Source organism: Opisthocomus hoazin, chromosome 2 (assembly GCF_030867145.1).
Source record: "Opisthocomus hoazin isolate bOpiHoa1 chromosome 2, bOpiHoa1.hap1, whole genome shotgun sequence".
Lineage (NCBI taxonomy): Eukaryota > Metazoa > Chordata > Aves > Opisthocomiformes > Opisthocomidae > Opisthocomus > Opisthocomus hoazin.
Genome location: NC_134415.1, coordinates 104,243,632 through 104,315,720, shown reverse-complemented (window position 1 = coordinate 104,315,720; position 72,089 = coordinate 104,243,632). Strand labels below are relative to the sequence as shown.

The 72,089-nt window shown below is 39.8% G+C and overlaps 1 protein-coding gene across 1 annotated transcript; it reads left to right on the top strand.

The window, feature by feature from the left end:
* The first annotated feature begins 22,684 nt into the window (after window positions 1-22,684).
* On the top strand, window positions 22,685-66,219 carry FAM83B (family with sequence similarity 83 member B). The gene is made up of 4 exons (XM_009942334.2): window positions 22,685-23,160; window positions 54,884-55,048; window positions 61,723-61,847; window positions 63,781-66,219. The coding sequence occupies exons 1-4, from the start codon at window positions 22,717-22,719 to the stop codon at window positions 66,137-66,139; spliced, it is 3,093 nt and encodes a 1,030-aa protein (XP_009940636.1). The 5' UTR covers window positions 22,685-22,716; the 3' UTR covers window positions 66,140-66,219.
* The last annotated feature ends 5,870 nt before the right edge of the window (window positions 66,220-72,089 follow it).

Sequence of the window (72,089 nt, the reverse complement as noted above, 5' to 3'; positions counted from 1 at the left end):
CTCGCATAAGGCAAACCAAGCTGTAGTTCAGAAAAGATTTAGCAATTGTTCAGAGGGAAGCAACCCTTGAAAGCAGGCAACAAAGTCCTTCCCACTGCTTTTCCTGAGGTGGTATGCTTCGGTATAGCCCCTGTCCTCAAGAGCTGTCAACAGCACCATGTAGTCAATGGTATTTTGGAGGTGGAACAAATAAAAGTAGGCTTATTTTACATAGCAACATAATGCTGCATTTCAAGGATAGAAACAATGAGAAATTGTAGGAAAAATTTATGTCAAAGATAGACAAGCTAAGTATCTATAAAATTTGATGGAAAATGCATGTAAGTGAAATAAAAATGAGAAAGAAAGATACAAAATGCATGTTCATCCATCTAAAAGAGCTTTAAAGACGTACATAAAATATACACAATAGTAAGACATAAGAATGGCAGCCACGCATTTAATATGGCTACAAGTGCAGGAAAGTACAGAACTCTAAGAAAAAGAAATATAATCCAAAAAAAGGAACGCAAAACCAGTAACACCTGAAGATGGTAAAACAATTTTTTTTAAAGCACCATAGTAAGAAGACACAGGGCTTTATACAGAAACTCTTACTCTTCAGAGGGAGTAAAGAAGCTTATAATTGAGTGAAAATACTCTAACTTCAGCCTGCACTCATTCCTTCATTCAAAGAGAAAAAGTTTCTCCTTGGTGGTGTTTTTAGTTACAAGAATATGTTTCTATCACTTTTCCTTGTTGTAATATCTTTTCTGTAAATAAATCTGCCAAACAGAAGATTGCTTCCAGGCAAATCATAAAAGCTGCAAAGTTATGAGTGTCTTTCATAGCAGCAAGGTGTTCACATCTCAAAATAACTGAGACTGTTCAGGTGCTAACCTAATTAAGGATGTCTCTCTCAATTTAAGTTTAGACTAGATGCAAGTTGGGACAGTAGTTATCAACAGATCATCTTCTTTCAGATCAGTTACTTTGGTTTCCACTAAAGGCCACAAAAGCATTAAAATGAAGGCATTGTTATTAAGATCCACACTAATTTATTCAGAAAAGATTCTCCATTTACCTGCATATTTCCCTAGCAGGAATTTCCTGATACACTACTTCAAGTTAAATAAAAATGATTGAGACATCTTCTTGGCTTTTTTCCCCTTTCATTAGCAAATTTCCCATTCCTTAGTGTGACTACACTTTACTACTGTAAACACAGGTGCCAGCAAGTACCTTCTACAAATCCTACACTTTGGGCATTATTTCCTCAAAGGCTGATAACTTAGTCATAAATAATTTCACTAAAACCTTTATCTTATTTTCTTAAGTGATCCAGTTTTAATCCCAAGTATCTATTGAGCCTATTTTACTTAAGGACTGGTCTGTCTATGATTTTTCTGTCTGTCAGTCCATCTACTGTCCTCATCCCCTCTCCACCTCTACAGTACTATTAGTCCACTGGCCAACCGCACACAAACCTGCAGGTAACACCTTATTAAATTGCTGTGAATTTCTCAAAAGCTGGTTTCTGGGGAGAGGAGAGGAACCCAGAATAATGCTCTTCCTGAGCAAAAGCCTCCCATGTGCTCTGTTTCCCTGCCTGAGCAGCCTGGTCAGTCAGTCAGAAGCATGTGCTAATCTTGCCCTGACAGTCTGCACAGTATGGTAAAAAACCTTGAAGCATGAGACCTTGAAAAAGGAGCTGAGGTTATTGCATCAGATGGAGCTTACATAGGAAGTACGTAAGGAGCCTTGCATGGGACACGTATCCACTAAAAGGTAAGAGTTGCAAGAAAAGTACTCTAAAGAGTCATTCACAAGAAAATAAGAGACCTTGGTTTTGACTCAGGGAAAATAAAGCATTTTCAAACATCATCTCAGGGTTAGTTTGAAAACTGCCTGGGGACCTCTGTTATCTATCCTACGCACAGATTCTGTTCTCACTGGTGATATTTTCAACACCAAAAATAAAAGAATGAAGTATGAGACATCGTGGTCGAGTCAGTTGTTCAAATGCTTGTGTGATTCAGAAGTCTTCCTTAGAGGTCTCATAAACAATTCTGGGTACAGACATTGCTGACCAGCATCTCCTCTGGAAAGATCCTAATTTCAGTTGTTTCCTTCTTTGTCAAATGTTCATTGCTTGGCTGGGATCTCTTATGTTAGATATCTTTCTTGTTGATAATTTTTTACCTTTCCATCTCTGTTCTTGCACTGCACAGTGGAGAAAGATGCCTCCTGGTGCTTCACCACGATGCAGTAGCTCTGAGGAGGCTGCAGCTAAAGGATGAAACCAAACCCACGTGCCAGCTGGCCAGCTGGAAGGTCAAGTGGAAAGAGTTGTGAGTAGGCTTTTCAGAACAGCAATGTGAAAGAATTGGTGTTAGAGCAAGAAGGAATGGGCAGGAAGGGATGAAAGAAGGAGAAATTGGAGGGGGTACAGGGGCTGCGCTAGGTTGCTCCACATGACTGGAGCAAGAAGCCAGTGAGCATTAGTGGAAAATTGAGACCAGAAACAGAATAAGGCACATCATTGAAAGAAAAATTTGACAGGACTCTGATCACCTGTAACAGTAGAGAGGGGCACGAATTTTGGGACTGATGGAAACCTGGGAGACAGGACTACAGACACACGCACTGCTGGGACAAAACAGGAGCAAGATGTACAAGTTGGAAGCCGGTAACTAGTGGTGTCCCCCAGGGGTCAGTACTGGGCCCAGTCTTGTTTGGCTTATTCTTCAATGACCTGGACGAAGAGTTAGAGTGTACCCTCAGAGTGGCATCAGTCATGATCAGTGAAAGTAGGCACAGGCATTTCTATGGGCAGCCTACCCTGTTAGCCGGTGAGACAAGTGAGCTGGCTCCAAAACAAGGTAACTATTGCCATTAAGTTACTGTGTGTGAGCTAATTCATCCATCTGAAAATTTGGGCTTGCTATAGGGGTGTGTCACCACGCTGATATGAAGATACCACTTATCTGATAGCACAGGATCTGTGCTTGCATTTCCTGATATGTGTAGCATCATGTGAACATTTCAGCTCTAGCTTTGCATCTCTATAATCCACTCCATACAAACAAACACGTGCCCAAAATTATCAAGAGCACACTCCCTTCCAAAGCATAGAGTAGAAGTGAAGAACCATATTCCTCTTCTAGCAAGGTGTATTTGTGACACTCAGTGTATATCATCTCTCAGATACAGAGCTATAAATACATTTGCTAAACATCTAATCTCGGTCTCTTCAGGCTGAGACACAGCTACAACACTGTTCTTGAAGTTGATCACCTTCAAGTTGATTAAAGCTGTGCTTTGAAGACAAAAAGTGTGATAAAATATTATATGCTTTGAAAATGAAGCATGAGACATGTCATGTTGGGCATCCAAAATTAGCAGATGATTTTCACAATTCTGACCTCAATCTTTGTGTATCTCAATTTCTCAGTCACAAAATGAAGATAGTAGTGGCACTCAATTTTGTAGGGAACCATAGATTAGCTAATTTAATTAGCTAATTAGACATGGTGGAACAGCTCACATGACTGGAATGTTGTCACAGGTGGCTACGTACTTTTTAGGAAAGACAGGCCAGCAAGGTGAGGTGGTGGAGTTGCTCTTTATGTGAGGGAGCAACTGGAACATATCGAGCTCTGCCTAGGGGTTGATGAAGAACCAGTCGAGAGCTTATGGGTAAGAATTAAGGGACAGGCTCATATGGGTGACACTGTTGTGGGTGTTTACTACAGGCCACCTGACCACAAAGAGGAAGTCGATGAGGCCTTCTACAGATAGCCGAAAGCAGCCTTACAGGCCCTGGTTCTCATGGGGGACTTCAACTACCCTGACATGTGCTGGAAAGACCACACGGCTAGGCACACACAGTCCAGGAGGTTTGTGCAGAGCACTGATGATAACTTTCTGACACAGGTGATGGAGGAGCCAACGAGGACATGTGTGCTGCTGGACCTGGTGCTGACAAATAGAGAAGGACTGGTTGAGGATGTGAAGGCTGGGGGCAGCCTTGGCTGCAGTGACCATGAGATGGTGGAGTTCAGGATCCTGCGTTCAGGAAGCAGGGCAGTAAGTAGGATCAAAACCTTGGACTTTAGGAGAGCTAAATTTGGCCTCTTCAAGAACTTACTTGGAGGAATCCCATGGGTCAGGGGTCTAGAAGGTAGGGGGGTCCAAGAGAGCTGGTTGCTATTTAAGCATCACTTCCTCCATGCCCAGGATTGGTGCACGCCCATGAACAAGAAATCAAGGAAACGAGGCAGGAGACCTGCATGGAAGAGCAAGGAACTCCGAGCAAAACTGATGGAAATGTCTATGGAATGTGAGAAGAGGGACAGGCCACTTGGGAGGAATACAGGAACGTTGTCAGAGCATGCAGGGAAGAAACAAGGAAGGCTAAGGCCCACCTGGAATGAAAGCTGGCAAGGGATGTCAAAGACAACAAGAAGGGCTTCTTCAAGTACATCAGCAACAAATAGAAGACTAGGGATAATGTGGGGCCGCTGCTGAACGAGGTGGGTGCCCTGGTGATGGACGATGCAGAGAAGGTAGGGTTACTGAATGCCTTCTTTGCTTCAGTCTTCAGTGCTAAGGCCGGCCCTCAGGAATCCCAGGCCCTGGAGGTAAGAGAGAAAGCCTACAGGAGGAAAGACCATGATCAAGGAGGATCAGGTGCAAGAAAATTTAAACAAACCAGACACCCACAAATCCATGGGCCCCGATGGAATACACCCACGAGTGCTGAGGGAGCTGGCAGATGTCATTGCTGAGCCACTCTCCATCATCTTTGAAAGCTTCTGGAGAGCAGGCAAAGTGCCTACGGGCTGGAGGAAAGCAAATGTCACTGCAGTCTTCAAAGGGGCAAGAAGGAGGACCCAGGGAACTACAGTCCAGTCAGCCTCACCTCCATCCCTGGAAAGACGATGGAGCAGCTCATTTTGGAGATCATCATTAAGCAACTGGAGGAAAAGAAGGTTATCAGGAGTAGTCAACATGGATTCACCAAGGGGAAATCATGCTTGACCAATCTGATAGCTTGCTACGATGGCATGACTGGCTGGGTAGACGAAGGGAGAGCCGTGGATGTTGTCTACCTCGATTTCAGCAAGGCTTTCGACACTGTCTCCCATAACATCCTCCTAGGGAAGCTCAGGAAGTGTGGGCTGGATGAGTGGTCAGTGAGGTGGATTGAGAACCGGCCGCGTGGCAGAGCTCAGAGGGCTGTCATTAGCGGTGCTGAGTCTAGTTGGAGGCTGGTAACTAGTGGTGTCCCCCAGGGGTCAGTACTGGGCCCAGTCTTGTTTGGCTTATTCTTCAATGACCTGGATGAAGAGTTAGAGTGTATCCTCAGCAAGTTTGCTGATGACACCAAACTGGGAGATGTAGTGGATACACCAGAAGGCTGTGCTGCCATTCAGCAAGACCTGGACAGTCTGGAGAGTTGGGCGCAGAGGAACCTGATGAAGTTCAACAAGGGCAAGTGCAGGGTCCTGCAGCTGGGGAGGAACAACCCTATGCAACAGTACAGGCTTAGGGTGGACCTGCCGGAGAGCAGCTCTGTGAAAAGGGACCTGGGTGTCCTGGTGGACGACAAGTTGACCATGAGCCAGCAGTGTGCCCTTGTTGCCGAGAAGGCCAATGGGATCCTGGGGTGCATCAAGAGGAGTGTGGCCAGCACTTCTTCCCTCCGAGGGTGACGGAGCACTGGAACAGGGTGCCCAGGGAGGTTGTGGAGTCTCCTTCTCTGGAGATATTCAAAGCCCGCCTGGATATGGTGCTGTGCAGCCTGCTCTAGGTGACCTTGCTTTGGCAGGGGGGTTGGACTGGATGACCCCAGAGGTCCCTTCCAACACTTACCATTGGGTGATTCTGTGATTCTGTAATCTTATGAAACACTTACATGCTATGGTGAAAGCAGAGCTCAGTCATCCATGAAGACAATTTTACATTTGATGCAGGATCTGCCTGTTAGATGTTGAGTAAGATCTGGTATCAAATACTGAAGGAACAAGAAACATCGAGTAAGTACATCTTTACTGAATTAGGCAGAATTTCCCAAAGCGGGAAAAGACAATGCCTATACAATCTTGCAATTAATTAAAAGCTGTCTAATAATGTGTATGCATAAAAAGAGCAGAATGAAATTTGCACAAGAAGCCTTTATCTTTACATTGCTCACTTTTTAAGTACCTGACTTTGCAATTCTCATCACTGTTTTGGTATGGTTTCTCCCTGTAGGCATCTCTAAATTAATTACATAAAGCATTTATTGCATAAACTGGTTAAGCAGCGTAAAAGTTTGAAAGTTCTGCTTTTCATACACAATGCCATTAAAATTATTTTATTTGTCTTTTTTATGTTTACCATGTATTTCTCATTCCTTTCTAAGTATTTTTATATTATGATAAAATAATCTACTGTTTTCATTATTGTTACTGAAATCTTATCAGGAAGTTTAGCAGTTCATTAATTACACAATGTATGAAGCAGGTGCAATCAATTAAATTAATAGAAAAATAGACTTCTGACATTTTATTAAAATAACACCTTTCATTATAAAAAGATCCAGCTGGTATTAAAAAGTTGTAAATGAGATTAGTTGTTCAATACAACGCTGCTATGAATTTATGTGCACAACAGCCCAACTTTCTGCCTACAGTTAAAGTGAGTCTCCAAGAGAACGAATGTTTTGTAGGTCATTCCAAGAACTATAACATTATTTTGGACAGAAAATAATAACCATTGCATGTTTAGCAATTTGCATTTTGGATGCAAAGCACGTCTCATCAGTCCTAGATTTTTGTAAAAACATACCAGTTTTTTGTTTGTTTGCTTTATTTGCTTGCTTGCTTGCTTTTTAAATCCCTCAACTCTTCCTTGGGAAAATCCTACAAAACCAAGCCATATAAAATGTAAACAACTTTCTTTCTGAGGGAACAGGAACAGAGTGAACTGTATCTGATGTTTCATACACCATCGGCAAGGCTTAGCCAAAACTTGGGGGGGCGATGGATAAAATGGTGAAGGGTAAGAAATGACCTATATTGACCGGAATATGGTTTTCACTCTATTTAAGAGTATCTAATGCATACCATAGTACATATGCATTCAGACTTAATTCTTACAATCATTAAAAGTCATGTAATATCACAGAAATTCTATTACAATTGGGGTACAGTATCTGAAGTATAAAGCTGCCCAGTGTAAACAAATATACCAAACCACCGAATTTAATTCACTACTATCTTTCCTGCATTACAGTCTTTGTCTCTCCTCTTAATAACTAATGTTAACTTGAAGAATAACTATATTCCAAGTATGAGCACCAGCATATTCTGGACAAATGTGTTCATTTAGTTCTATGAATAAATTAATCAGTTCTTCTTACGAAATAAACAATCACTGTCATAGGATTTCCTTCTTTTTCCTTCCTTTTCAATACATATGCAATGTGCCTCATTTTTGTGTTAAATGTGCTGTTCTGAATATTTTAAGCTCCACTCTGAATATTTTAAGCTCCGTATGGATTATTTGTATTTTCAGCTGCCCTTCCATTTACCATGATGCCCGTAATTCATTGGAGTATTCTGCTCAGTTCCACTGTGACAGCTCTCCTCAATGTTGCCAGTTGCTCCTACACATTTCTCAGCATTTTGGTTAATGCATGTCCAGAATGTACTTGGTAACAAAATAGATTTCAGTAGCTGTTATAACACTGAATTAGAACTTTAATTTTTCACTGCATAGAATTAAAACTTGTATGGATCTCCCTCCTCTCTATCTTCATATTTCCAGTCTCAAAGACCAAGATCACCCTTACAGTCAGGCATTTTCAGACGTCTTTCAAGGCTACTTCTAGGGGTAGTGTGACTCCTACATGCCAGTTGACAACATAATGATCTCCACTGCGCTATTTTCTATCTGGCAACGGAGTAAAAAGAATTCAGTCAAACACATAGTCACTCAAGCACTTCTTACCTTAAATATTATTGACAGTTGTTGTACCTGGCTTTCTGCAATGCTGAATCACAGAATCACAGAATCGTTACGGCTGGAAGAGATCTCTCAAATCAAAACTATCACACAAGGTACAGAGGCTCAGTGCTATGTACATTCTTGCACTTTATTAGGCTACGGAGGAATGTCTTGCAACAACAATGACAAACCCACAACGGAAAGGAGAATGAAAATTTATTTTTTTCAGGAATAGCAGGCTTTACTGGGAAACTGACTGACAACAGGGAAAAAATCAAAATTCTGACAGTGAAAACTACATTGCTAAGAAGGTACGTAATAACAGTACATACGTGCACACTCAGGTAAGGGGATAAGGGAGATTACACAGGAAGCTATTAAGTCATTTGCCTATAAAATAGCCCTCAAGGAACACTTTTGTTCTTATCACATCTTCAATTACTTGTATTGATATTTCTCACTCATCCTTTTGTCTCTCACACTGTGTTACTTTTGACATAGGCAGTACTTTTTCCGAAATTCCAACTATGATTCAGTATGACTCTCCTTCACAAAAAAACTATTTCTGCTACGAATAATATAGCAACTAATATTACTGCCAATTTGGAGGTTACTGATCAAAATCTAAGTGTTGTTGTTCACATGCCTTCCAACTCCACTATTCCTTTATCGTTTCCTACTATTAGGATATGCATAATAACCACTGGACTTAACCTTGTATATGTTGTACTTCCTGTGGGTGTGGACGTGTTGCATGCTGGTTCATGATGTAGAAGGTCACCAGCACTGCATGTTTCTGAGGTCATCGGAAGCCTTCCTTACTCACCGCAGTCTACGCATCGGTCTTCTCTGATGTTCTCTGTTCATGTCTCGGCTCAGATTTGCACTGTTGATTAAGGGTCTGAACTAAAGCTGAATGAAGGAAATCAAAATTTTCTTTCATTTCACTGCAAATCACAGTAAATTAAAAACGAAATATAGCTGAGAGGACTACAGCCAACAGAGGACCTAAGTACCTAAAAACCTTTTGTTCTGAGCATCACATGGGGTGCAAGAGGAGGAATTAAAAGCTTCTGGATGTTGATCAGGCTTGTGAGTTAGGTGTGAAGGTGCCCAGAGGGGCCAACATCTGTGTATACACAGGAACAGAGTGACAGGTACCCTGAAGCTTTAAAATGGAAAAGTAAGACCCTGTGGAGTCAGTTTAAATAACAGTTGAGAAGGGCTTATTTGATGAGCAATTTTCAACACAGGTGCCTGAGGTCCTGTGTTAGTCATCAAAGTCCCTTGTTAGAGTTGAAATCATTTTGGCTACTTGATTCAGAAGTTGCTTAGGCTTTGACAAAAAATGAAAGGATAGCATTTACTTCATTTGGAGAAGGTTTTTGTGCTGCCTTACATTTTTATGATAGTCTGCTTCATTCTAGCTTGCCATACATTTATAGTTCAGCATGACTGAACTTTAGATATTTTCTAGCCTCAAAACACTTTTGTTTTTTTTCTGTGTAAATGATTCCTTTTTAAAACAAGTTTAATTCTTGGCAAGGGCAATTGCCAATTTCCATGTTCATAACACAGCCATTTTTACTGAATTACTCCTTAGTCTATGTATTTGTTATCCTGAGTTGAACCACCCTTACTCATTTACTAATTACGCACCAGTCAGATTAAGATTGCCACTTAAATGTTAATGTATTTGTTTGATCAAAATTAATTGTAAGCACACGATGTCTCATAACTAGTAAAGGTAAGATGATAGTTCAAATCCACCTCTGGGTCTTTATCACATAGGTTAACAATTTTCCATTTCAGATAGCTGAAGGGAATGGAAAGAAACCACCAGCGTTTGAATTTATGAGTATGCTTCGTCCAAGATACAGTTCTGGAACTTGACTATTTCAAATTAACCATGAAACATCAGGGAGGGCTCAAAGTGTTGAATTGTTTCAAGGTTTGATGCACAATACAATCTCTTGCAGCCTGATCAATGTTATTGATAAAGTACAGAAAGTTTTCAACTTGTATGTTTGTAAACATTTGACATAAAAGTTCTGACATGAGATAGCCCAATAATAACCGGCAAAATCTCACAGTATTTCTTTTGCTTGACTTGCAGTTTCATGTGATAATCATGTATACTTTGTATATAAGTAATCCACATAGCATCATGGAATTATGCTTTCAGATCTAAGCTTGTGTTTAAAAATAATACATATTTCTGGGCTTCAGGATTTCAGGAAAGATCTTAAGGACATTAACAGCTACCTGAAGACTCCAGTGTTGGGAATGAACGCTCTCCAGTACTCTTGCTGTTTTAACTCCAAAGCCAACTTAAGTATCAGAGAAATTAGCCCTTCCATTGCTGATAATATAACTAGACACAATCAGGTAATAATGTTATTTCATAATCTCAAGCTATTACTTCTCACTATTCCTTAGTTGCTTCTCTTATGAACTGGCAAGCCCCTCAGTTTCCTAGAGGTAACTTCTATAGTGCTCTTATGAGCTGATAATATAAAACTCCTAAGCTTGTAAAACCAAAATTATTATTATCACCAGGTAATTCCAGTCAAAGACTGGGGACCATAACCTAACACACAACAGAGCAGCATAAAGGAAAACTGCTTTAGCGAAATTCTGGTGCGGACTTTACCATTCTAGGGATGGAGTAAACTCTGTTAGAATTACACGAAGGAGAGTAAGTATAGAATCACAGTATCATGAAAATATTAGGTTGGAAAGGGTTTCTGGAAGTCATCTAGTCCAAATGCCTGCTTCAAGCCAGTCTAACTGAAAAATAAAAAAAGGATAGCCAAGGTCTTGTCTAGTCATGTTTTGAAAATCTCCACGGAGGCGGATCCCACAGGCTGTCCGGGAAATGCTTAACCACCCTCACAGAGAGGAATTTTTCCGGTGCCCAATTAGAATTTCCCTTGCTGCAACCTGTGACTGTTGCATCTTGTTGTCTCATTGTCACGGAGAGCACTGCCTAAGTGCCATCAAAATGTACCTCCTGCCTCCCACAACCTCACAGCAAGCGTTTCTAAAATCATTTTGAAACAAATGTCTCTGTATTTCCTCTGCTTGGGATTTCTGTTGTGTTTGGGTCTTCAGCACAATTTATCCATCATCCCCAACTCACATATGCCTCTGAAAGAGCTGGCAGCTGAAGATCGGAGACTACAAATGCCCAAATATTTTGTTCTAACTACTTACCATCAGAGACTTGATGTTGACCTAGTATAGCTACTTCTGTATTTGTATGTTCTTTCTCTTCAGTACCTGAAACATCTCTAATTCAACTCAGAGAAATTGTTGACAATTTGTACTGGTTTTGAAGTTTGCTGCATCTGTTTCAGACCTGGAGAAGCTTCAGGGTCCATAAGCTTGTCCACTTTTCACAACAGTTTTAGCAGATTTGATGAAAGACATTACATCTACTTAAAAATCTGTATCATCGATAACCTTAGTGTATCACGGTCACAGTAACACTACTTCTATATTAACTCTGAAGACAGCTTGATAAATGCAGAGTAAATTATGTTTATTTCATTAATTCTGCATATAAGTTAACAACTTCACACTGATCGTAAAGCACCAAATTCATGCAAAGGCATTTGTTGAGCTCATGTGTGAACTCTAGCATTTGCTTTGTATCATTCAACAAACAAACAGTCCCTAATGATAAGCCATTTGTGTTTTCTGGACGGGTATGTGGACAGTTAAGAAAACCTTGTCTTTGAGGATGGAATATTTCTGGAACTTCTTTACTGCTTATACCATTGGTAATAACTTCCAGGGCTACAACTTCATTGGCAGTTCATGAATTTACTCAGAAAAGAATAAGCCTGCCATTTCAATCAGCTGCATTCAGACTTAGGATGTTGTTGATACTTTGGAACATTAACATAACTTTCTCTGCTGTTGAGACTTCTATGTGATTTTATTATTTGACGCAGGCTCCTCTATTCCCTGGTTTATTTTTCCCTTCTACTTCTGCCAGTATCACTACTGATGGCCAGAGACCTCCAAAAGGCATTGTGAACCCTTTAGTCCTTCCTGAATTTTAACATTAGGGAAAGGTTACAAGAAAGATGGGCTTGGGTTTACAAAGCTTATTTGGACCACAAGCACCCAAGCAAACACTATGGTAATACTGAAGGCTCCAAGCACCCACTCTAACCAGCACTGGGAAGAAAACTAGCTTGAGGCACTTCTGAGATTGGAAAGAGGCAAAGACCTTTCATCCTTTTGCCAACCTCACCTCCAAGCAGAGAGGTGAATAGTAGGCCAAAAGCGGGGCCTTGTAAGTGCCAACACAGGCCTGTCAAAGTGCTTACAGTTTTGAAAATAAACCACGTGCAAATTGAGCAACAATTTGTTCCCTCTAGCCCTATTTATTTTTTCTCTTTCTATGCATTTATTTACAGGACTCATCTTTTTTTCTCCGTCAGAAGCAACCTAGCCGCTGTGAATTCTCCTTTTGACTAGAAGATCCTTATAGCTATGGAGCAAGAGTCTACCCACACCCAACATATTCGTTTCAGGTTCCTGGCCATGGCCTAATGCAGGATTTGGGTCAGCAGTTCATTAAAACATTAAGATCAAACAACAGCAGACAGCTTCCCATTCCATTAGGAATTATTCTCCCTTCCTACAGGAAGCTGAACACTCATAGAACCTGTATTGAGGAGAAACAGCTCAAACAGGAAGAAATATTTTCCATTACTAATGTATCAACAGCAAACTGGACTTTGATGTACTCAAAATCTTGGTCCAACTGGTGCATCCCAGGTGTAATGCTAGCTTTTAATAATTTGATTCTTACTTATACACCATGTGAAGTTGTACATAATAGTTTCTATAACATCTAAAATTTTTACTACTAAAAATTTTCTGTACGTTTACCTTTTACTAAATCAGTTTACCTTTTACTAAATTAGTATAAAATTTTCATTCTTGATCTCTGCATTACCCCAAAGTATGTCTGGCTTCAAGAGGCTAATCTCTAAACCCTTACACCCTGAATCTGGATCACAAAATACACTGTTAAGATTTTGTCATTCTAACTCCAGCAGTGCACCGGCCCCTGGGAAGATGTGAGAAGAAGTGAGAAGAAGTGAGAGGATATGAGAAGGACAGGCTACGCCCAGTAAGGAAGACACTCCAGAAAGCTTAGTTTCCTGGAAAAGTGAGCAGGTGGAGAGCAAGATATGAGAGGCTTCCAACCAACTGGAAAAATGGATTTTTTTTTCTTTTTTTTCTTTATTTTTCTGGTTAATTTTGTGTTACTGCCTGCTTGTAGTAATAATAGCATAAGTACTATTTCCAAAGTAAGGCAAAGGTGGATATTAAAGTAACGGCAAGTAAGAAAAGAAAAAATAATGACAAGGGTCAGCCTGAAGTACATATTTTGGAAGTTATGATAACCACACTGATAACACCCAGGCAAAAAGATTTCTAAGATTGAGTGTGAATTATAAGGACACACAAAATCTCAGAAGACCTCAGAAAACAGGAAGGTTCAGGTAAGCTTGCAGAGGATACCTAACTGTGTAACTCAAAAACTTGACAAGCCATGAAGAAAACAGAGAAACTAGGCTACCTGCTGCTTGCTGTGCAGCCATGCAGCCATCCTTCCTCAGGGACAGGAGTGGAACCATGTCTAAGGACATATACAGAGGTCTAGGAGTCTGTAAGAAGATCTAGGGGAGCTATCTCTCTGACCCATAGAGAAGAAAGTTAATCTGAAGTAAGGAAGCTGTGCTCCTCCCTCTTTTTTATACATTGGCCTCAACATACTCGGAAGCAATACAAGAACAGCTGTATGAAGTCAGAGCAAAGGTCTATGTAGTGCTGTATCTGCCCTTCAGTGATTAGCAGCCATGTAGACATGGAGCGAAGAGGAACGATGCATAGGAGCAGAGAATATTTTATCATCCTCCACCAGTTTGGAACTTCTTGACTCAGAGCCTCCTGAGCCAGAGGTGTTGTCTTCATATTAGAGCAGACCTCAGAGGAGTTTCCTTCTCTGTATTCAGACCTGTTTCACAGCAGAGCTACATGTTACGTGACGAACCACACCAGGAAGCCTCAGTCACCAACTCCATTCCCAACCTCAAGTCCCAGTCTGAGTGGTTCTTCCGCAGATGGTAGCTGTTCTTCACCTTTGATCATCCCTCTCACCCTGCTCTTTTACCCTGTCTCTCAGCTATATATATTGGGGGCAGAAAATAAAGACTGGAGGATTTTTATTTGTTTACTTGTGTCTCAAAAATAAGATGTTTTGCGTAATTTTATCCATCTCTTACCATAAATTTCTTGAAGGAAATCCTCAGATTCTCTTCACAATTGAATGTCCTGAAGTCATTTCAGTATGTTTGCACAAGGCTTTGACACAGGACCTGACCTAGGACAAAAATCTGCCCTATAGCACATAACATATATATACAGGCCACCACGTATGGGTTAGGAACACTCTCTCAGTAAAAGATCTTGACTGTACTTCTTTGTATTTATTTCAAACACTGGCCATTTCTTGATAGAAGCTGTGGCGGTAACTGGTAAACTAATCAGTGTTTGGACATGCCAAGTATTTCCATTATGTCACTATGACCAAATTAATGTATCTCTGATTTAAGAACATGATACCAGAGTACGCTATGATTAATTAATTTGAAAAACCACATACTGAGAGCAGGACAGCTGCTTTTCCATATTAATTTGCATTCTTCTGTGTCATTTTTCTCTCTGCTACTTTATGAAAGGTGGAGGTTTTGTATCCGTACTCATCCAGCTTTGCATAAATGCAGTGCAGCTCCTTCTATATCCGTATCTGTAATAGCACATTTCCTCTAATTTTAACATCAGTGTGTAAGTCTCTGTGCTTATTCTTTCGAAGAGATGGCCTTTGATTTGTAAACAGTACGAGTCTTCAGGACTGTACTCTTTCTTCATCTGTTTAAAATCTAATAAAGCTCATATCACAGATGTCATGAATTATATAAACATCCACTGCTTCCAAATCAATGTTCGCTTTAGTAAACCTAAATTAAATCTTAGTAAGCGTGCAGTAAGAATATAATTCATATAAATATTTATCCTTAATATTAATATAATATCCATATCATAAACTCATGGACTGGTGTCATTGTATATGTGACAACAATCTTCTATCTTCTGCTTGCATTCAATTAGACTCGTACATGGCAAGATGACCTGTCAAGAAAAAAAAACGTCTCAGGACTGACAACTGAAACTGATGAAAGTCACAGAGATGATCACCCATCAGCACCATCATCTGAGTACCCAGGTCACTTCAGACAATCAGTGTTCTTTCTGCTTACATTCTCAAGATGGTGGTATCAATCTATGGAGTTCATTCTTTTTTCCCATGAACAAGCTATGTCTACAATACAAACATTTTTTTGTTGTTTTGAGGCTTCATGAATCAGTGGGATTCCAGTAAAATGATTCTAATCAAAAGGATTCTTCAACTGGTCTTGCCCATTGCTACGTTTCCAATGGCAAAAGGAAAGGCTGTTAAGGCAAATGAGAGCCTGGCCATTTTCTGAAGTCCATTCCCCTTAAACTGCTGCACCTCCCCTCAAACTGCTGCCACAACTCTAGGAGTAAGGATGCTGAAGGGTATCCTGCCTCATTCTTTTAGAATCCAGTTTTATACCTATTAAGAATTTATCTTACTGCTTATTGAGCTTGCTCACACCGTCTGCCTCCGCTGCCTCCTGTGGCTGCAAGACCCAGAAGTTTACCACCTGCAGAGCCAAAATGTTCTTTATTTTGACAGTTGACTGCGGATAGCTGGTTTCTGAAACACATTATCCAAGCTAAGTTTTACGAAATGTCTGGTCTGGTATAGCTACTGGAGGGCTTCAGCTGATAAACTCAGGCAGCCGCCAACCGCAGGAAAGAAGCTCCAAAGCATTGGCCATTCCATTTCTCTGTCTTCTGTGCAAGGGCTTTCTCAGTATTTAAAAAGATCTGTTCAGGTTTTCTTCATCTCTTCTCATCGCTCTGTTTACCCATTAATTTTAAAGTTGGCACAGTGTACTGGCTATTTAGAGAGTGCGTTGTTCTCCTTAGTAACGACAACAATAATAATGCCTTATTATTACTGATACTATTTTTGCTGTTTTATACTGTATTGTTCATTTGTATTGCATGTATACGTACGTGCGTGCTGCTTAAGTTCTCAGTATTAGATCAGTTTCCCACTGAGCTGGGCACTATAAAGGCACAGAAAAAAAACTTCTCCTGTACAGATATTAATGTAGCAAAAAAACCCAGGTCCTTTTCTTATGCAGATTTCCTTATTTAGAGAGCTATTATTGGTCTCATTACAGCTTTTTGTTTATGCTAAGCCAGTACTCAACCACTGACTTCTCAGAACTAAAGACCCAGTAATACTTGTAAATTTTGTGTAATAAAAGTCCAACCAATTCAGTCAAGGTCAAAAGTACTTTTGTGATCATCCATATACCTTCCTACCATTTCAAAAATAATTTTAAAAAATAGATGTGCTCTTTAAAAATTTACATGGCCCCACCTCTTTACAGACAAGTTTCCACAGAAACATGTTCTCCTTCCTGACCACACGTTTCCATGGGATAAAAATTGCTGTGTACTAACTACAAAGCACTAAGCACATTTTAAAAGTTTGTTTGTTTTTACAGCAGTTTTCCCCCTTTATTTTTCATCAAAACCAGGGAAATTCTTTTTCGGGTGTGAGAAGAGTCTCACCATTTAATCAAGGTGATCGTATGTCTGTAAAGGGTAGTCCAGAAGTATATTGACACCAACTATTTCCTCTTGTGCATTCCATTAGCTGAATTAACTGTACAGACAAAGTCACTGCCTGGTAGCCACCAGACGTATCCATTTACGGACATATATAGTTGTATAGATATTGCATATTTTTATTCTTTTTTTTTTCTCAGAGAATCGTCATCAAAAAAGTCACACTAGGTTCATGCTTAGGTTCAGAAATAGCATATACCCTGCACTTACAGGTTAGAAAAAAAGTTTGTGCTTAAAGCCAGACGGGATGAATTACTGCTGATAAAACATAATTGTCAGGGTTACGCTGCATTGTCTTAAAGAGCTCATGAAGAAGCTGCCTGCAGTTACGCACCACGGGGTATGATATGGACAAAGCCTACAGAAAGTTTTCTATCTGTTGCCATTAGTTTAAAACGACGAAGAAAACGGGGTGTGCTCAAGCCTGGGCATGCTCGAGCCACGCGCACGTGCGACGACCTGATCTGCGGGCAGCGGCATGACTCTACCAAGCAGGCAATGGTGCCTTGGCAAAGCCTTCTGGAGAGGGCTCTCCACCGTCGCCACAGGCGGGACCGGCAGGCCCAGCCTTCGGGAAGGCGAGGAGGGCGATGCTGGCACGGCAGCCGGGATGGGGGGTTCTGCCTTCGGGTCCGCTTCTCTCACCTGAGACACCGCGAGCAGAAGAGCATTTCAAGGCGACTCAGCTATGGAAACGGGGCTCACCCCCACAACCTCATTTAAAGGTCTCGACTTGCTCCCCCGGAGTTAACCTGGAAACCATGACTGGAGGCTGACGGGTTTATTTTTCCTTCGAGCCGGCGTCTGCTTCGGGTTTTGTCTCCCACGCACACCCCGCTTCCACGGCCCCCCCGCTCCCCGGGGCTGCCGACGCGCACGGCTCGGGCCGGCCCCGGCCCCGGCCCCGCTGCTGCCGGCCCACCCGGCGGGCAGGGCGGGCCGAGCCGAGCCGGGCCATGCCGGGATGGGATGGGGCGGGGGGCCCCGCCGCGCCCCTGGGAAGGCGCTGCCCTTCGCTCCGCGCGAGGGCCGGGCTTCCCCAGTTCAGACAAGTCCTCGCCCCGCTCCCGCGGCGGCGGGTTTGGTGCGACACCGTCCTGACATGCTGTAACTGGTTTCAACGCCCGCCCCGCCCGGGAGAGCGACGGGAAGTACCTGCGATCAGCCCTGCGCCGCCTGGACTCGCCGCAGCCGCCGCGATCGCAGCAGCCGGACCGAGCCGCCCCGCAGCTCCGGAGGCGAGACAAACCCCCCCCCCCCTCGCCGCGGGGCACCGGCGCGGTAAGCGGCTCTTCCCTTCTGCCTCCCCGGGCCGGGCAGCGGGAGGCTCTGCGGGAGGGTGGGCGGCCGCCCCCCGCCCCGCCAACGGCCCCTGAGCGCCGCGGGGCTTTTGAAGCGGGGGCGCCGGGATCGCAAAATGGAGGCGGCGGCGGGGTCCTGAGGGGAGCCGGCGGCGGGGGGAGGGGGGCCGTGCCCCACGGGGACGGGCTCCCGCGCCGCGGTGTCCCGCGCTGCGCGAGCCGGGGCGCCCGGGGGCGACGCGCGTGCGGGTGTCCTCGAGGCTGAGGCGCGCCTGAGCACGTGGCGGTGCCAGCGGGCTGCCTCCGTTCTGCCTGAAAAGTTCACTTTCTGGTTAAAAAAAAAGGAAAGAAAGAAAAAGGAAGGAAGCAAGCAGCAGGAGCGCTTGCGGTGGCGCTTTCCACCTGAATTCGATGCCCTTTGCGTCCACGGAAAACGCTGTAATTTCATTAATAATTAAATAATTGCCCGCCGCTGGTGAACGCCGGTAATTATTATTTGTTCTTGATACAATTCCTTAATACGAAGGCAAAACGCCCGTTTGTTCTGTCAGAGGCCACGCCGGGCCCTGGGGCGGTGGGGAGGCCCCTCCGCGGGGCCGCGCGTCGGGGCCCCGAATATCCGCGGCGGGGAGAGGGGCTGGCGAGGAGACCCGGCCGCGGGCCCCCTCGGCTGAGGTGGCGAGGTTGGGGCTTTGCGCCGAAACTTGTCGGAGCGGTCACGTTTCCTTCGGGAAAGAGGTGAGGGCGTCGCGAGGAGACCGCCATGGCCCAGGACCGGCTGTGCGAGCCTCAAGTCAAGAGCTGGTCCCCCAAGCTGCTGGCTGGGTGGGAGGTTTTTCAAATCCCGAGAATGCTAGTGAGGCCGGGAAGTCTCCTTAGCTCTAGCCTGGGGAACGGTGCTCCTGGAACCACCTCGGAATGTTGCGGCATGTTCATCAGTGGGCAGTTGTCATCTGCTGCTTTTGTGGAAGCTGGGATACTCTCTCCATCTTTCCGCAAAAGGGCGCGTTTGTTTTGCTTTCAGATGAAAAGCCCTCTGCTTGCTGGGTCCCTGGTAATGGCGCTGGAGAGGTCCGAGAGTGGTGTTGATAGAAGGACAGGATGGTCACGTCAGTGCAGCATTCAGAGTTTGTGTTCTTCAGTGAAAGATTCAGTTTTAGCAGCTGTGTTGGAGTTTAAATTCGGTTTAAGCCAATTAGTGGCACTTAATAAAAAAGTTTTGAGTAATTGGTCACTGTGTCCAAGCAGAGACGGTGGCTGATACGCTGGGGTGGGATTAACAGCCAGGGTTATTTCTCAGAAGATGAACAACAGCTTTCCTGGTGCTGGTAAAATTTGTAATCATCACGTACATGAAGTCTGACAAAGCTCTGGATGCCTCCAGAGATGGGCTTCATTCTGCACAACCTTGCTAACAGAGTTGTTGACCTGAGGAGGACCTTTGAAGATTCAAGTTGATTATGCAGAAATCATTATATGTGGTTGAAGAAGACACAGAGAACTTTATTATAAGATTTTGTCTAAGCCTGTCTCTCTATCCAAAATTACATCAGTTTCATGGGTACATTTCCTACAAAATAGCTCTTACCTTCCCAGGAGGAGCATAGCTGTTTCAAGACATCTAGAGCTTTTGTCAAATACACCTGAAGCCATAATTTTAATTTGGGAGTTTTCTTTTGTTTGTTCTCATGAATGTATCACGTGCTGATGTCCCTGATTCCAAAAATCAGAATTAGAATTTTTTCATTTGTCTCATCTGTTCTGTGATTTATTTCCATGCAGGCAGATTTTACATTGACTTTCTTAAATAAATGTGCACTGCTTTAAGCTGCTTTTATAAACAGCGCTTGTAAATCAAAGGTCAACATCAGAGAATGTTCACTGTAAATAACTATTCTTGTTTGGAAGACACTGCACTAGAAATCTCACCTTTCCTACATTATGGTATATTTATACCCTGTTTTAAGCGTAAGTCTGAGCATAAGTTACTGCATATGACCCATGGCACAATTAATTAATGCATTGTTTTCAACGGAAAGTCAAACAATATACTATACTATTACAAAAAACAAATCAAAAGAACCAAACCAGACAAAAAATGCACGTGAGCCAGCACACGCATGCACTCATTTTTGTGCCTTTTATTTGTTCATAACATTCAAGATTTTGTATTGCACAACTTTTACATGTTAAGTATAGTCTTGTTCCCTTATATTATTTTCAAAGGGAAGAGTGAGAAGATAAAAGGGATTTAGACAAGCTTTTGAAATAAGCACGTCTTTCTCAACTGTATATATGCAATCAATAGCAAAATTCCTATTTTAGAAGTATATCTGTTCCAAAGTAGTAAGAATTTTACAAATATCTTTCATTTGCCTTTGTGAAATTTGATTTAGTCTTAAACGTTCTAAGACTGACTGTTTTAGCCTGTTGTTTAGAGAGTTACTTGTCCTGGAGGGCCCTGCTAGAGGGGTGTGTTAGATTCTCAGTGGTCACCTGTGTTAGTGTTCAGACTCTTCAGAACAACTCAACTGAGTAACTCTGCATTTTGTACTCTCAGTAGTTTTTTATTCTTCATCTAAAATGTCTGGAAAACCTGTGCCAGATGATTGGCTTCTATAGGACACTGACTCAAAAGTTTTAATTTTACAGTATTGTACGAGTTTGACCTTGTGGTTGGTCTGTCTTGTCTGTACCGCGTGCTCGGTTCTCTGCCGCCTTACACCACGGGCTGCGTCTGCATCTGGACAAAGTGAAGTGGTATCACTCCTGATGTATAACATTTTATTTCTACCTGTGAGAGCAGTGTAGAACCAAGCCCTGAATATCTGTCACGGGAATACATGCAATTCTTGATCGGGGGAGAGCAATCCAATCCCTTTTGCTTGCTGCTTTCCAGTTCACCACAAAGAGCTGCTCTGGAGCAGCCAGAAACACTCCTTTGCCCCAGGCTCGAAAGCAATCCTATCTGGGAAGATCTACCCTGCTACTTGGCTGGGAGACAGGATTCAAATGGAATTATTTCATATGACGTGCTGATGCCAGCCTCAGATCTGGATTTTTCTTCGTTGGTCTTTTTGTACCTCAGACTTCCCAAGTTCCTCAGAAATCTTGGTTTAATTGAACGTTTAATTGGACCTTGGAGTATCAGTAGTGTATGGAGATTTTGATTTTCACTCCTTTAGGTTAATGTAGCTAACTTACATTTTCTTTCAAGAAGATTTGAACTGTTCCCAGAAGACAGTGGAAAGCAAATGCACTGTTTGCAAGAATATCTGAAGGGTCTTGATGTGAAGAGAGGATTGTTATTTATATGCCAGTAAATGAAATCAGAGCTCTGTACAGCTATTCCTTGCTATTACACTGCTATAATATTAATTAGGCTTGTGGGGAAGCCCAAAGTTAACTTTCAAGCTATACTTTGTATATACTTTTTGTAGTTATTCTGCCTTTGTGGGCTGTTTTCCTAGTTGTCCTGCCTTTGTCTTAAGCTTCATGCCCTAGCTGTGAAAAATGAAACAGTGCTACCATGCATGCTCTTTCTATTTTACACGGCCCTCTCATTCCACTCTCATGAAAATCAGCCCCTCTGCCCCCCTGCCGGCTTTTTCTTTTTTGTGGCTTACCTGCCCAGTGCAGTTTGAGTTTTAGGTGAGCGATGGAGTTGCTGGAATCCCATAGGGTTGCACAGACGTGAAGGAAGAAACGTTGGCCATTTTCCTCTCTCTGCCTTACACCCCAAATAGCTGCAGCAGGGACCAACCTTCTCAGCCCTTGTTAAATGAAATAAAAAGGTGGTAAGAATGAATTTATAAATCATCAGCAGTAAACATTATTAATGTTTTGGAAAAAAAAAAGGTAAGATTAAAGCAGCCGCTCCTTTTGGCAGAAGGAACGAGCAGGGTGGAAACTAGACATCAGATTGCTGATTCAGGGTTTGATCGCAGATGTAGGAGGAGAGATCTTTCTGGAGTTCCTCATAACTCACTGAAATGAGGTAGGCTGGTCCTGCTTGGGAGCAACAAGTGGATTAGATCAGCATGGGTGAGCAGATAGATAAGAAGGACCTGCACGACTGCGGTTTCAAAGAAGCCAGAGAAAAGGAATGCGTTGCAGAGAAAGATTAATGCATCAAAAAGTAGGAAATATAATTGGTTTCTGAAGTGTTTGTCTGAACACTGCTCTGTCAGTTGTTATAAAGAGAGTTTAGAAACACAGCCTGTGGTAGCGTATCGGAACATGCAGTGGGTATGTATTGGTGTTAATGGTAGAGATCTTCAGTGTATTATGAGCTCAGCTGCTGCTTTTAATATAAGAACTTCATCAAATCACTTAATTATTTGTTTAGTTTCACCTCACGTAGAAGAAGCTCTTTTTCTAGCTCTTTAATAGTCATTTGGCAATATTAATTCCTCAGCCTTTTAAAAATATTTTTAATTTGTTGGAAGGCAAAAGAAAAGAAAAAACTTAGAGCAACATTACCAGAAAAGTATTTTGAGTAGTACCTGTGTGCATGTCATAGATCTCTACAAATATTCTGATTGTTTTCTTACTTTCATTACAGATACATTTCATCAGCTCACGAATGGAAGTTTAAGAGACTTTATACAAAATATATTTGAAAATGGAAACTTCATCTTTGCTATCGTCCTTACATGATGAATGCAGATCAGACAACTATATTGAACCTCATTACAAGGAATGGTACCGAGTAGCTATTGATGCTCTGATTGAAGGAGGTTTAGAAGCCTACAAAGAGTTTCTTTCCAAAGAGAGATGCTCAGAGTTCCTAGCAGATGAGGAAATTGATTATATTTTGAACAATGTTCACAAACTTCCCCAAAACACAACTTATTCCTCTAACCATGCCATTGATGACACCTCTTCCTCGGGAACCTACTGGCCCATTGAATCAGATGTGGAAGCTCCAAATCTTGACTTGGGTTGGCCCTACCTGATGCCTGGAATTTCTGGCAGCACGAATATTGATCTGCTTTTCCATCCACCACGAGCACAGCCTTACACCATAAAGGAAACTATTCGGAAGATGATACGAGATGCAAGAAAGGTAAACATGAAAAATATTGTTGAAAAAACAAATGTGGCAATAATAATCTAGTTGGTGTTTTATTAGAGGCTTTTTTTTTTTTTATTGTTCTGGCAGGAAAAACGGTTTGGCTGCTAACAATTCAAATAGAAAGGTTTTCGCAGACTGAGATTGGTCCCTTGGTATCACATGCGCCGGTGTTATTAACCTTATTTACAAGGGATCAGGGACTAATCGGAGGGTTTGATGAAGCATTTACTGTAATGCTGACCAGTCTGTGAGAAATTCGTAGATAATCAGCACACTTTTTCTTTGACCTCGGTTGAATATACATCAAGTGATACAACTCTGTCTAACTTCAGGATATGTGCTAAGGTTTCTCTCTTGCGTCAGTGGGAACATGCATTGGTTTGGCATGGGAGCCAGCTGTTACAAGAAAATAACAGCTTGGTGTACATACGACTCATGTACCTTGAGATTCTCAGGTGGTGTGATTCTGCATGCCAACTATCCTTGCAGAAATTAGTCAGAAAGTATTAAAGAGGTTTAGGCAAGGAGGAAGTAGATTTTAGTTGGGTACCTTACCTGCATTTCTGACTAATGACTAATTTGTAAGAAATGTGGAGACTTCTCCAAACGTACTTGTCTCCACGTAGGGGCACTTGCATCTTGAGTTTCACAAGGCACACCTGGCTTACACCTCAGTGACAGGGTGCTGTATATACAAAACACCTTTTGCTTTCCAGTGTCAAGTTAAAAAAAAACAACAACCAAAAAAAGTCTTAATATGCAGTTCTGTTTGACCCTGAGCAACGTTACCTCTTTAAACAGATGTGACAAGGTTTCAGAAGTATCCTTAGCACATATGTCACATTCTCCTTTCTACCCTGTGAAATAAATTGAGTTCTGCATGATGTACAGGCTTTAAATCAATAGGACAGGCTCTAGTTTGAGTGCATCGATAAACACTTCAGTGGCTGAAACGTGTGTGTAAACCTGTGCAATAGAAATGAACTGAAAAGGGCGGGGAAGGGAAGGACAACGTCTTTTTACAATGTCTGTCTTCTATTTAGATAAAGCATGTAATTTGTTGCCATAATAGAGTTATCACTAGGCCTTTTATCCTGCAGTTTACAGTCTGGAATGACTGTATGCTCAAGAAAGAGGAGAATTAATTACTTCTCTCCCTCTTTGTCTCTTTTAGAATGAGCTTTGATGTTTTTTGCTTTTGTATGTAGTGAGACTTGACCATGACTTGCCCAGGATACCCTCTGATCTTTATCAGCTGCAGCTCCTGAGCTACCAATGTATCCACTGCAAGGGAAACCACAAAAAGACAGTTAACTCTCTTGCCAAGACTAGTTCAGTTTTGCTACAAGGTCTTGAAATCACATGAAGAAAGGCTGTTTCCAGTCAGTTGCCATGCTTTTTGTGCCTAGCTGGCTGACTGCGTGCAATCCAGTCCCTTTCCGATGGCTCTCTTAGCTGGTGGTGCTGCCTTGTGAAGCGCGATTTTAAGGAGTATGCTGCCTCTGAATGCAGCTATGGAGAAAAATTAGGCGTGATTCTTACCCCCCTTTGGGAGAATGTTGAGTGCATAGTATATTGGCTCTCTGATGTGCTTGCGGTGCTTCCACTTTATAAAGAGGATGTTATGTGTGTCTCACTGTCAAATCTGACAGCTGAAAAGTTTGTTTAGTTGATCAGCGCAACCTCAACAGCAACAACCATAACGCTTTTGATACGGTGATACGGGTTCGTCACTTCAGGAAGCAGCAATTAAATTTAAAAGACATAGTGTTGTTCAGCCTCTTCTGTCTGCAGATGCATAGAAAAATTTAAAGGATTTTTGAGTAAGGTAAAGTAAGGTATTTAAAACATGCTTACAGCAGGCAAACACTTTATAAACAGGCTATCCTACTTCTCCTAAGCCACTTAGAAAAATATAGTTATGTTAGACGGAGTTCTTTGTTGTGTGGTAGTAGAGATGTGTAGTCATACTAGAATATTCAAAGGAAATAGGAAAATCAGAAACCTGTAAAGAATAAACAAGTTCTTCAGCAAATCACGCTAAACCGATACAACTCTAAGCAAAATCTATGGGAATTTTGGCAACCTTCGGTGGGAAAATAAACAGACTATTGGAGGTGGGTGTATTCATACCACCAAACTTTAAGCACCACATCCGAGTGCCTGAGTTCAAGCACTGATTTTCCTGGGCTGCCTGAACACTGGGTGCAGTAGGAAGACAGCTCCTTCAAGGGCAAGGCAGAGAATGTTTCTGCACAGATTTAACCCATGAAGGAACCCATTTGAAATATATTTATACGTATATACTAGCCCAAAAATTCATGAAGGACACTGAGCCAGTTGAAACCTAGATTATTTTGAACATTTGGAGATACATAAGGATAAGATGAAATTATTAGTGGACTTACTCTTGACCTCTTTCATGCTTGATGCATCACAGTGTCACTCCTTAAAATGATCATTACATATGTTAATTTTGACCTTAAGACATGTTGTAAACAACATTAAGCAACTTGCTTGCTGACAGTGATTTTTCCTGACTAAAGAGGAAAATCATTTGTAAGGCTATGCTACACTAGACAAAAACAGTGACTATGAAAAAGTGTCGTAAGAAAATCTGGTCACTTACATGTTTCTTAAACGCATGATCTGCCTAAAAATTATGGACATCACCTTCATGGTTAAGTGCAGACAATATAATAACAGAGTTTTAATATTGGTCCTACAGAAAAGGATTATTATTATTAAATCCTAGAAAAATGAGCTAACCATTTTAGCCATTTTAAGGAGATGAATCTATGCTTGTGATACATGTTTCTTAACCTGTATTAGAGTTGGGGAACTGTGTCGTACATAGGATGGCATGATGTTACAGTCTATAGTACAGCACTTCTGCGGGATAGGTGTGCTGTCAGAGTGATGTTAGCAGAGTGCCTTAGGTCAAACCTAACATGTCAACAAAATGGATTTACTGTTGGTGTGACTAGACCTCATCTCCAAATGATACAGCTTGCCAGCCACCCTCTTCTGTCAACATAACCTATGTTCACACAGGGAGGCTCTTTGGTGTGACTGCGTCAGCTGGGGAGACACAAGTCTTTTTCAGGTGTTGGTATAACCATGCAGGGGAAAAGCACTGCAAGGTCTGTGTCACCTTAATGATGGACAGACTTTTGCAGACAAGCCAGTAGCCTTATTTCTTGTGTGTTTTGGAGGCTTCTACCTTTAATCATTGGCAGGTTTCTGTCTTCTCTGAAGCTTGAGGTGCTCCTACAGCCTGACTCATCCTGACTGGGCTGTCGGAACCGCAGCTGATAATGTTGAGCAGTTTTTCCCCGAGAAGATTATTCATCTGGGAAATAATATCAAGATGATTGCTCATCTGTGTCAGGCTAATGTGAAACTTCCTTCTCTTACTATAAAGTAGCACAGAGACTTCAGTAATGAAGTGTCATCTCCCTATATGCTTTTCAGAAGAGTTGCCTGAAAATCATCAGTTACGAGGCTTATACATATGTGCAAGAAACAGCTGATACTGTCTTCTCAGGCATGATTGACAGGGTGAGGCAACAGGGAAAGGACAGGACAGAGCCCCAAAGGGTCCTTCTGGCAGCGTGTTTTTCTCTTGCTTCATTAACTGGATTCCTCTCTCCACCACCAAGACATTCCTACATAGTTTTAGAGAGAATGCATAGCTCTGAGTCTTTTAGATTGATATCCAAATAAGGATCAGCTCTTCCTGGAGAGAATTCAAACCTCTTTTTTAAAGAACTGTGTTGTTTAGACAACCCAAGGATTGCTGGTTTGCAGCACAAGCCAGAAAACACTGAAAGACTTCCCTGACATACTTTAGGGAATATCTGATGGAATGTAAGAAGTTGCACTCTGTTTGATAAGTGTGCCATACTTTTCACTGATTTTATTTTCAAGTAGAGTAGCAGTCTTAAACCTGAGTTCGTAAAACCAGTGATACTTCTGAGACTTTTTAAAGTCTTTCTTGTTTTTAGAAGCTCAACTAGCAATTTAGATGGTTATTGTGTTATCATTTTAAAAACTGAAAAAAGGCGGTTGTATTTGCTGAATTACTCATCATTGGGCTTTTTCATGTAAGAAGGGTTTCAAAACTTTGACCCTTGGGAGAGAAGTTACATTGTAAATGAGTGTAACGTGTTATTAAGTCTCCCACTGTAGGTAGACCTTTAGTAAGTCAAAAAAGACTTTCTTTGCATTCTCATGAGAGTGAGTTATGTACAAAATCTGATGCCTGTGTTGTCTTCTAGAGCAGTGGACCTAGTCAAATAAACAAAAACAGTTGACTTGTTTTGCAATCGTATAAAAAAGATAATATTCTCTTCTTTTTTTTGTTTGTTTGTTTCAGGAAAGAAGGAGAAGTTGTGTTTCACAGAAAAATGATTATTTCACTATTGATCTCAACTGGTTCTGTGTATAATACAAGAATAATGATCTAGTACTGGCTGCATTCGAATATTAAAGTAAATAGAATTCTTTACATGCGTAGATGAAGAGTGACGTTTCTATACAGAAAGAAGCTTGTAGAATATGGGTGTGTTAAGCAATCTTTTTTTACTCTCTCAACAATACTCTATGGCAACTATTTTAAATATAATCTGGACAGGGACTGGAACGATAATGAATCATAGTTGTGTCAATGCTTGTCTTAGCTCATTAGTTGCAGCAGTCCAAGCAGATGAGAAAGAGGGGCTACAATTTTTTGTTTATAAAAGCTAGAACAATCTGCTGAATTCAGGGAGAGAGAATAGAGAATTGCAATAGTCATCCCATTCAAAAGTTTTCTGTGTTATCTGCAGAGTGTCTGACAAACAGTGGATATCTTTTCTGAGAGTGACACGTAGAAGGTCTCAGTTTCCAGCTGAAGATGTATGGGCAACATTTTCCCTGCCAAAATATTCTGCCCCAGGAGGATTTCAGAAGGTGTTTTTTGGTTCAGCTCCTATGCTGAAAGGTGCATTCATCATTTACTTCTACCCACCTTCTGTTAAATGACTTCCTGTTAGCTGAAAACCAGCATGGCAGTCATGCATATGGCTCCCAGGTGAAACATGATTTTTAGCTTTTGATAGATTTATTAGAGAGAGTGAGGTGGTGTCCCAGCTTTTCTAATCACACAGGGCACATGCTATGTGTTGGAAAAGGACACGTGTCTTGCTCTTGGTGCTCTTATTGTGTGACCAGGTATCAATTTTTTGTCATCTGCTCACAACAAGTAATTATTTCAGGTATTTTATCTGCTTGGATTTGCCATTGGAGTCTTCACACTATTTTACTCGCCTGTCCCCTTCTGCCCCTGCCCTCCTGCTCCCTCCGTGTAAGGGTAGTCCCAGAGCAGTCACAGCAGTGCACTGAGAATGCAGAGAGGACTGCCATCAATAGGACACGTTTGCAAGCACTCTTATAATCTGGAAAGCCTGGGATTTCTATGAAATGCGTTTCTTATACGCAGTTGCTCTAAACACGAAACTCACAATTTTTCCTGGTAACCCTCCCATTGAGTGGGAATGATCCAAAACTGAAAAGCAAGCAGAGGCTACAGCTAGCCTGGAGAGTGGGAATCTGATAAAATAAATTTTAATCACTTGCAGTGGTTTTTTATTCAGAGGTTTCTATCAAGTCAAAGGTTTGAAAGATTGTCTTGGCATATTTGATACTCGTACTTTGTATTAAGAGATGTAACTAATTTATAGATATTGCCATTTTTATGTCACAACTGTGCTAATGTGTTATCAAATTATCACACCGCTGTGACGTATTAAAAAAAAGAACAGGGAAAATTGAAGGCCAGGTCTTACAGGCAGCTGCATTTCTTTATTCACGTCTGTCTCATTCACATATATATAAGAAGTAAGCATACACGTATGCTTTGTAGCAACATTTTTTCATTAAAACCTTTTCTTTCATTGACATGAATCTTTGTCAGTCAAAATAAAAGTGCTATTAAAAAGTCATTTATGCTTTTTGCACATTCAGTAGATTAAAATGTTCTTTATCATATTGAACAATAACTTTGTACTACAATATGCTGAAGCAATTATAGGTAAAAATATGCTGTAAATACAAACCTGCTGATTTAAAATAATTTTGCACAGGCAGAATGCTTCTTTCAGTGCCCAGTCCAACTTTTGAGTTTTGTCCCTCTGCTTTTCTTGCTTATCAAAGAAAACTGATAATCTTGAAGTGCTATTTTTGTTCTCCTGAATTCCTATCCTCAACAGATCTGAGTTTTCCTGATTTTTACTGAGCCAGGGAGCAATCTTGCTTGAGGAACTTTAGGCTTAATCACTTTACATTCATATTGCCATAGGCCTTTTTTGATCTCTTGCAGTTTTATCATAGATTTTGATCTCTAATAGCTTTCCAACATAGCCAGTGGTGATCTGAGGGATGGGGGACACGTTTTGGGCAATTTTAATCTTTAAATTTGTTTGTCATGTATCAGAATTTGGGAACTAAAATATTTTACTATCTGTGATAGAATTTTAAATGAGCATAGCTTGGTATACAGATACCTGCAATACTGCAGCAGTATTTGTGTAATATGGTATGATAGAAGCTACATGCAAAGTGGAGAACTGCTGACATGGAGCAAATCAAAAAGCACAAAAATCCAAGGAGAGCTGCCAGTTCAGAATTTTCCATTCTCCTGTTTGGAAGGAACAGGATTGAATGCCATCAAATTACGTGTATTAAGTTTCCTCATATATCAGACCTAAGTACAAGTATCTATTTCACTTGTAGTTATTTCAGAACAATTTGCTTAACACCCTGAGGAGTACTGCAAGTATTCCAGCGCAGGCGATAGAGGAGTCAAAGTATGCCTAAGTATTTACCTCTAAACGAAGTGCAGACCTTGCTATTGATATCGATGCTTATCATGCCGTTCCTTTTAACTTGTTGATAAAAAGTGTCTATAACCATTTGCTAATAAAGAGGTGCTATTCTCTACAATATAAGTTAAAGTCCACATTTTTGAAATTGCTGCCAGCACGCCTGAGACCTCAGAGGCTTTTACTTTTTAAAATTCTACCGTAATTTGTCTTTGGGAGGAAAGAAGCAAAGCCCATCACAACGGTAACAGGGTGTAACTGGCGTTGAGCTTGCTAGTTTATAGTAGGATCAGCAGGCATCCATAAAATGACTCAGCTCAATAGAGCTGTTCAGAATAAATAATTGCAAGATCTGACTATGGCTTGTTTGTCAACAAAGTTGATATTTTTTCAGTATCCAGTCCAATGATCAATAAGCCAGTTGAATTTACAGTGTTGTTATTTGCTTTATAAATATAGAAGTGGAAGCAACGAAACTAGCTATTGCTGCTTTCTGTGCCTTTGTTTGACATCTTTTCCCATATTCTTGGTGTTTGTTTTCTGAAGCTGTAAACATCATTATGTTTTGCTATGTGTCTTTATATCATAGAGCTTACTGGCGTCTTAGTCTTTCTGATTGGTGCCAGCCAGTACAGACATACCACTACTGCAGCATAAACAGTAGATTCAGAATTTATATACTCTTTTATCCTTAACCATCAAAGAACACGGCCAAAGTGTGTGCAGTTTTATAGATGAGAATATTTAGCCACAAAAGCATTAAATTAATATATATCACAATACAAAAAGAGATACAATTATAAACCAAAAGCCTGAGAGTTGTATATGTTAGCAAACAGTACTCGGAGCAAGCAGGGGCCAGATAACCAAGTTTTTATTTTCTTGTCTCTGGGGTTTTAGTTGATAAAAAATTCATAGTCATGCATTTAGTGGTACAGTTATGAAAACTCATATCTGAGGAACATCAGTACTTCTCAAAAAAAGTTTGCTTTAGTATATAACTGTAGCTGTGTAGTGCTTACTTTTCACAAGTATTTGTAAAAGCATGAAGTCCTTTCTTATCTTCAGATAAAGAGGGTGTTCTCATACCTTAGCTAAGAGTGGATTATCTTAACCAGTTCTGTCTCTTGGTCTGGAGTGCTTGCACTGACTGCCTGGAAGAGATAAGACGTGAGGGAGCCAAAACAGATTCTTCATAAACAGGGTCTGTGGTGACCCCTGCTCTCCCCAGCAAGGTGTGTGGGCACAAAGCTGCCTTCAGAAAACTTCTGTGGTGCATCTTTTATTCAGGGTTTTTTGCTAACTGCAGCACTGGATCTCCTCAGGCCTCTTCGCTTCTGCCAGCGATCCTGCTGTAAGAGATGAAGCTGGGCGATAGGAAAATATGAGAAGTTATGCACTGAATCTCTCAGAGATGAAAAGAAAACTTTGATACGTGCTTCATCCACTAGTAATAGGGCTTGAACAGTAGCACAAGACTGTGTGTTCAATTATCCAAATGGGTGTGCCTCCAGTTCAAACAGCAGATGTAACATCTCGGCCTTAATTTTCATGCTGTTTCCTGGAGCTGCAGGACTCTTTGCCAAGCAGGCTGTGCTTCAGCTCAATAAAGTCCCTTTATGGCTTAAGCACTGGGTAGAGTACTGGACATCGCCTTCTAATACAGATGAATCTGAGTAGCATCAGCCTGCAGAAGGTATTGTAGTTAAGAGTTTTCCTGCTAGGCTTTTAATGCTCAATAAGCCAGAAATAAAAATGAGGATGAGATGAAATAACCAGCACAGAAGAGCAAGTGCCCACTGACTCTTTGTGGGCCCTTTCTCAAGAAATGCCCACCAAGGGACCGCCCTTTTTAAGCCATGCAGAATTCACTGCTATAGAGCTGTACCTCCAGATCAGAGACATCAGAGGCAGCCAACAGAAGTGACAGTGTCAGCCAGCAAATCTGATTTCCCTCAAATGCCAGGGGGATACCGCCTGTCAAAGCAACCAGGTCTCCATCCAGCATGACAGAACACAATAATATCTGAAGCTCTCTACTGTTCTGGTAATTTCTTGGCACTGCCTAATAGCAGATTAGCACGAGCACGAAATAATTGCTTGAAAAGTCACTGTCAGGTGTGTGGGATTCTTCTTAAATAATAGGCAGTATATGTGGCTGCACAGTGACTGTTTGACAGAGGCCTTTGCTGAGGATGGGCCTAAAAATATCAACCGTCAGTGGGTCCAGCTCTTACAGCAGTATGTACTATTACAAGTCTACAGAAAGCTGCTTTACAATGTAATAAAAACTACATTTTTTGCTCAGAGGAGATACTTTTGAAATAAGAAAAATAAGTGTAGAGACAAAACTGGGAATTACAATGGATTTTTCTGTTTATTTATTTGGTATCGCCTTATTTTGTGTTTTAGCACTATGTGATCACCAGGCTGACATATTATGTGATTGACTGGAATTAAACAATGCTGAAAGTTACTTTCTCAGTAGCTGAAATAGTTATTTTTTCAGTAATATCATTACCTGTTTTGTTCATGAATTCTAGGCTTGTTGACTGACAGTAAGACACTTGCGCCAGAAATCTAATTAACCAGATGATTTGATTTCTTATGCATAAGTTGAATTTAACGATGGAAGTGCCATCCAGATCTGAAGTGCTGTGGTACAGGATTACAGTCTCCTGTTACAGGGTTTCTGTCCCCAGCAAGGGCTCGGTACTTTGACTTGGCGTTCAGAGGAGTTAAACAGTGTCTTTGCAATGAGCTCTTGAGAGCACAGGAAACTTCCGTGTAAATGTCAGAGCCTTGCAAAGCCAGGGCTCCAAGTGCTTTTTGGAGGAAAAAAAAAGGAAGTAAAGACGTGCTGTTCTTGGGACTCGGGAAGGAGGCATGTCAGAGGAGCGGGGATCTCTGCTAGTCCTTGCAGTTGCTGGAAGGCTGCCTATTAGAAACCAGTGCAGCAATTAAGTGCAGTTTAAACCTCCCGTGGGACCATGAGACTCTGGAGCCAGCACCCAGGGTGAAAATGCTGGCACTTTTAGACTGCTTAAGTCTTACAGTGTCATGTGGAAGGAGACAGCTGAAGACCAACACAGATGGGCCAGTGTTGGATTCAGCTGGGCTCTGCTCCATGCTGTCGTGTGTAGAGCAGAAGTAACTATGCGAATCATTATCAAATGGTTGGAAGTACGGAAAGACAGTTGTGCGTAGTGTCTGTAGTATGTAAGCATTTCAGCTCTCACCCCCTGAAGTGCCCGTACTTTTAGGAAACCTGTACAATTCGGTTATAGCTGCTCTCCCCTTCTCCTCTCTCTTCACCCCGCCACTCCAGCTCTTCCTCTTGGACAATACTCCTCTGCCTTTTCTCCTTTCGTCATGCCCCTAAGCCAGAGGTGAGTATTCACTACCTGCTGTAGGTACTTTTGGCATCTTTCTTGAATGCAGTTCCTGGTGTGACATGGGAATGTGAGCTCCCTCGTAGGTCAGTAAAGAAATGTGGGTGCCTTGGAGAATGCCAGTCAGCGCACCTGGAGCAAGTGCTTGCAGTAGGGTGTTTGAGTCTTTGCCCCATCCTCTGTCTCTCCCAGTAAGAAGTGGTAAAACACAGTCATGATATTCGAAATACAGCAGTGCTTTCGAATTGCTAGTCAAATCACTCAATTTTATTGGCAGGTTTCTGATACTTATTATCAATTATAGATCTAATAGATTAAACATTAGAGGGGTTTTATTTTCTGAATAGGACTGTCTTATTTGCCCTCTGTTTTATTTTGTGATAAAATGAGTTTTTTGGCAACAAGGATGAAGTTCAGAGATAGACCATTTGTATATCAGAAATTGCTATAGCCTATTTAATTACAAAAATTACTTGCATACACAATTGATTTTCCTCTCTCATTTTGTCAAACAATGCATCTAATAAAATGTGAAAAGAAATTTTATTGGTATTTAGTAAAGGGCAGAGAGAGGAAAAAATAATACTTGTTCAAAGAAGATACTTGGTTTTCTTCCTGAAGCAAAATTAGATCCCTAATACTGAGAGGATTTAAAGACTTCTAGTATATGCACACGAGAGGTTCCATTAACTTAACATGCATATGAGTTTGGAGGATTGATGCCTAGGGATCTGACCATGTATCATTAAGAATCTGATTTTAAATATTCATATAATCTCTTTCTCCTAAATCATGCCACAGTACACTTGTAGTATAAAATGAGCATATTTCTTCAGTTGATTGCATCCACTGTGAGCAACTAAAAAAAGAATAACATGTGTCCAAGCAGACTGCTGTATTTTTTTTTATTCTAAATAAAAGCTGTGTTGAATATCTGAAACCCAAGCAAGGCACTGAAACTGGTGGAAGATTTTCCTTTCACTAGATGCTATTCCACCACTCAGTTCTGCTTTACTCATCCCAACATGCACGCGCAGGCCCAGGTTCCACAGAATTCTAACCCAAAGGAATGGATGCACATATGAATGTTATAGAAGATAGGCTGGTCCCTTAAAGAGAAATTAATTAAAATCAGCACGACTAATTTATCATGTTGATGCATAAAAGAGCAAGAATAGTTTTTGTCGATACAGAATGTCTATCAAACATTTTTTTTCTCTAACTTTGTATAAATGGCCTCAACCAAAATGATTGAGTCCTCTGCTAGCAAACCTTAAGAGTTTGTACTGGGGATAGAGGCTTCATTATCTTCTGCCACATTACACATGCTTGCTGAGCTCATATACAGTGCAAGGAAAATTTCACAGAGAAGTTTCTCAATTTGTACTCCAAGGCTTTTGAAATTATTGCAAAATATATATTAAAAGCACACATGTACTTTTTCATGCATGCTGGCATAGAAGCAACCAAAATGAAAGAAAAAACAGTAAGAAGTGAACATCTGGAATTTAGTTATTATGGGAGAACTGTTGAAAATAGTTTATGGATTTTATTTTTTAAATGCTGCATATTCTTGAATTTAAAAAAAAACACCTTAAGAAATAGTTTCATGGGCGTGTATGACACTATACTGATGCAAAATTGTGTGTACACAGATAGACATACTGATTTTGAATAGTCTGCTAATTTCTGTGGAGAAACTTTGTTTATACTATCTGAGGAAGTGACTCACTACATTTAATTACACAAAGTAGTCCCTCTTAAGATATAAAGTAAAAGAAGAAAGCATTTCTGTTTACTATGTTACTCTCTAGTTCATAACTCAGCTGTCTATTTTTAAGGCAGTAGAGTACGTGTAACAAAAATACAGATATTTAGAAAAGGGAAAAGATCTAATTTCTGAAATAGGTAATAATAGTACTTAAGTGCAGTCACTGAAGTTACCAAGCTGAGTAGCGTATCTGAAATCAACATTAGAAGATGATCTTTGACAGACTTTTTTCCACAGAATGCAGTTAGTTTAAAAAGAGCACAAAAAGCTACGTGTTTAAAGATTTTGGGAGATTTCCAGCAAGGTACATTGAAGCATTCTAGCGGCACAATTATATCGCATTATCTGTTGTGGAATTACTATACTGAATGAGAAACAAAAAGTCGTGGCATTTTAATTCCAGATCAAGAGATCTCTCTGTATTGTTTTAAAGAAGTAACGATAACATTGTTGGCTGCATTTCAGTTCACCCTGATGTTCACGTAGAGTTTCTAGTTTTAAAAACTCAAATGGAACTTACTCAAAGCTACTTGTTCTCATACAGTTTGCATGGGGAACTGTACTCTACTATAATGCATGCAAAAAGAAGTGGACAGAGGTTTAAGCATAGTTTTCCCTTGCTCAGTAGATCCATGTTTGGGCAGACTCTTTGATCAGTCTTGGCTGAATGTGTGTCACAAAGGTTAGGAAGAAGATCCCTGATACGGCACAGAAGTACAAAAAACTGCTTGTTGATGCTTGTTGGAGGCATTGCTGGCCTAACAGTGGAGATATTGCTGATAATTACGCTAAATATTCTGTTTGGATGTTTGGAAATTATGCAAGAAATCGCTTTCACCAGGCTTTAAGTTATCTCTAGTGAGGAGAATTTCGGAAATATGGGAAGCATTGTAACATACAAATTAAAAATAATCCAGTACTTTTTTTTTTTTTTTCTGAATTCATGTCTTTCATTGACTCTAAATCCTATAGTGCCGAGTTACAGTAAGAGTACACTGAATCATATTTTTGAGACATAGTGTATCTATTTTTCCGCAGCTACGAATAAAGTCCACAGCAATTGCGATGTACATAATAACTATGAATCTGTTCTGGTTTTATTTTTAAGTTGCTTGTCTGTGGCTCTGGATGGGACTTTAGCCTGAAACAGTAAAGCGTAAAGCATCCTGCTTGATCAATGTTATGACTATAACTATATAAACCCGGTAGGGGAAATCTCTCTATCTATAAAAGGGAAAAAAGCAACAAATAATTTTCAAATGATCTGTATAAACAGTTTGCATAATATTTGTATAAAGAAATATGCACACATATACACTCTGGAATTTCATTGCAAAGCTTGCTGTCAGCAGCTGCCACAGCAAATATTGCACCACACAGGCTGAAATGCAGAACACTTACAAATGTGATGTAGCGAAAAATCTTTAATGGCAATTATTAACATATTTAACTAAATTAGCGCATTATGAAAATTGAGAATGGCATTTCTCTTAGGACATTTTGATTATTTCAAAGTTGTGGTTGGCTCTTGAAGGTCAGCAGATTGTCCAGGAAGGATTTTGATGTTAATAAACTATACCCTCTTTTTCCTTCCTTTCTCAAATTTCCTCAAAACCACAAACCAAGAAAATCTCAAATTAACTGTTTAATTTGTTTTCAAATTGCCAGATATTCTTCAGTGTTTCAGAGAATCAGTCATCTTCAGTTTTTGCTTGCCTGGTTGTTTTCAGGCATGCTTTTTGGTGCTCTGTGCTTGGGATTTGAAGGGAAAGAGTCTTCTGCACTACATCCAGTGAGACTTCCTATGCTCCAGGTTCATCCCCCTCCAAGTCCCAGTGGCAAGGCTTTAGTTTTGAGTTCATTCACAGAGACACAATCTCCCCTCCCAAGACTAGTAGTGATTCTTATATTTTAATGAAAACATTTTTTTGTATATATCAGTCATCTTTACTTCTTGATTATACACTGCTCCTTCTGCTGTGTTCATGTGTCCTCTCCATGGGCCCTGTCATTGCTTTCCTTTCCAGGTATGATTTTCTAATTGATTTTATTGGAAGTTGTTTTGAAAAAGGGCTGGGTAAACATGAGCCTTTAATCAATGTTTGTATGCTTTAAAAACTTGTAGTTTGTTACCAGTTTTGGGGGCCCTCCCTGTTCATCTTTGCAGCCATTTCCAGACTGCAAAATCAGCAGAGGTTATAAAACCAAGAGATTCACAGATTTTGATGCCAGAAGGGACCATTATGGTAATGAAATCTCACTCCCTGCACAACACAAGCCTGACAGTGTTGCATCTTCAAAGAGCTGATACTAAGAATAAATCTGACCTTAAAACATTTGGGTGCTAGTCTTATAGTCAGCACTTCTGAGTAACTAATTCATAATTGCTCAGGAGATCAGATTTTTTTTTTTTTTGTACAATCAGTTTTCTCTAAGTGATGGAATTTGCTTGAAGAAACCCATGGTGCAAGCCCAGACGAAGCCTGCCCGAGCTTTCTGCTGTGTGTATCTCATCACTCAACATGACAGTCAGCCAAAAGAGAAGGTGCAGAGAATTTTAAATGCAGGACTGGAGGGCGAGGTGAGGCTCGAGCTGCTGCATAGCTACAGGGATTGCCTTCAGAGGGACTTTAGGATGCTCAGCGTCTCTGTAAACACAGGCCATTAGCCTCTGAGGATCTGTTCGCATGCCACTGTACAGTGCAGCGAGGAGATTTGCAAGGAGCAGGGCGTTTTCGCCTTCCCAGAGCATCATGTTAGCGTGACTGGACTGTTTCCAGTCACAACATTAATTAGCAATGGGCTGACTCAGATATCCCTGCACAGGACAGTGGTCTGACACACACATCCACACACCCTATATATTTTCAGTTTCCCAGATAAAAATAGATGTAATAATGTTATTCCCACATGAAATGGTTTGCGCTTTACATACAAAAAGCTTCCCATATATACTTAAGCATTATTGTAAGTAATTTAAAAGGAATTCAAAAAGCTGCTTATTTTTTTCTGGTAATTTTTTCTGAGTCTTTTATGACAGAGATGTAGCAGACCAGTAAGTTTTAAATTTTTTAGTTATACCATGGATGATTTGGAAGATCATAAATAACAGTCTATTTAAAATGTATTTCTATGCTAATAACTTCTAGAACTAGCTAAAATGGTTTTTTGGAGTGATTCACATGCTTTTCTACTTCCATGCATTTGTATCAATTCAAAAACCTTTTACAACCTTTTACAAAAAATAAAATGCTGTTCTTTGTATCCTTTTATTTTTGCTGAATATAAAAGCCTTGTGATTAAAAGCATTGATCTGGCACTTGGAAAACTTCTATACAAATTCCACTTAGGACACAGATTTCTCATCTATAAATGTGAATATTAGCTCAAATTGATTTGTGAAGACATATACTTAGCTTGGGGTACTCATGGACTAGGGGTGATGAACACAGTGTCAAGACCTCAAGCTGGAATCCACCTTCTGAGGTGTTTCTAATGGTTTAAAATTTTATATTTATGTGTTTGTTCTTGCCTCTGAGATTGTTTGCTTTAGAACATTCAAGGAGAAATACCCAAATAGGAAGGGGAGAGTTGTTTGCTTCTCTGTTATCTGCCCATGTTCAGCTGTTACTTTTTCATAGAATCATAGAATCATTAAGGTTGGAAAAGACCTCTAAGATCATCAAGTCCAACCATCAACCCAATACCACATGCCTGCTAAACCATGTCCTGAAGTGCCATACCTACACGTTTTTTGAACACCTCCAGGGATGGTGACTTCACCACTTTTCTGGGCAGCCTGTTCAAATGCTTTACCACTCAGTACAGAAATTTTTCCTGATATCCATTCTAAACCTCCCCTGACCCAGCTTGAAGGCATTGCCTCTCTTCCTATCACTAGTTACCTGGGAGAAGAGACCAACACCTGCCTCACTACAAACTCCTTTCAGGTAATTGTAGAGAGCAATAAGGTCTCCCCTCAGCCTCCTCTTGTGCAGACTAAACAGCCCCAGTTCCCTCAGCTGCTCTTCATAAGACTTGTTCTCTAGACCTTTCACCGGCTGCACTGTTCTTCTCCGGACACGCTCCAGCACCTCAGTATCTTTCTTGTAGTGAGGGGCCCAAAACTGAACACGGTATCCACGTGCAGCCTCACCAGTGCTGAGTACAGGGGCACAATCACCTCCCTACTCCTGCTGGCCACACTATTCCTGATACAAGCCAGGATGCCGTGGCCTGGGCCCACTGCTGGCTCCTCATGTTCAGCATGTTTCCTTACAGTATTCCTCTATGCAGCTGCGAGAAATGAGAAAATAGGGGTTTTGTTGTTCACACAAAGTAGTTTCTGATTTAGGTTGCATTTCAGTGACTACCCATGTAAACGTGAAAATCTTACCTTTTGCGTACCTGACTCTTGTTTCATTGCAATAATTGTTCCTGTGTTAGTTGGGATGATTTATATTGTATTTTTTATGATTTATAAGAGGCTGGAATATCTTTTAATTACCAACTACTGGTCACAGTTGACCAAAAATTATAAACTCCCTGAAAAATCCTTTCCTGACAGCTGCACCTCATCTCTCTAGCGAGCGTGGACTGCACTGACATCTGAGAGCAGTTTCAGAATTACAAGAAAAGACTCTGAAGATCAGCAAAAGATATACGCATTTTTAAGTGGGCGAGAAAGAAAGAAACAGCTGTCCTGTTATTACATCCAAAACAACTGCTGTTTTTTCCACAGTTTTGTCAATACAATGCTGGTTTGATTTTTTTTTATCTAAAGGAAAGAGGCAAATACTTCTTTTTCAGTAAGCATGCGAGTATGTGCATGCAATCCTCTACATGCACGTGTAGACACTGTGTTACAGAAAGCATGGTTTCTAGGTATGCACACATGAACAGGATGCATAGCAATCTGGTACAGAGGGCCTTTTATTGGCATAAATTTGGAGTGGGCAGGTTACTCAAGGGAAGATCTTTCCTGAGATCAGAGAGGTACTTCACAAGAACAAATCTTTATTTAAAAGGCACTAGTTTGCATCAAAAAGTAGTTATTTTCCAAAGCGTTCTTGGAATAAAATTTTCACTTCTTCTCCACAAAGGTGTTACAGGTTCTCATCTCCATCCTTATTTTAAGCAACTCAAGTCATCTCGTATATTAAGCTGTTAGCATGCTTGGCACATTTTTGAAGAGCAAATTTTGCAACAGAATGTGGCTTGATGTAAGCCCATGGGTGTTTTGGTTGGTGCTGTTTCTGCCTTTGTTCCTTATGATTAGAGAGGTTCTGGTTTTGATGGGAAAACAAGTGAGTTTTCCTCTACCCCTCGCGTTTGCTAGCATATATATATATATATATACACACCCTGAGGCATACATCTATTGAGCACAGGAATGTTTTGTGGCTGCAGGAACCTCACTGGCACAAATAGGCAGCGAATATCTCAAAGAAAGCTACTGAAGAGCTTCAGTAGGTGCCCCGGAGACTGATTTTCTTCTTCTTTCATTCTTAAATCCAGGTGCCTGCTGTAATGTTTTGGAAGAGACCCCTTTGCCCTAGCAAGAGCTTTGCCTTTCTTGCAAGTGTTCAGCATGCTTCGTGATTACATCTCTGGTTATCATTCCCCAAATTGGGGGCTGTGTGTGAACCGGCATGCAATGCACATCGGGGGGAATATTTTGTAGAACAGGGAGTGGTCTCTTATACATGAAGTTGTACAATGGAAGACTTGTGATATTGTTTCTCTTCTACCCATTAGTAAAACCCTATTAAATTGCCATGCTGGTCACTAGCTCCATTGAGTATAAAGGATTCAGTTACTTGCACATTGATAACTCATTTCTCTGAAGAACTGTTCATTTTATTAATTCACAAATGAGTGCTTCGCATTATCCTTGTGAGGATGAGAAAAATAAGAGGAGCAGACCATGAGCGTAGGAAAACAGTGCCCATCTGTGGCTGAGGCGATGGAGTCTGGATCGCAGAACTCTTGTCCTGCAGCCCGGCTGTGTCTGCTCCTCCCCAGAGGCATCCTGGAAGTGGCCTAGGGCTCTGATTTAAGAATATATTGTGAGTACACTGAATAAACTTTTAAACATTGAAAATAAACTTCTACATTTCAATGGGAAGACTAGTAGATATCGAAGATGGAGCATTATGATTATCTGATCTGACTTTATTGCAAAGACCAAATAATCTTTCCTGTGATTTTGCATAATTGCAGTAACAAATTGCAAATGGTGAAATAACAATTCTCCTGTGGCCTTGTTGAGGAGCTGTATGCAGATCAGTGAAAGCTGATGCTAACTGCATGTACAAAAACCAGAAAGTAAGTGTCACCAAGATCATTCTAAAGCTGTATGGCTGCTTGTTGTCTAACAGAGATGGTTTTTCAAAATTCAGCTCGCACAGAGATTAAAAGGTCAGTTTAGCAAAAAACCTGACAGAAAGAAATAAAAAAAAAACTTGTTTTTATTAATTTCCTTTCTTATCCGTTGACTTGCTACTTCCTCAGATGCCTCACTATATGTGGGATATTCACATTTGAACCAGAACCGTCAAGTTTCTCCTAAAAAGCTTTTAAAGTATTTCAAAATTGAAATCGTTTTTAAAAAATACAATATATTTGAAGTATAATATTGCTACTGAAAGTATAACTCAGCTAGTAATAATTTCACTTGTAGTTCCTCTCTTCTTTTATTTTTTTTTAAGTGCTGCTCTTGATCCAGGAATTAAATTTTTGTTTACTACCTTATTTAGTTCCAATTCACTATCCGCTCCACTGGGCTCTATGAGAATTGTAGAATTACTTATCTGCTTCATTTCAGCTTGTTTCACAGGAGGTTTGAGCAGGTTTTTTTTAATTGCTTCCCTACTATTTCAGACATCTTGCTCCATATGGTAATGTGAATAAAAATTTGAATGTGTTTTCTTCCTGAAAAGCTGCACATAATTACTTATTAACTAGATTAATCTTCTCTTATCTTTAGGACATTCTGCTGATGCTTTCAGACTAGTACGCAATTATTTTTTCCTTTTTCATCTAATCTGTAATAAATAATCTAGCATGCCAGGGTAATGGGTATCACCTGAGGATCTTGACTTGATTTGCAGACAATAATTAATTAATTAGTTTCACAACCTGTGTTTAAAATAGGTGAAATTGAAATGCAGCCTGCCAGCACACAGTCATTAGCAACATGTTGCACCATTAGCTGTAGCTGCTCTATGAGCAGGTGGTGTAATCAGCTTCTCCTGAGTATCAGTGATGGCTCCTGCTCAAGTGGCACCATGTTTAAAAAAATAAATAGTTAAAATCAATGTGTTGGCTTGTTTACCTGGTGTTCAGGTGTAATTACGTTCCATAGGGTCATAGGCAGGTGTACGTTTTGTCTGTAATACGTATTGCAGAATGGTGATCTATGTCATTGCTGTTGCTTTTGTTAGCAGCGTAAATGTTACTTCAGGTATTCGTCCAGGCATGGTATTTTTACTTATAAATGCATTTTACTGTGTCATGTAGCTGAAGTGGAAAAACTTTAAAGATGATCCTGTGGGATGTACGTAAGGTGAAAGGAGAATTTGTCAAAATTTAACACTGAGGAAGCTTCTCGTTATTCATTGTTGGCTTTCCTTCATACTGACCCACCACTGACCTGTGACCAGTAATTTTAAACAGCCTGATTTCTGTATTTTTCTGGTTTACCCTAATCGTATTACTGCTTGAATTAAGCTCCTTAAACAGACTGAGGTACATCTGTAGGGTTTGAAATTAGTGGCAGTGAAGTAAATAACATCTGTGGCAGGAAGCAAATGCTTTATAGTGAGTATCATAAAGTTATGGTCATAAGATGTGCAATAAAAAGTGACGTATTTTAAATTTTGTGTAAAATGTGTAGGAACACACATTTCATTCAGTATCCAAAATTAGATATATTTTTTTCCAATCCCAAATTTAACTGAGTTTGAAGTTTTTGTAAGAGGTAGGGAGGGACAGAAAGGGAGAAAGAGAGAATTAAGGGAGTAAAGGGGAAGAAGGAAGGGAGGGAGGAAAGGGGGAAGGAAGGAGGGTAGGAGGAAGGAAAGGGAAGGCAGTGAGAGAGGGAGTGAGGAGGATAACAGAAGCAGTCCTTAATAATCTGTAGATTATAGTGGGTTTGCTTGCGCTTTTGTGACAGCAGTATGAAAATCTTTAATATCATTGAGTCCTACAAGCTGCCAGAAGTACTCACAGGCAATCAAAATGTTTTCACAGGACAACTGCTTTAAACATCTGACCATTAACCAGTTCTTACACGTGGATACCTCACGTGTCTATGACTGCATGTATGAAACTGAATAGAAAAGCTGCAATCTTGAAAAAGCGTGAAATAAGCAATATTTGAAAAGATCTTTTTTCCCACTTAGCCTTCCCTAAACATATGATTAGCCCTTATTTCTGTATTCAATGACTCTTCTGTTGGTTTGCCTTTCAGAAGTCAGGCTCAGCAACCAGCTTGGTCATCAAGCTGGTTTTCAATACTGATCATGAGCGCTATTTCCCTGATACTGAAAGTTTAATTAAAAATGGCCAACAGCAGAGCAAGGCAATTGCTTTGCTGTCTAAGGTGTAAACTATTCAGGTCTGCCAATGGCAGTTACTGTAAAAAATGTTACTTTATTGCAATCGACTGTAATATTCCTTCTTAACCTTGTAAGACAAGATCATCCTGCTTCTTTCCAAATACTAGCAGCAGCCTCTGTTGAGGACTGCTTTTTCCACTTTGGCATTACCTTCACTATACTGTGAACTAGGGGAGGCTTTTAAGCAGAATTGGTTCTAGTCTCAGTTGGGGTTCTGTGGACATCTAACAATGTCTTATTCAAGGACTTCTGATTTTTTTATTCCTCTCTTTCTTCTGCATTTGAGACTCTTTCACTAGCAGTGTTCCTTAGGATTATGAAATTTATGTTTTGGAAGAAAAAGTTCTGAGTGTCTATAGAGGACTAACCTCCAACAACTAATGATATAATTAAGGCTTGTTTTCCAGTATTAAGTATAATCAGGTCATGCTTATTGGTCTGTAGTTTCCCACTAATTTGAAATTTGACAATTAAATCTTTTTTTTTAATTGGGCACTGACATCCAAAATAGATTTGTTTTCTCTTGGATACAATGTCTTTTGTGTTAGAAAATAATATTCTTCTAATGAAGTTCTGTTACTTGCTGCAAGGTCCCCCTACTATGAGGCTCATGGACGTACCAGTACATGGCTTACAAGTCCTCCAGAACTGTACGTTTTTATTTTTCTGCATACTAAAAATGTTTGCTAGGCCATCACCAGAACATCCTTGTGGACTGTGGTTAACATACTGTGTACAGGTATTCGAAAGTCTGTCTTTCTGTATCAAACCTGACATACGTCAGGTTTGTGTGCTGACTTGGATCCACCAAAATCTCCCTGCATTTAGAAAATGTGTGTTTCCTGCTTTTGAAACACTTACTTTCAGCTGTCTGTGTTATTTTCCAGGTTCTACTATGGAAGCATTGTTTCCACCTCTGTGTTAAGTCCCTGCCTATCTTTTTTGAGTCTCTTCTTATGCGTTCAATGTACCTGTAGTACATATTCATTCCTATAAGTAACAACAAGGGATTTCAGGCAGTATTATACAATTTGACAATACAGGTACATTTTATTGGAAATTTTTAACCTAAATTACATACATACTAGCAGCAGCCTTGAACCTTGTTCAGGATATTTTAAATAAGTTGTTTATTTATAAAATATGAATATTAGATATTCAGCTCTTCATATTTAGTATCAGAAACATGTTTACTATTGAGGCTCAAAGATGGCAAACAGTGCACAGCTCTTGCATAAGCAAATTTAAAAGCAAAATAATTCTTCCGAGTCCAGAGCAGTGGGTCTGAATCATCTCTTCTTCCAATAAATCTGCCTTTGACTAAGGGAATCTTTTGTTGTTTCCAAGTGCCTAATTAACAAATGCCAGCAAAGTTGTCTACCTTAAAGAAATGTTGCTCGTTTTTATAGTTTAAAGTCTACAGCCTGTAAGTGTTCATTAATATTGTGGTTTTCTATACATTGTCTAGTGTTTTTAAATATGCAGACTCTCAGGAAGTGGGGTTCAGTGTTGACAATGTGTTTAGACAGGATTCTTGAGGAAACTGAGTGGAGCAGTGGGAGAGCAGACTGACTCAGAACTCCTTTCCATTCCCGGTCTGAGAAACTCTGCCTAAATATACACTTAAAGGTGGCAAAAACCCAAAATCTTTTCAAGAATTGTTATCTGGATTAGCTGAAATCTCAGACATTTACTATGACTCTTTGATAAGCAGCAAATTATTTTAAGATTGCTTGAAGGAAATCTCAGAAGGAGCCCGCAGAAATATTGGCATCCAGTCTAATTTACTTTGGAATGAAGAATATTTGTAAGCAGGAGCAATTTGAATGGACAATTTTAGTACTTTTTTTTAAGTGGTTTTGTCCCTTTGCATTTGTTTTCCCAAGAGTTTAAGATGGCTTTTCCCCATGTTCCTAGTTGTGTATGGCAAGGCATGGCAGCCATATGTAGTTTGAAGTATTGAAAAAGTTCTTAAGCTTATGATAGTCAACTTGTACGTCCCTTGGCCAGGTAGAAGCTAGCCAGGAGCATGTACTACTGTTACCAGTACTCCAATTATTTAGAGTAAGTCTCAAAACTGAGGCTGGTCTCTGAGGTCGTTGTATGAGGTTTTCAATCCTGCATGGCAGATCAAAAAGTAAAATTTATTAAGAGTTTATTTCTAATTACTATTGACACTTTAAAAAAATTAAAGCTTATCACATGGTTGCACATTGTTTGTTTTTGGGCAGTCACTAAGTAATACATACATGAATAAATGAATACTTCTACTTACAAACAAATTTAAAATAAAAAGTATAACATCATAACATTAATTCAAGTAACCTAAACATTCCTTGAATATTAAGGGATCCAGTGACAACCCACATATTAAAGCTGCTAATACTCTTTTAAATAAAAAATTATTTCTGAAGCAGCAAGTCTTTGAAATTCATCATAGAGAAAGCTGGAGGCTAGAGAAGTACCTTTTATTTTTGTCATGAATTTCCATTCTAGTATAGCTGAGTCGTAGGCTGTCAGAAAATCCTGGCATTTCCTTTCTGTTTGCTTTCCTCAGGAAAAGCTTGGCAGCTTCCCAAAATAACAACTGAATAAGAACATTCTGAAGAGCTAAATACAAATATTAAAATCCTGCTACCCAACCAGCTGCAGCACACATGGCACTGAGAATAGAGCAACGACATCAATGACAAGAGAAGAAAGGGCAGAGTAAGCTGCAAAACACGTTCCCTCAGTCATGCCAAGGATTTTCTGTGCTGCCTTATGTGCTGCTCTGTAGGACCTCTGCCCGCTTCTGTTCACAGTGGCAGAACACAGCTTGCTTGTTAAATACAAAAGTGATTTAGTTATTGATGGGAGCATTGCAAACAGAAAGGATAAGTGTTAAAATTGAACATTGTGAATACTTGTTGCTTTAATCATGCATGACGGTTCTTTGCAGGTTTAGGTAAATCTTTTCTTGTCTATGGTGTGCCAGTCACTGGGCAGCAGCTGTTTCTTTGCAGATCCTTTCTTCCAAGGGTTAGGCTTATAAAAGCTTCTTGGGAAGTGCCCACGAGGAATCCCCAGAATATCCCCTTCCCTCCTCTCCTCTCCGTGTCTTAGCGAAGCTCGATTCTGCATGTGTGGACGTAAAGCTTACGTCAGGGGAATTATCGCCTCAGCTGCCAGCCACAGTGAGGTGATGTCTCCTGTAATTCGGTCAGCTTGAGCTGAGTTTTTACTAATCCTTCAGCCAGAATAACAACTACCAAACCCATAGATACAGATCACATTTATAGAATTAACGTAGCTCACTCCCATGCGTTTTGCAAGATATTCACTTGTAAAATTCCCAGTTGCATGAATTTGAAGAGGTAGCACTGAAGGTGTCATTTAAGACAGTATATGTATGACTTGCTAGCTCGGCCCGCAATAGCTTTCTGAAAGGTAATGCAGAAGGCTGTTATACATTCACTTTTCAGAGAAAACAATCTTATCTGCACTTCAGAGTACTTTTGTGTTGGGTTTTAGTTTCATTTGTAGAAGAGCTAATCCTGATCTTCTGATCTGCTTTTTTAGAGATATAGTAAGCTGCGCAAAAGTTGCCAAATTCAGTGAAAGGCAGATGGTCAGGTATTCTTAGAAGAGGGTACACTGTAAAAAATGGATCTTCCCAGTGTATTTAAACGTTAAATTACATCCTTCTTCAGCGCTCCTGTTTTCACTGTCGTACCATTCTTTGCTGCCAGAATCAGAACATTTTTCCCCGTTTCTAAGAGCTAGGAAGTTCCTCTACCACACATCTTTCTTATGTGTTTCTTGGACAGAACAGATGAGGCTTTGCCACGTGGGCTACACAAACACAGTTAAACTGATGTATAGTGCTTTATGCAGCTGCCTGTGTTCGTAATTTTCTGAGAATAGTTTGCATTGGTTTTCCATATTGTTTTGCGGGAGATTTCTAGAATTTTAGTTTACCTTTTGTTTTCTGGACAGTGACTCTTCCCTTGCAAATTTTCATTGATGTTGAGTATTTCTAACATCCTGTTACAGAGAGAAGTTGTTGAGGTTATTGAAGACTGCTAAAGTACATGTTGAAATTATTTCGTATTGCATTTAAACTTAGTTTTCACTTTAAAATACTTACGTAGGTGGTATGTGACATGATAAACTGAGGCTTGGCGATCAGAAAAGAAGATGTGTTCGGTTCTGAGGTGCACGCTTTGTGTATTCTGAGAATTGATGGTGGAAACGTTTTGGAGCAGGAGGAGAAAAAGAGGATAGTGAGGGTTAGGAGAGCTGGTTCTGAGGTAGTGTAGTTGCCTGTTGTAATGAAGTGCCAGACTTCACCCTGTAGTTATTAAATTGCTTTTAAAGAATGCAATAATGGAAGAACATTTCAAAGTACACTGTATAGTTACAGTCTATTGCTCTGAATGCAGAGCCAAGTTAAATAAATTAAACAAGATCTCAGGAAGCAAACCTTGGTGATAATATACTACAAGTAGCGACATTAACTTCACAGAAGTTGCATAAGTGTAAATCATGTGAGTATTTGTTCCATTGCATTGCCACAGAAATTGGAGAAAGGATCATACGCAGATATTTGATTACCATTTGTATTATTGCATGTAGGCTCTATTTACAGAGGAGGGCTCCACCCCTTGTACTGCTCTTTGACACTTTATTTCAAGACTTCTGATCTGCTGCATTTGCTATGTGAGCCCTCAGCAATTCGGCCAGCCCAGAAGTGACCTGAGATATTCAGGTGCAACTCACAATGGTTTCAAGGTATGTTTTGCAATGGAAGGATGTGTTGTGCAAAGCATTTCGGGGCTCTGTTCAGCTTTGAAAATTAATGTGAAATCAGTGATCTATCATCTTAGAAGCACTCTGGTGTTAGCAGCAGTGCCAAAAAGTAAGGATATCAGATGATTTATTAGGATGCTGCTAATACAAATTGCAGCAAGCATAAACTAGATCTAGACCCTCAACAACAGCATAACATAATTAAAAAAAACCACAATAATTTGTAGGATGTATTATAAAGCTCACTAGTGGGAAGGCTGTCTGCATTGATCACAAAATTTGTCTCTTTCTTTTATGGTGCCTGAAACCCATGGGGTCAATTTGCTGCCTGCCTGCTGTTGCTAGCAGCATGGTATGCAATACCGTGTCTTCTTTCTGCACCTTTGCAAGCGTCATGGCCTGTCTGCTCTCGGAAAAAGTCCAGATTCAGGTAGCAGCGAGCCTGTGCCACGAGGAGAATCTCTCCAAAACAGAGATCAGCAGAAAGGAATTTGACTAGAGCATCAGGGGAAAAGTCAAGGAAAATAGAGTTATCATTTCTGTTTGAAGCGTGGTTCTTTGGTCTTGAGGTGAGGAAGGGTGGTGGTGTTTTAAAAGCACTGCACAGCAATATGGATTTTTGTCATAGCATGCCCAAAGTAAGCCTCACGTAGGTTACAAGAAATCAATACTCTTGCAATGTAGGGTGGGTCTTTAGCGTTATTCCCTACTAGGTTATTGATGTAATGGTATATGTCTCTTTAGTAAAGCCTGACCTAAGGAAGCGGTTGCATTAGAGGATTCGTCTTTTTTACTGTTTATAGCAAAGGAGGTGTTAAATGACACACTCTGCAAGATATCCCTTAAAGAATTCTAATTAACACTTGTGAAAGGGGTGAAGGTACTGGAATAATGAAACTGTCAGTAGTTCTCAAAACAGACTTAGAGAGCACTAGCAGTGAAGGCCTTCATTACATCTATGCCTTAATTTCAGTACACACCCATTAAAAGGGTTGACTTTAAAGTCCTAAATGACTTTAAAGTCCATGTACTCTTCATGGGGCAAGTGCTCCAGCCCTGAACATCTTGGGCTTGGGGTACTGGGAATGAAAAGCTTGACATGAGCCACCAATGTGAGCTCACAGCCCAGTATCCTGGGCTGCATCAAGGGAAGTGTGGCCAGCAGGTCGAGGGAGGTGATTCTGACCCTCTACTCTGCTCTGGTGAGACACCACCTGGAGTTCTGCATCCAGCTCTGGAGACCCCAGCACAAGAAGGACATGGAGCTGTTGGAACAGGTCCAGAGGAGGGCCACAAAGATGATTCGAGGGGTGGAGTACCTCTCCTGTGAGGACAGGCTGAGAGAGTTGGGGCTATTCAGCCTGGAGAAGAGAAGGCTGCAGGGAGACCTTACAGCGGCCTTTCAGTACCTGAAGGAGACCTGTAGGGAAGATGGGGAAAATATTTTCAGCAGGGCTTGTTGCAATAGGAGAAGGAGCAATGGCTTTAAACTAAAAGAGGGTAGATTTAGACTAGATAGAAAGAAAAATTTTTTTACCATGAGGGTGGTGAAGGACTGGAACAGATTGCCCAGAGAAGTAGTGAAGGCCCCATCCCTGGAAATGTTCAAGGCCAGGTTGGACGGGTCTCTGAGCAGCATGGTCTGGTTGCAGATGTCCCTGCTCACTGCAGGGGGTTTGGGCTAGATGACCTCTAATGGTCCCTTCCAACCCAAAGCATTCTATGATTCTATGATTCTATGATCTTGGTGGCTCTCCCTTGGACATGCACAGGAGATGTTTAGTGATAGATGTATTTGTACTGTTTAGATTGGCAACTTCTTTCTATATAAACCTTTGAATAGAGTTAGTTTCTGAAGGTGAGAACCATTTAAGGAAATATAATGCATGTGAATGGGCCCACACTCCTAGGAGCAGCGACAGCCCTTGCAACGTCACAGATCAAGAGAACTGAGCATCAGCATCCATTTACAGTCTCATAATATCCAGTGTGGTGACATGTTACCATGTGCTTAAGCTCCTGTTTTGCAAGAATCTGCATAATTTTGCATGAAATTTCAGCTATAGCTGTTTATTTTAACCTTCAAACTATGTGTATGTCTGTCTTTTATGAATCTTGTCACTACTCTTCTATGTAGGAGTAATTTCCTGAACTTGGAGATTATTAAAAATTTCTAAAGAGTGAAAAGAACTTTGTATTAAAATGATCTGATAGTTTAGAGGTAATGACTTTTAAAATGTTACTTCACTCAATACTGTGTGAGTTAAATAACATACATCAGCTTACCAAAAAAATACGTGTTTTAAAATATTTGCATAAAAATAGTGCTATTCAACAAAATTACCCATTTCTTCCTATACTTAAATGTTTTTTAAATGTGAAAATAATGTGTGAAGCTTTACTTTTCTATTGCAAACCATAGTCTAACTGTCAAGATAGTAGTAAGAAGATAGAATATGGCTCTTCTGGTGCCTTCATTTAAAGTGATAAAACTATCGGCTTTATTAGGAGTAATTTTGTGCTTACAGATTTCAGCAGATTTTCCTCTTCTGTGAGGATTTTAACTTCAAAGATCATTCACCACTTGAAGAATTGGCAGATAAGATGAAAAGATTAGTAGCAACAATCTAAGATGATTTAAATTTAATTTAGGGGGAAGAAGACTAGTATAAAAATTGTTTTCTGCACTGTCTTCACTTTGAGTTGATCACTGAAATGTGCTCTTCCGTCTAATACCAAATCAGGTGGTGGTAATTCACTCTTGCTGTGCATATCAGTGTTATCTGATATTATGCACAGCAAGTATCTGCTGGTCCAGATATTTTCTTCTCTGTGAAATTCCCCAATGAGGGTCATTTTTGATCAGGGTGATCATCAGTTTCTCAAGGTTTGGAAGGTTCTCCCAGAATTCTCGTGCTTTCAGGAGAAAACTGCTGCACCCATCCAGTATCCCCTGCATGGTTGGATGGCCTTTGTTTTTCCTGTAAAAGTATTTGGTCCTTGCTTTTGAAAAGACCTCTGCAATTTGGAAAGCAAATATGCTTTGGAAAGAAGGTGGCAGTTTACAAGGAAGCCTACTGTATGACACTGGAGCATTCTGCCTTCGGGGATTTTCTTGACACATGATAGCATTGTTATGCCCAAAAGAAACAGGATTTGTGGAACAGGCAATTTTCTGGCCCTATTTTCTGCAATTTCAATTCTATCAGTTTCTTCTTCCTTGCTGGATTTTACTGTTATGGGGCTTCTTGTAAGTATCAGGGTGAAAATTAGCTCTGCAACTGCAACAACAAATGTAAAAACACAGTAGTGAAATCTTCCAAAGGGAAACAGCAGGTAACTAATACTGCAGCTGTTATTGCAGCTTTAATTAAAAGTAGATACATATTATAGAATAGCTCTTTTGAAGTAACTGCCTCGTCTTGGTCTCCTTAATTAATCAGAACTTGTGACCCTGATACTGTATTGGCTTTTTCTTTCCCCAAGCTCAGTACTCCCTTCTGCTGCAAAGCAGGCAAATGTATGGGGAAATGTACATTCACACCCGCCTATATTAAAGGAAGTATAACACATTTAAAAGCCAGGACATTCTGTGACATTTATGGGATCCATTCTTTCTGCATCAAAATCTGTAGTTTATGTTCAGACAACTATTCAGATTCATAGAGATCAGTATACAGAAATGACTTTATCCCTTATCACTGTAAATTACTTTGTACTTATGAGTGTATATCATATGCATTGTTCAAATTTGGCACTCTACTTCCTCCAGCAATTGACCCTAATTGTGTTTGTGTTGACTAGATTGAGCGTTGCTAAGAGTGAATGGGCAGGCTAATGAGGGCATGCAACAACAGTCATCTTTGGTTTCCAGGGGATGCAGAAATGGATGTCCAGTTGGTTGTCGGATCATGACTGTGGCTTTACATACACGTCCTTAAATCTGATGAGGATTTTTCAGCTAGCACAAGATTTAGGTTTCAAAATGTAATCACTATTCCAATTCTGGAAGTGAAACCTACTTTTTCTTGAAAGACTCCTTTGATGCTTTGCAGAATTAACTCCAAAATTAAGAAGCTAAATGGTTTAACAACAATTCTACTAGTGAAGACAAAAGAGGGTTTCCCTGTTCATTCCCAAGTTACGATGTAGCTACATAGTAGTGCACACGCATCCCTCTAATGCCACCCACTTACTGGCCTGCGTGTTTTATGTGTTTATTTATCTCCTCCCTCTTCAAAAAGATAGATACGGCCATTCCAGTCAGTGTTGGTTTTTAGTTTTTGTTAGTCATTCTTGTTTTTTCTTTTCTGTACATTTCCAATATATCGGCCTTTGCAACCACAGATGCTGCAAATAAATGAGCATCTTAAATATCTGCTGTAGGAAAATGTTAGAATTATTTTTGAAGGCTGTACTCTTGATTTTTAATATTTCATGTATTCATGTCAGTGTACGCTAATGAATCCATTCATGATTTCTTTCTTACATTTAAATAGATTCTTGAATGTAATGAGCACCTATTTCTAAAAGATCTGAAGGAAAGGTTAAGAAGAAATTAGGAAGTTCAGAGGGAGGGAGACACAGGTAATGAAACAGAACTATTTGAGAACAGACTTTTTTCTTTGGTCTTTTTACCTAACACGCTTGATCTGTCTTGGCAGATTTCTGCTCAGACATAAGTGAAACAAGGGAGATGAATAAATAGGGTTGCCATGTTCAGTTAACATTGTGTATCTCAGAAACAAGACCAAGCAGAACGTGCAGTCTGAAAGTGGTGAGGTCGTTAGAGTCAAGATAAACTTCTGTGGTTTTCAGTCCATCTGTTCAAATGTAGATTAATATAATTTGTACTGATAAAAATGACATGTAGGTTTTATTTTCAAAAAGTCAATAAAATGAATGAGGTAGTGCATGGGCATATTACCTAATATTTTTTGAAGAATTGTGTTATATCTTGCTATTCAGTTCCTCTCTGACTGATGGATTTGTAAATAATATTTTTGTTGCCAGATGACATGTTATGGTAAGGCCACATCCTTTCATTTTTACTACTTCAGCAGCTGTCTTTTTACCTTTCTTAATGACCTTGTTATTTTACTTTTACCTTTTGTAGGTCAGATCTCATTACTGTTTCTAGTGGTTGAAGTATATGTTTGTCATAAGCAAGTCTTGTAGTTCTAAGCGAGTAGGGTCCAAAAAGGTAATTCAGATGACTGACTGGAGACATGGCTTTTACCTGGGTGTGTGCAGCTGCATTTACAAATATTATGAGTGAGGTAAATGTTTCAGTTCCGGAATAAGATGAGTGATTGTAACTTAACAATTACACCATATAAATTCAGGTACAGATAGTTTAAAGATCAGTGAAAATGGTAAAGCATGCTCAATATGAAGCCTGCTCTGATACTTGTGAAAAGCTTTATGAAATTTGAATTTGCACCTGAGACATCTCATTGTTACTTTTCACAAAGACTCTAATGGATAAGCATATTGTCTTTAAAAGTTACACAGGTACCTGTTCTCCCTCTGTTATTTCCTCCATTGCGTCAATGTTAGTTCATCCCAAATTGCTAACGATATGTCAATAGTATATAATCTCCAAAATACCATTAGCAGGACATTGCTTTTCCCAGTCAGAAATACTTAATTTATCCCATAGGTTGAAGGGCATCAGTAGCTGGTGTTTAGCTATCTAATCGTCTTGAACCAAGCTCTCACCAGCTGAGGAAGTTTCGTCCCAGTAAGAGTGCTGAGTCAATATGGATCCCGAAGTCCTCAACTCCTCCAGCTCTTCAATATCTGCTTATTGACTCTTTCAAGCTCTTGAGCCCTTAGCTTTAGAAAAGATAATGAAAAATGAACAAGCCCCTTGCACAAAAACATCATCTGAAACTTTTTTCATGTACACTACAGTTACATTATGATGGTTTAATTTTTTCCACTGTATTCATATTGCTGTTTCCCCTTCCCTTCTTTTCCACTGGATTTCCTTTTCTTCATATAATCAATTGCTACACACACCCATGACACAACTTTTTGCCAGACTTTGGTCCTTGTGACAAATGTCATGCAAGCAATCACCTGACTTCTCAAAAAGAAGATCCAGTGGTCGTGAAAAGCCTTCCAGGTTAAGTGGTACCGCATGGAAAATATTAGAACTTTTTCATGTGTACAAAATATTAGCATGTTAGCTGCCCAGTGCAAGCTTCAGTGATGAGTTTTATATATGTGTTTATACAATACAATAATTTGTGTCTGTTCTGTTTTATTCAGGTCATTGCCATTGTTATGGATATGTTTACAGATGTAGATATTTTTAGAGAAATTGTGGAGGCATCTGCTAGAGGGATTGCAGTGTATCTCCTGCTTGATGAGTCAAACTTCAGCCACTTTCTGAAAATGACGGAGAAACAAGGCTATCAAGTTCAGAGGCTCAGGGTAAGGCTTGCTGTGATCGTGTGCATGAATATTCACTACTAATTCCTCTGCAACCCATTGAAAAGGGACTGTTAATCAAAAAGTGATTATCAAATACTGTTTTTTCAAATTAACAATGAGGTATAAATAGGTAAGCTCTCAGCAGAAGCTTCTCTACAACTGTTTTTCTATTTATAAAGTTCTTTATCTTTTTTATGTGTTGAAACAAGGGTATTTGAGAGAATGACATAGTTTTTCATATATTATTTATTAAATAATTTTCCATTATTATGTATTTAGGAATACTGCATGTTTGAAAAACTACACTTCTTTTGTCTTAAAGAAGCCTGCAAATAGAGTCATAAAGCTTATGTAAATTAATAAATTGCATACTTCATTTTGTGTTCTTTTTCTTTAAAGTTACTATGTATTAAAATACTGTAAAAGGCCCAAGATTCTATTTTACTGGTGTGTTACTGAAAAAACGTATTATCATATTTGCCTGCATCATGTCTTAGAGAGTATTATTTTTATACATAAAATATGTAATTTTATTGTCTAAGAAGGATAACAAGGAGTCTAATGTTGACATTTTTTCACAAGATGTCTTGTACAGCCCTAATGTTTAACATGGATTAGGACACAAACCATGAGCTGCACTGACCGGAAGTAAATGCTTCATAAATACCTCTAGATTTACTGTACTGTAGATAGCACAGAACGAGTTCCAAGGTGTTCCTAGAATTTCTTTGCAAAGCTCTAAGCACTACCTTAGCTGAACTTCCTTACAGTTCCGTTTGCAATTCCTTGTCTCTGTAACTAGTTAGGCCATGTTCATGCCAGGCAAAAATATTATAAAAGCACTTCTTAGCACCATCCATTTTAAGAACCTAGTCCAAAAATCAGATAGAGATGTGGTGTATTTGTGAGGATAATGAGGGCTTTTTGGTAAAATTTTGGAGCAAACCTCTATCTTACAGCAATTTTTGCTCTGGAGTGTTGACTTAGGTCCTTAAAAGCGTTCGCACAACACTTTCCATGCTTGTTTCTTGTTTATGAGCATGTGGGATGGCCCTCTGGTGGCCTAATACACAGAGCTGTGGGAATTATTGAAAAGAAAACATCAAAACCATGTTGTGGTTCTGTAAACACTGGTCGTGATTGCCTTCATGAAGTCAGTATTTGGCAATGTTTCCATACTCTGGAACTTGAGATACCACCATTTGCTGATTACTTGGGTTAACTGTGCCACAGAGGTTACCAAAAATGGTTTATGTCTTTTTATGGCATGAGTTTTATCCTCCCAAATAAAAGAAATTAGGAGCACACATTTCAAGCGATACCTCAAAAGATGCCATAGTATGCATTTTCAAATTAATTCTGTGTAATGTGTATCTACAGCTGTTTCAAAAGCTTAACTTCTTTTGGATGAATTTGAGGTTGTCTTTTTAATATAGTTTTTTAGACCTACAAGCATTTATACTGCGGTTCAAAGAATTAATGTACATACATTAGAGTGGATTTTGTATGGATTAGTGTGGAATGGAGAAGTTTGGACTTGGCCTCTTCAGTGACATTATTTTTTACATGTTTCTGTTCTGTAATGAAGAGAGAAATAAAATACATCTCTCCTCTGCAAGGTTTACTTAGAATACTTTAAGGTATATCAGAAAATGAAATATATATGCCAAAGAGTTAAGCAATAATCCTGTTGTGTGCTGGGATTTCCAGTTTAGCTTGTAATAAAGCTTTTCAAATTAATGGTCTTCTCATCCAAGTGCTACTCGCAGTGACTGTTGCTCTGAGAATAGAGCCTTACTACTGGCACAGTTTTTTTCCTGTGCCTTTCTTGAGGAAGAAGAGAAACTGCAGGTGACTATGAAAGAACAGTCAGTACTTTGGAACAGTTTTCTCCCTTTCCCTTTTTCCTATCACCTTAAGGTTCACAAGAAAAAACATCTTGAACTTTTTGTGCTCTTGGCTTCTCGTCTTCCCCTTGTGTTCAGTGAAAGCAAGAAGAAGACAGAGATGTATGGATCTATTTCTTTTCTTCAAGATGTAGCACGAGCAGCACTGGTCTTGTTATTCTCTGGCATGATTTGGTTCAGTCTTGCAGGAGTATGGCAGACATTCTTCATGATGAGGAGTTTCTGTAAAGCTTTTCTGACTCAATGCCTTCTCTGGCTCTTTTTCTCTTCCTTTGAATCAGTGAAACATGAGATGCAGTGATGAGCGAAACCATCCTTTTTAGTTCAAATTTACAATTCAGTAGTCTTCTGTATGGAAAAAACAGTTTTCGTCATCTGTAGTCTGAATGCATATCAGGGCATGTTTCCCTCTTTATTGAAAGATATAAATGATAAAATGGATAGGCTAGATATTCTGTGATTATTTTGTGAATTCCATATAGGAGAATACAAAACAGGGGTTTACTAGGACCGTTTTGATTCTTTCCTACAGCATTTCTTCTTGTGGGTTGTTTTTTACTTAGTGGTCACTGTAACACCACCAGTGGAACTCAACTCATATAAATTCCTTTCCTATACTTTCCAGTTTCTCTTTCCCCATTTTCATTTATCTGTTTCCTGACTGTCCTACATTTTTCCTCAGTAATTAATATGTTTCTCTTTTTTTCTCTTCTCTACCTAAGCTTCCATTGATTAACTTTGTCACTGGTCTGACTTGTTCGGTCAGCAATTCATTCGCATAGAAAGATGAAGAGTCATTACAGGTTCAGACTCTTTTCAGGTGATTTTTCAAAACTAATAGCTAAATTTTCAAGAGATACTTTTTTTTTCTGCTACTGACAGGTGCTGCAGCAAACTGTGAAATAGATTTGCACTGCAAAATGCAGCACCAAAACAACAATCCCCAGAGCCACCAGAATGCTCAGTGGAGTAACTTAGTTATGGATTAGAAACAAAGCACCAATGTAGGCCATGTTGCTTAATGCCCAAGGAGTCAATCAAGCTCCTCAGCTGATGCCAGATCTTTGTGTTTTATCTGATATGAGGTGAGGCGTGTGGCAGAGGCTCCATCCTCTGCAGAAACCTGTTTTTACTTCTCTGTCAATAATGAAGTATCATCATGCTATGGGAGGATATTGACAGCAATTTGGTAGGAACTGTTTACCGCCTGATATTCCTCTCAATATTTTTAATGAATTGCAGCAATAAGAAAATAGTACCACTAATGAAATAATTTTACTTTCCCTTTGTGAAGTCTGCTCCCAGATATACATGGTTAAATGCATAGTAGGAGCTGCTCTTGAGGCCTGATTGCAGCCTGTTTTTTCTCACCAGTATTATCAAAATCATCAAAAGTTTTCCAGTTCTTCCAAGTCTAAGTCAAATCTGGTTATTAGATAAATGTGCACAGCATGATGTTGTATCTGTGAGCAACTTGTGTGCTAAGGTACTCCGGTGAAGTCACGGAGATTTTGTCTTCAGTGGTCACTGAGTCAGATTCGAGGTCAGAATAGAAGCGAACTTAAAAAAAACTACTTAGCGTTTGTACAGGAACTATTATCTCTTAGTAAGAAGAGAGGCCCAGGATATTAAATAATACTAGTAATGATGAATAGTATGAGAAATGTGACTTTTTTTTCTTTTAAAACTGTTCAGCCAAGTATTAGCTAGACACCCGTTCTCTTTGTACGTGTCCTTGACAGCAAGTACAGGGTGAGTAACTGAACACTGATAAAGACAGTCTCTGCAGATAAAAAATGCTGAAATGAAATGTTTGAGACAAGTATATTCACAGTACTTAACTATCACAGTGGAGGTTTTTTACTGATCAAAATAAACTTGTAATGTTGAATTATACTTCAAAATTTTAAATCATGCTTATGTGGCTCTCTCTGGGAAGACAGTGGTGCAGTTATATATAAAAAGAGAAGTTAGAGCTCCTTTGCTGTTCATCATTTGGGTGTCATTTAGCTGGATAGCCCTGCTGGCCATCCTTAAACTGCAGCCACAGGACGTTTTAAACGTCCCTGACTGTCCTACAGCCTGGCCTTGAAGGAGTGAGAAGATCCTGCGTCTGGCTTCAGAAACCTCCTAAGACATCAAATCCTTAGTTATGTATTCTTACATATGCATCCACTAGCAGTTACTGGTTACAGGACCAGACAGACTTCCCGCTTGACTCGCTCTGGCTGATCGTACATACTTTTGTATGTCCTGTCAGCCTAGCTGGGTTCCTTTATAATGTGTGTGTTCGTTGGTTTGCGATTTTCCTCTCAGATTTCATAAAGGAATTATTGCTTTACCCACAGTGATGCATAACACCTCTGCAGTGATCAGTGACACACTGCTGTTAGCGGAGGAGTCCTGTAGCCTGAGGATGAAACCAAGTAGGAAGGTGAAGCCCAGCATTTCATACCAAGTGGGGCTTGCAATTCAGTACATATGTGTCTACTGCTTCTAATTCAAAGTAGATGCATTGTTATTATATATCCTTGAACATTGTCTGTATTTTGGGCGTTTATTCAAAGTGCATCCCTGGCACCTAATTAGAGGGTTTGAAGTAGGTGAAGAAAGACAGATGAGCTGTGGAGGAAAAGGAAGTGTTATATGAGAAAGGTGAGTATGATCTCTGGCACATGCCTTTGTAATGCTACCATGTTCCTATCTGTTAGTGGATGACCTACTGAGACAGGGAAAGAGTTGGCAGGATCAAGAAAGTAGGATAGAAAAGCTGCAGGAGGAATAATACTGAAGAAAGGAAAGAAAAGAAAAAGGACAACAGAGGAATCAGTGACTATGATTTTTTTTAAAAGCAGCAATTTAATGTAAATTGTAGATATGCCTACTTGAAGTTATATTTCAACTTATGAGTACCTAAGGCAAAGCTTTTTATATGTGGTATGGTAATTTGTAAGCCATTAGCTTTGCCTGTGCCTCCAGCGTTCCAGATTCCCAAGTGATAGTCTGTCCAATACTGATCAGGCCTTATCTCAGTAAGGTTTGATTTGTTCAACTGCCATGTCTTTAGGCCAGCCTTACTTGTTACGGTTATTTGAAAATGTAAAAGCTGCTTTTCAAGTTACATTTTTCAAATTTTAATGACATAAATATAATTTAATATAGTTAAATATATATCTGACATAGAAGTATAATTACATGGTATATAGAATTCTATATACCAATTACATTGGTATATATAAACAGTAACTGAAATAAATGCGACTTTCATGACATTCACAAAATTTTATTTTATAGTAAGTAAGGGTTTACTCTTGTGATAATCTTTAGAATGGGTAAATTCCAGTTTTTTCTTTTTTTCTTTTTCAGGAATTACTTTTTTCCACACTATTTAACATTCACATATAAGCTTTTTATTTAATTACTTTCACTTAAAGCTTGAGTAGCTGTTGCAGAAAGAATAATTTTCTCCAGTGGGATTGGCTTGTTCAAAGTTCAACAAAAAACACACTGAAAAAGTGGGAAAATTGACTTTCATTGATAAGAAAACTTCTAATTGAAGTGCAGAAAACTTGAAAGACATAATGCTAGATTGTCAAAGGTGATTAGCAAGCAGAGATGCAAAATTATGTTAACCTCCCATTCAGTAATGCAAATTGCATTGCCACTGTTACTGATTCTTTTTTAGCTGTTTCGGTAAATAGACCTAAACATCCACCTGTATTTTTAAATGTTTGCCTTTTAAAATTTTACAGCACTTCTAGATAATACCTCTTCTATTTATCTAATTAAGAAATAAATTTGTTTTATGTTTCTAGCACATTTGCAAGACTCTTAGGTGACAAACAAAAGTAATTTTTAAATGTTTGTACATTTTAACTGAGTTGTATTTTTTCCCAAACACAGCTTTACAAAAATGCTAAGTAATAACTCACCTAATAAATAAATAAAATTTAAAGAACTTGGATAGCTGGAGTCAAACCATAAATTGCCAACTCAGCAGTTTTTAAGTGTAACTCTGATTTGATTTGATTTTTCTTTTTATAAAAGTTTAAAGATCAAAGATCCCAACAGTGAAATATATACTGATTTAGAAAGCATATGTTATTTGGAAATGTGTTTTCATTTCTTGCAGATTTTCTTCTGATTTTTTTGATTTTCTGTTTGGAAAGGGTAGAGTTCATTGGGTTGTAGTAGACACTATTATTAAAACTCCTACAACCTCTGTCTATTAGAACTTTGTACGTTTTTGGGTAAATGTGTAAGTGCTCCCATAGATAATAAAGGTTTATGTAACCGTATTGCAAACTGAGTCATACTTTACAGACTGGAGTCTTAAATACTTTTGTAAGTTTAAACATCTCCACAGCTTCCTGAGGAGAGGAGGTGGAGAGCGAGGTGCTGAGATGCTTGGAAATTGTCTAAATATTGTACATCAAATGATGAAAATATATATTTTTTTAACAGCACAAAACCTCTTTCTGTTGTCAAAGACTTCTTGTGCCACAACCTCATTTCTGGGAGTGGTGGCTATGGAAAATGAATTTCATTTTCTGTGGCCTAGGGAATATCATCAGTCTTGAAGACAAAGCAATAACTTGCCACTTTGGGTCCCTATGGGACAAGTCTGATCAGAGTTTACTTCCCTGCAGAGTTTATTAATATGCACTAATACAACTCTTCTCCTACTGTACCTCAGTCTTTTAAACCCCTGGATGCTAAATGTGGAATTTAGTATACCAACTTAAGTGTTTCAATTGTCTTTTTCAGAACATGAGGGTGCGGACAGTAAAAGGACAAGATTACTATTCTAAAACAGGAGCAAAATTCCATGGAAAAATGGAACAAAAATTTATTCTTGCTGACTGTAAGAAAGTCATGTACGGTTCTTACAGGTAAGATCAATCACTGAGGTGTCCACAGAAAACCTGTCATCTCAGTACCTTTAGTACTGCAAATCTGGTTTTTTTCTATTTCTGAAATTTCTTCCAGGGAACTCCATGGGAAAATATGATTATCTTTTCTGTGTTTTAACAAGTTATCATAGATATTTATTGCTAACTAGCCTAACACGGAGCCAAATTTTGAGATCCTCTGTAAAGTTTTTCACAAATAAGAGAAAAAGTATCTAGCTTTTGCTAAAGCTGAAGACCTGCTAAAAAGAGAGAAAAATTCTGATTTGTCTTATATTGACTGAATTATTCTTGTTTAACATTCATTCCAAAAGAGGCTGCCAGAATTATTTCATGAGCCCCTGTGGATGGTTCCTCCTCGTAAATAATCTTCTAAAGGGGGGTTGCCTAGAACAAGTCAGACAGCCCCACGTATTACAACTGCCTCGGCTAAGAAAAAAAGGAGGGTAATTGTCATAGGTGATTCCCTTCTGAGGGGAACAGAGGGCCTGATCTGCCGACCGGACCCATCCCACAGGGAAGTCTGCTGCCTCCCTGGGGCCCGGGTTAGGGATGTTGCGAAGAAACTCCCTGGTCTGGTGTGGCTTTCTGATTACTACCCCCTCTTGGTAATGCAGGTTGGCGGGGACGAGATAGCAGAAAGAAGTCCCAAGGCCATCAAAAGGGACTTCAGGGCACTGGGGCGACTGGTTGAGGGATCAGGGGCGCAGGTGGTGTTTTCCTCCATCCCATCAGTGGCAGGGAACAGCACTGAAAGGGACAGGAAAACTCACCTGGTTAACAGATGGCTCAGGAACTGGTGCCATCGGTCAAATTTTGGCTTCTTTGATCATGGGGAGGTGTACACAGCACCGGGCCTGCTGGCGACAGGTGGAACTCAGCTATCTCAAAGGGGAAAAAGAATTCTTGGCCACGAGCTGGCGGGGCTCATTGAGAGAGCTATAAACTAGGTTCAAAGGGGGAAGGGGACATCGCCCTGCTCACTACGGACGAGCCCAGGCTTGGCATGACAGGGTCAGGGGTGAGATTGACAGCCCAGCTCAAGTGTGTCTATACCAATGCACGTAGCATGGGCAATAAACAGGAGGAGCTGGAAGCCATTATACAGCAGGACGGCTACGACTTGGTCGCCATCACAGAAACGTGGTGGGACAGCTCGCATAGCCACAGAACAGGCCTATAATGTTAGCTTTCACAGAATCACAGAATCACAGAATGGTAGGGGTTGGAAGGGACCTCTGTGGGTCATCTAGTCCAACCCCCCTGCCGAAGCAGGGTCACCTACAGCAGGCTACACAGGACCTTGTCCAGGTGGGTCTTGAATATCTCCAGAGAAGGAGACTCCACAACCTCCCTGGGCAACCTGTTCAATCTAGTGTGCAGAGTAGAAGATGTAAACTGTTTAACAATTCTAAGGTGCATCTTTTAAAAAATATCTGTAGAGTGAAGTACATTCAGAACTGTTGAAGAAGTTCTGCATATTACTTCAAATACTTTTTTTTCACACATAATCACATATTAACATTCTCTGACTCAAGAGTAAATACAGCGGGTCTAGTCAATCCTGGCTTAGTCTTTGTAGAGGTAATTTTGCACCATTAGGTATTTGTACTCACTGTTCTTCATTTGTGATTTTTTTTTTGCAATATCCACTTTTTAGAAGGGCGAGTAGGTAGTTAATAGACTCATTCCTGCTCCCACTGAAAGCAGTGGAAAGTCTCCAGCTGAGTTCAACTGGTATTAGATTAGACCTTCCAAATCCAAATTCCATGAATCATGCCCACAATTTATTTATTTATTTAGAAAGTATTTGTACAAAACCCAGGTTTGTGTGAAAGCTGTCTTATCAAGAAGGACCAGAGTAATACTTCAGTTCAAAAGAAATGTTTCTAATGATCATTTGCTCTTCTTTCAGCTTTATGTGGTCATTTGAAAAAACCAACCTCAGTATGGTTCAAGTTATCACAGGACAGCTGGTTGAATCCTTTGATGAAGAGTTCAGGACACTGTACGCCCGTTCTTCTGTTCCTAGTTCATTTGCCCCAGAATTAGTGCGGGTAAACAGTCGCAGAACACTCTGGGAGAATGATACATACCAACACTCAGTGTCTTCCTTGGCTTCAGTTTCTAGCCAAAGAAACCTTTTTGGTAGGCAAGACACGATTCACAAGATAGATCCTATTTGTTGGAAAACTCGTGGAAGATATGCAGTAAATGAAATAGATAAATACGGCTTGAGAAATCAAGCCTATAATAAACAACAGTTTCATCCGGGTTTTAATATGCCAAATCCATTCCAGCAGTATCAACCTAGTGAAAAAAATGAGCACTGGAAGAGACATAGTTATGCTGGGGAGAAGCCAGAAAGGACACCTTATCTATTGCTCAATAGAGCTATTAATAGAGCCAACAATCCATCACATGCTTGGAAAATGCCATCTGATAGCCTTAGTATTGTTTCTTCATTACGAGGAGGATATGCAAATAACTACAATATACCCCAGCAAAGTTTTGCTGATCAGTTTTCGCGACCAAAGGTAAATCTCGCAGAAAGAAATTCGATTGTACGGAGGTCTTTCAATGGGACAGATAATCATATCCGCCATCTGCAGCAAAGGATGCCGACCCTCGAACACACAACGAAATCATTCCTGCGTAACTGGCGAATTAATTCATATTTGAATGATCAATCAGATTATCCAGTAGAGTCTACTGGGTCAGCTTTGGGTGACAGATATGATAGCTATGACACAGCTGAAAATATTAAAGCTCATGCGCTGTATTCTCATTCTCGCTTACGATCATCATTGGTGTTTCAGCCAACTTTACCTGAACAGCAGGAAGTAAGCAGCTGTGCAAGTTCTTCAAACTCAACTATAATTGGGTCAGATGGAAGTGCAACACCTAAAGGGACATCTAATCATGCTCCAAGTGTGGAAAATGGAACAGGTAATATTTTAGAAGAGCTTAGTACAAACGTCCCACTTAAGTCAGATGCACCAAATAACCACAGAATTCATACTGCAGAGAACCCAAAACCTAGTGTAAATTCAAACGCAACAGGCGACTCATCTCTCTACTTGTATACAACACTGTGTGCAGACAAACATGCAGAAAATTTGAAGAACCTTCAAAATGAAAATATGCTAAAAAGGAGAAGTTTTCCCATGTTTAATTCAAAGTCCATATTAGACCCTGGTGCCAACAAACATGCATCCAGTTACGTTTACAGCACATTGACTAGGCATAGACTTAAGCAGCCAGTTAGTCCAAAACTTCCAGAAGATACCCTGAAGATCTCTAAAAGTTTGCATAGTGTGGCCAACCACTTACCACAGGAGGAAAAGAACCTCAAAGGAGAACTAAAGAGCCCAACTGCTAGCAAGGCAATCTCAATGGCTACTCTCACTGAAGCTAGCAAAGAGGAGTCTAGTAAGGATTGCACATCAAAGAAAGACAGTAAGAATTCCCCAAGTTTTCTAAAGAAAGGATCCCAGAAATTACGGTCATTTCTTAATCTCACACCAGACAAGAAGGAAAACTTGTCAAAAAACAAAGGTCCTGCCTTTTACAGAATGTGTAGTAGTTCTGACACGTTGGTTTCTGAAGAAGAGAATCAAAAACCAAAGATTTCTGAGAACAAGACAGATTCTTCCCCGAGGAGAAAGCGAAACACATCATCAAATTCTCAAGGTAGCTTGAACAGAAGTAAAGAAGATGTCACTGGGAGCCCAACAAAGCCTCCAAAGTCTCCAAAGTCACCAAAACCTCAAAAACCTCCATCTGATGGAAGCAGTAAAAAGTGTCCTCTCTTGTGCCCCCTTGAAAGTAAGTTCATAGAAACTGCAGGAGATGCATCCACCCCAAGATTTAATACCGAACAGATTCAGTATCAAGACGTAAAGGAAATCACCACAGATACTACAGCCGGAAGTGCCCCTGTTTCTGCTCTTCAAAGAGCAAGTTCGGTGACACCACAACTGGCAAGCTCAAAATGCCAAGAGCAGCTGAGGTCTCGCTTGAGTGAAAGGCGTGTTTATAGTCGCTTTGAGCCATTCTGCAAGATGGAAAATGCAAGCCAACCTACAGGAAATGCACCCAACAGCAGTTCACATCTCACAGATATCAAAAGCAAGACCTTGGGGAATAATTACGGCAGGAGTAATCACATGGTCAGCTACAACTCAGCTGCTTATCATCCACTGCAGCCTAATGAAAATAAGCTGAGAGGATTTATGCAGAAGTTTGGGAACTTCCTACACAAAAACAAGTAAAACTTTTGTTGATTATGTTGATTATGTTGAAATACAGTAAGAGCAGCAAAGCTGGACATAATATTAACTGGACAAGACCGACAGGCAACTTTTTTAGAGCTTACTTGGGTTTGTTCTTGGATCTAGGACGTTGGAATGAATGTACATATTTTTACATAATTATCCTAGAATTGTTATACAAAAGTCTTTACAGAAATTCTGTGTCTGGAAGATGTCTCAAGGGAGTTGTTTATAGTGTTTATATTGTAAGATTAATTTTATACGTTTTCCTTGTGAAGAAGGTATGTACTAGCATATTGTAAGATTAAGTGTGGTGGAAAAAAAGATGGCGGATGTTTTTAAACTTCAAATAATACTGTTTCCAAAAATTTCACCTTTAAAAATAGGATAGCACTAGTAATAAAGGCTTGAATTTTGTCAGCATTTACGTACACTTTCAAATGATAAACACAAATGTTAATGCATTGCATGTTACTTATTGTTAAACTAATTTTTTAAAATCTCTTTTAGGCTTGATCTTGTTAATAATTTACCCCATAGCATCTATCGAACTGTTTGGGCAGCAGATGGATCTATCTTACTTTGTTCAATTTTCCATGTAATATGATATGTGTCTGAAGTATGTGGCACACAGATCTTAAAGTAACCTTAATCTGAGCTTTCACGGACTTGTTTACATGGTTAAACTAGTGTGAATGTAGGATGAACGTTAAAAAAACTGTTTATAAAAAAAGGTGCCTTGAACATAACTTATAACTACTTTAAATTTCAATGGGTTAATGACATTTGTATAACATGCCAGTATTCTGTAATGTATTCTAAAAATAGCTTTTTGTTACATTTTCCTATTTGGTGTTTCCAAAAAAAGACTGTCTGGATTTCCATTTCTCAGGTAAGTTTTTGAGTTTCACGTGCAACAGTCTGTTTTAAGTGTTGCCAGCTATACTTGCAACTCTGGCTTTAATATCCTACTTTTTAAGTAAGGTTGCAAGTGCTTGGACTGGGTCTATGAGGGAGATTGCAAGCTCAGCCCTGCAATGCTGCCTTATGTCAGGATAAATATTACAAGGCCAGGAGCAATTAGGCATCTAAAAATGAGATTCATAAAAGTCACCACATCAAACAAGAAGGTGCTTCTCCTAAGCCAAAGAAAGTATCAGTGAAGGGTGATAGTAGCAAGTGTTTAACATTAATGAAGGCATTTAGGCACCTAACTGCACTCTAAGGGACACATTTTTGTTCATCCAAGCCTCTCAGTCATAAAAAATTTCCTGATATTAAGTGCCTACACCAGGTTAGTGCTTACAGAAAACACAGGCAAGGTGATGTGTTTGGGCAGCAGCATGGCATCCACTTGTCATCAGCAATGTGCAGCCAGAACATCCAGCTTTGGGGAAATTCATTGCTGAAAGCTTATAATCCTTATACACGGTCTTCGTGTTTCAGGAGCATGTTTTAGGAGACCACTTCACTGTTAGATCTGAAAGGTCCTACAGCATTCTAGGCTTTATTCTTTCAAAGGAAACACTTGGCTTTATTCTTTTGAAAGAAACACCAAAAATGCGTTTCATGCACCAGCTGGATCGAATTCATTTGTATCTTCTAGCTGTGGCCCTCGGGAAAGATTGTATACAGAATCTACGTCTCACCAAGAATCTGCTCTAGCTCCTGTGAATTCACCGTAGTTAATGATTTCAGCAAAGCAGTGTCAGCTTTTTGTTCAATATGTTTCTTGGGTAACCTTATGAGGTTGATGCGTCATAGCAATAACAGTTTCACTGTGGGGATGGTATTTATTTATGAGAGTGGCAAAGTGTTGCACCTCAGCCCTCTGCTGAAGTTTAGGTCTCCCCTTTACCTGTGACCATGGAAGAGATTTTGCAACTTTCTTGATGAATGCCGGTCACTTTGTTCGCTCATTGTTGAAGTACCATAGTTGGTATTTTTCCCAAATGCACATTTATACTGAAATGTTCTGTCCTGACAGAGGTAGCATTTTCAGACCCAAGGCAAGGAGTGTCTCCTTAGTGCTCTGGGCAGATTTTCGACAGAGGCGCAACGTGTTTCCACAGCTGCACCGCCAACAGCAATGCACTACTGTACTTTTTAGAACTCTTAATATTTTTTAGCAGGGCAGACAGTTATTCAGGATGGTGCCTGAATTACCAGTGCAGCAAAAGAACTAAATCAAGATGTAGGTGGTGCTAAAAATGATGTGGGTAGTTTTTAGGAAGATCTTTAGTTTTCGCTTGTGCTCTTATGAGCTCTGACATATGCTTGTAGGCAGTACTATATTGGGAAGGAAATGAGAGAGGGAGAACAAGGGTCTTGGGGCAGGTTTTGAAGTGACAGTGCTTTCCATTTTGTAGTAAACTCTAGGATATCTATTTTGATACAGTTTGGAAATATTTTGCTGTATTTTTCAAAGTAGATTGCTAATTAGAAAGTCTTGAGAAAGCAGGTATTTTAGTTTACCAAGTCCTCTATGTTTATAGATACGTACTCCTATTTTGTACCTACACAGAAGATGAAGAGCCTTCAGTGAAGAGCCTGCTCATAGACCTAATAATGCAAAAAAAATCACAGTAGAACTAGCTTTTTTTTCATTTTCAGATCTCTCCTCAGAGACCCTGCATAGGAATGTTGCTGCATTAAGGCCTGATGCAAGGTTAACTGAAATAAATGCAAAAGACCAGCATGGACCTCAGTGGAAGCAGGATCAGACACTTAATGTACTGAGACCACTGTTTTAGAAATGTTACAAGACCGAATGCAGTTTGGGGAGCGCGGGGCTCTGACACGACAGGAAGAGCAGTCTGACGATGCCCTGCCGGCAGCTGTGGCTTTGGAGGTGGAGGAGCAGCTGGGGAGTCCCACAGGTGGTGCGAGGACCAGCTGTTGGTTTGTTCCCTCCAGAACTGTCTGTTAAAGTGGGGAAAACAGTGCTCACCTAATCCTGATTGATTTGCCTCATGCCTCTGTGGGAACCTAGCTGTTTCACAAAACAGGAAGGAAAAATAAGAAAAAAAGAGAAAAGGGGTATGCTTATTTTAGAGTTTGTATTTTTGAACTACATTTTTCCAAAACTTGTCTTGATGCTTTTCTGAGGAGATGCATTTCATTCAATGTGTCCTAAATGTGCTCTACACATTGCGAGTTTGTTACACCCCGCGCACACCCAGTGCACTCCCAGTTTTGTAAGGCTGTGAAGTAATAGCTGTTACTGTGTATGGCGGTCATTTGGCCAAATGGCTTGGGAGTTATGAAACCCATAAAAAATGATGTGTCATTTCCACATTAAATGAAACACCATTAGCACCGTAGTAGATCTGGGAGGGTGGCTGTGCAAGAGCTGATCGGTTATGCGATGCTGAGCGTGGCCCTCAGGAGCACCGTGGGCAGCGGAGGGCCACGCAGCCAGGAGGTACAGGCTCCTCACGCGATGCTCGTCCAGTCATGTCGTAAATGTACCACCCCTACGTACGGTCATAATATGCAGTGAATAAATTGCTTCATTTCTTCAGCCTTGTAATAAACAATTTTTACCGCCTCTCAGGTTGCAAAACGTGGATGTTCTCTTAGTAATGAGCTTGCACTGCACTCATTATTCATGCTAACAAACTTGAACTAGATGTAAAGAAAGGTAAAAAATTAAGAAAAATTACATTTCCAATGGTCTAATGCATGAGGGTAGTGGTGCTTGTTACAAACCTTGAGAGAAATTAAAAGCTTATCAGGCAATAGATGTTTGCGCATTGATAGGTGAAAGATTACTATTCAGAGAAAAAACTGTGTGATCATTGTTCAGCTTTCTAAAATGTATTAGGAAATGTTGTGGTTTCTAAAAGAAGTCACATGAAAAGTAATACCAAAATCTGTTGCAAGACAATGTAAAAATAAAATTTAAAATGGCTCCACTAAGCAGTATGATAAATATATATGCTTTTTATTTGTAGCATTATGTGCAATAAACTGTACGACCAACAAGTAGCTTTGCAGCAGTGTAATGCAGAGAGATCAGTAAGGTTACTGTGGTACTTAATTTATTCGCCATACTAATGTTGTACTGCACAGTACGGTATTTGGGGTTTTTTTAGTTTGTTTTCATTAAAGTCATAGAGCAGCATAAAGCTGCAGTAGTTCATGGATAATTGAGACATGTTACTCCAATTTTGTCTTTACTTGCATGAATGAGTACATATTCCATTAGCACCCCTGTGACAAGAGAGGAGCCTGCAATGCTCAAAAGGCCGTCTTGCCATTTCATTCTTTATTTCACACAGGTGCTTACAGATGTCTTGGTACCTTTCTGTAAGGTCTGAAATTTTTCATCATTTTCAACTCAAAACTCAGAGTTACAGATAGGTCTCCTTTTTTCACATTTTGACATGATGCCAAAGATATGTTGCATGTTCTGAGAACTATTTTCTATACTGAGAAATAGGATGTGAGAAAACATTTGCTCTTGGACAGCTCAGAACAGAGCTGTTAAGCAAAGCTGGTAGTGCAGATTTCTAATTTAGTGGCATTGACTAGTTAAGTTTTAATGCCCTTAACCTCCTTTTTGCTTAGAATAGTGTGCCGTTGTCTCCCCCAGGTCAGTATTTAAAAGCAATTTTCATATATTTAACACTTTAAAAAGTGGTCAAGTCCTATTTCTGAAAAGCCAGGGGGATATAGCGGGTTACATTCCCAAATCAATTCTTTTAAGGTCTTGAAAAATATCTTGGCGCATTTCTGGAAGAGAATATAGTTTACTAAAAGTGACTGGACATCCTTTCAGAAGAAGCTACTGTGAAGACTATGCATCTTTCTCCCACCACGTGTGTTACAGTAACTAGAAATTCAACGGGTAAGTGCGAAAGATAGTTGGAGGGAAAAACAATAATTTCTGATGAAAAGCCTATGATACATGTTTATTTTAATAGTGTTGCTTCCATATGTAAATACAGCTGGGGAAAAATTGCTTCTTTTCTCTCCACATCAGACGAAATTTATGACAGTTGAAGTAGGAATATTTTAAAGACTACACACCAGTCGCAATATTTGATTGTGTTTGAGAAATGAATGCAACTCGTTTATTAGCATTCAAACACAGAACTCGTACATATCTGTGATACGTTGTTCCTGCCCCATTTCACAACGTGCTCAAAATTCAGACTGATTGTCTACAGCTTCCCAAGCCCTCAGTAATGCTGTGAAGAACCGATCCAACGAGGCGCTAAGCACATGCTTAGCTTTTTAAACTAAGCAGTCCCAGGATAAAGCATAAACAGGCATGTGTTTTGTTAGATTTTGGTGTAAAAAATCTCAGTGTAGTCCTAGCTGATGTATTTTGGGAAACTGTTGAATATATGGTTTCATTGTTTTCTTTGGGCCATGTCTAATTGTGACCCATGGTGATACCACATTGCAACGTCATGTCTGGCATGTTTCTTCCAAATGTCACATACAGTGGCATTAAAATTTCATTCTAGTTTCAGAGTTTAGATCAGTCTGCCTTGGCACAGGGTCTGTGGATCCCTGGTGATCCGTAAGTTTTCGAAAGGTGACATGGAAGTGAATTCAGGTGATTGATTGAAAAAATGGAACCAGACAAAACAGAAAAGCATTTGCACATATTTTGACATACAGCAAAGGAAGCAAGTAAAATCAGAAGATAAAGTCAGAAGTGAATGTTCATGATGTACTGTTTACCAGTTGAAAACAAAAGCTGGTATGCCAGCGCTACAGGAAAAAAAGAAAAAAAATCCACAAGTGCTCTTCAGTTAAAAAAAGCTGAGAAACGCTGAGCTAGATGATGCAAAACGAGCATGACGGGTGCCAGAAACACAAGAGCCAGAATAGACATTACTGAGTAATTTCTGGGGGCAAAAAAGTAAGGAATTCCGTCAACTTGGTTTCAATGCTGACAGATTGTGTCTGTTTCAATACAGACAAGACTGTGCTG

What these genes read in the sequence shown, in the direction of transcription:
- FAM83B (XM_009942334.2), top strand. Translation starts at nt 22,717, where the DNA reads ATGGAAACTTCATCTTTGCTATCGTCCTTACATGATGAATGCAGATCA. An exon ending in ATCAAGTTCAGAGGCTCAGG is followed by an intron (nt 55,049 to 61,722) that starts GTAAGGCTTGCT and finishes TGTCTTTTTCAG; the next exon opens with AACATGAGGGTGCGGACAGT. An exon ending in GTCATGTACGGTTCTTACAG is followed by an intron (nt 61,848 to 63,780) that starts GTAAGATCAATC and finishes CTCTTCTTTCAG; the next exon opens with CTTTATGTGGTCATTTGAAA.